General features: G+C 46.5%; 2 protein-coding genes and 1 pseudogene across 2 annotated transcripts; all 3 read right to left on the bottom strand.

Annotated features, from left to right (window-relative positions):
- Positions 1–39,992: 39,992 nt before the first annotated feature.
- On the bottom strand, positions 39,993–51,764 carry LOC130868603 (homeobox protein OTX1-like). The gene is made up of 9 exons (XM_057760760.1): positions 51,718–51,764; positions 49,798–49,843; positions 48,445–48,514; positions 45,564–45,849; positions 45,341–45,456; positions 45,161–45,220; positions 44,718–44,844; positions 42,783–42,828; positions 39,993–40,034 (listed from the first exon to the last, which is right to left on the bottom strand). The coding sequence occupies exons 1-9, from the start codon at positions 51,762–51,764 to the stop codon at positions 39,993–39,995; spliced, it is 840 nt and encodes a 279-aa protein (XP_057616743.1).
- Positions 51,765–55,445: 3,681 nt separating this feature from the next.
- Positions 55,446–64,203, bottom strand: LOC130868602 (homeobox protein Rhox5-like). The gene is made up of 5 exons (XM_057760759.1): positions 64,161–64,203; positions 58,065–58,262; positions 57,432–57,888; positions 56,793–56,838; positions 55,446–55,541 (listed from the first exon to the last, which is right to left on the bottom strand). Exons 1-5 carry the CDS (start codon positions 64,201–64,203, stop codon positions 55,446–55,448), a joined length of 840 nt encoding a protein of 279 aa, XP_057616742.1.
- Positions 64,204–66,003: 1,800 nt separating this feature from the next.
- LOC130868601 (60S ribosomal protein L31-like) lies at positions 66,004–66,383 on the bottom strand (annotated as a pseudogene).
- Positions 66,384–71,059: the final 4,676 nt, after the last annotated feature.

Genomic DNA, 71,059 nt, shown 5'->3' with positions numbered 1-71,059 from the left:
CTTGGGGGAGATAAGAATTTTAAAAACATGCACAAAGTGTACAACTTGGAGTTCATTCCCTGCCTAGTGTGGCATATTCAATGTTTTCTGTCCACAGAAAAGAACTAGCAGATGTCATGAATGGAGGAACTGAAAGTGAAGGTTGCTCAGCCTCCACAAGCCCCTTGGCAGGGTACGCCATCTCAGACCTGACTTAGGACGTGGATGGCTTTGTCCTTTGCACTGTGTGGTTAGAGTCCTTTCTTCTCACATGTTTTAGACTGGTAAGTAAGATTTATTCTGTGGGGCCTTGGCAAGTGGAAAATGAAAAATGGAAATTCTATTCAGTATTTCTTCCCTCATGACTGGAAGTCACATGTGGTCCTAAAGTAAAAGCAAAACAAATAACATCTCCAATTCTTTATGTGCATGGGCACACACATATTTATGCACATATATGCGATATATATATATATGTCCTATAATTAATATTTGACTCTGTGACACACAGAAGCCCTTCACGGAAGTGTTCTGTGTGGAGGAATGTTGAAACTCTGGTAACTTGGAAATGCTCATCTGATTGTAGGAAAGAGTGGGGTTGCGAGAGATTACAGCTGTGCTGTTACTAAACACTAGGTATATTGGTAAACAGTGAAAGAATGAAAAGGAATGAATATGGAGACAAGGGAATAACTGAATAATAAAGTCCACTCAGGCCTGTTCACTTGAGGTGAGACTGATGTAGGGAGAGAGGCCGAGGGGCTGTCTCTGACTTTTAAGAACGCCTTGCTAACCAGACATGGCTGCTCTAATTTTAAGTTTCTATCTTGCGTCCAGGAGAAACAAGTGCCCCAAATTCGCATTAGGTTGGCTGATCAGGAGGATCTATGGTTCCAGAGTGCATGATCAGCCAGGGAAATACAAGAACTTGTTTAAGGAAAGGGGAAAAACAAAGATGAAAGATTGAGCCTGAGCTTGTGCAGAGGGAGCTTGGCAAGAGCTCAAGTTCTGTCAGGCCGGTGGAAGAAAGGACAATGCACTGTGTGTTAAATTACTGTTGTGGTGGTAGGGTGAAAACCATGTATCATGTACGTATTAATCCAGATTAATATATGCAGTCACGGAAGGTATGTGAGCAGTTATGAGCTGATTGTGGGGTGCACGCCCAGGAGAAGATGTATTTCGCCATCATCACAGCAATGACTTAATATGTTAATCTGTTCCCCGTTACACTCTGATTTCAGGATTGGTTCAAAAACAGCAGAGTCAAATTTAGGAAAACCCAGAAGGTGTTAAAGAACAAGCATCTGTCTACTACCCAAGACAACCTATCCATGAAGAATCGTGTGGAGACGATAATGTGGTCCCAGAGCAAGATGCGGATGGACTCTTCTGGTGTCCCCAGCAACTTGGTTACCCATGCTGGCTACAACAACCTTATGTTTTTCCTTGTAATCACAATAAAATGCAGAATTTTCAATATACTCCTTTGTGTGTCCTTTTCCTTCAGAGAAAAGGAATCGTTTTGATTAAAATTATTGCAAAAGGCAAATCGAATCAGGAGCAGGGACTGGAACACATAATGGCCGGAATAACAAGGGAAGATGGAGTCCCTTCGTCTTTATGGTTAGTGTTACCTTCTCTCCTTATTCTGCTGCAGCCTCTGGGCTTTCTGTCACCGCCTTCCCTAGGACTTCTGTGGTCAGTGTCCTGGCCTGCTGACTCTCTACCTGGTTCCTGTGTAGGAAATGGTTCTGTGGGAGAGGGGAAATGTGAGCAGGACTAGGTCACGAAGATGAACTCTTGGCTCAGGCAGCAGCAATGGTGGTATGTGTCTAAGAAGCACACATTCCAGATAAAACAGCAGATCTGACCGGAAGAACATATGGAATTAGAACAGGGGGGGCTGCAGGGAGGGACTAGCTACTTGTTCTTAGTCCCCCAGGGAAGGGAAAGAGCCTAGAGAGGGAGCAGGGTGGCTGGGAGCCTAATGTACACACCTTGTTTATGGAACTCTAGGAGACATCCTGTAGTCTAAAAATCTCAAGGGTTCTTTCTTGCTCATCACTGACTCCATAATGAAGGTGAGTTCTTCAAAGAAGGCTCTTTGCTTATGCATATGACCCTAAAATTGGAGTATATTTTGTGACTCCAGTATTCTCCTTAATAGAAATGAACACTTATCAAGAGTAACAAGGAGCAGCTGCACACCTGGTGGTCAGTTATTAGTATGTAAACTGCATTTTTTGTTACAATAACTGTGTGCATCTTGGATAATCTCTTTTATTCCTCAGAAACATTCATATGTATGGTGGTGGGGATCGTTTGGACATACAGAGCAAAGCAAACAGCACATTGAAAAAAATGAAACCCTAGCCATGTCATAAACTTTGTATTGTCCTCGTCCAGGGCACTGGGACAGCAGCAAGGACTTCGAGCCCTTCATACCCTAGGCATGTCATTCAATCCTGGAAGGAACTGTCAGAACCATTACAATTGTAGGGGTTAGGCAATGGACGAAGCTGCCTGTCTATCCTGACACACAGCCAGTCTCACTTTGGGTGAATCAGAGGAACGTGGCGGTACACATTCTTTCTTTATTATTATTAAAAATTTCTGCCTCCTCCCCACCTCCCTTTTCCCTCCCCCTTACCCCACTCCCAACCCCCCATTCCCCTCTCCCTCCCTCTCCAGTCCAAAGAGCAGTCAGGGTTCCCTGCCCTATGGGAAGTCCAAGGTCCTCCCCACTCCATCCAGGTCTAGGAAGGTGAGCATCCAAACAGGCTAGGCTCCCACAAAGCAAGTCCATGCAGTCGGATCAAAACCCAGTGCCATTGTCCTTGGCTTCTCAGCAGCCCTCATTGTCTGCCATGTTCAGAGAGTCCGGTTTTATCCCATGCTTTTTCAGTCCCAGTCAGGCTGGCCTTGGTGAGCTCCCATTAGATCAGCCCCACCGACTCAGTGGGAAAAGTGAGAAGGGGAGGATGGGGAGAGCTTGGGGGAATGGGATGGTTGGGATAAAGGAAGGGTGGATATGGGAGCAGGGAAGTATATATCTTAAACAAGGGAGCCATTTTAGGGTTGGCAAGAGTCTTGACTCTAGAGGGGTTCCCAGGGGTCAAGAGAGATGTCCCCAGCTAGGTCCTTGGGGGCTGAGGAGAGGGTGCCTGAAATGGCCCGATCCTATAGCCATACTAACGAATATCTTGCATATCACCATAGTACCTTCATCTGGCGATGGATGGAGATAGAGACAGAGACCCACATTGGAGCACTGGACTGAGCTCCCAAGGTCCAAATGAGGAGCAGAAAGAGGGAGAACATGAGCAAGGAAGTCAGGACCGCAGTAGACATTCATAATGCCTCTTTTTCTGTGGCTCTGGGTGGAGCCCAGTGTCACACTGGTGAAGCCATCTACCAATGAACAATATGGATAACCCCATAAAGTATTTAATCCATGAGCTTCTACACCACAACTTCAAGTCCCAGTGGCACCTGAATGCTTGCTTGTTTTCTCCATGGTGATATTTGTTGCTCAAAGGGTTAAATTGACCCTTCTAGCTCTGTGATTTCAGACACTGTTTGGCAATAGGAGCAGGGAGGGTGGGTAAAATAGAGAAAACCAATGCTCATGGCTACAACAGCTGAGTCCCAGACCACATTTTCTTGATGGGCATGGAGGAGCCCTAAAGAGCTATCCTTGGATCCATCCTTCTAATGCTTTCTGTGATTGGTAAGAAGTATCAAGAGCAGGCCTTTATGCCTGGGGGCCATGGGCCAGAAACTCTAGGCCACTGTGCCCTTTAATGGTGCCCTGTGGGAGCACACTATGAAAGGAGGCCTGTTTTGTATAGTTTAATCTTCATTCAGAGTATAGTCGGGCCTGATTGGATTAGTTTCCAAGGCAATTCCATGCCTGTTATGAAAATCCCTTGAAGGCCTGGTGTCAGGGGAGGAAGTCTACCCCAAGGAGAATGATAAATGTCTCCCCGTAATCTCTGGCACTTGAATGCTCCATTTCCTGTTGGTAGCCCTACTTGGGCAGGCTTATTACTAGGGCTGGGTCTTGAGAGTGTAATGACTTGTACCACTTTGTTCCCTTTCTTTGCTTTTTGCTTGCAGGTTGAGATAGGTGTCTTCAGCTCTCAACTTCCAGATCTAGCCATCAAGCCTGCTGCCTGCTGTCCCTGTCATTGTGGACCCTAACCCTCTGGAACTGTAAGCTCCAAAGGGATTTTTTCTTCTAGAAGTTGCTTTGGTCATGATGTTTTATCACAGCAATAGAAACCCTAACTAAGACAAAAGATGGTACCATGAGTGGGGTATTGCTGTGAACAACCTGACTATGTGTTTTTTGTCTGTCTGTTTGTTTGTTTTGAATGTGAAATACTTTGGAACTTTCAGCTATAAAACTAATGCTGTAAGCAAAGTTTAATGGGCCCACCTAGTAGGAGCATAGAAGATGGTAGTGCTGAGAGCTATGTGGACTGTAGAGGCCCAATTGAAGAGAATTCAAAGAGAAACAATATTAGCAAGTGGGCTAGAGACAGTTTTTGTTGTTCTCATAATATTTTGTCAAAGAGTGTGGCTGCTTTCTCCCCTCATTCTAAGAACTTGCCTGGGACTAACAAAAATAATGGACTGATTTCTTTGTCACAGGAGAGTTCAAGACCGTGCTTATTATGAAGGTCTACAATTTAAAAAGATCAAGTGGGACAAAAAGAAATACAGAATGTCCAGTTTGAAGAGAAAAAGAACAGCAGCTTAATGTTGAACCACAGGCACGTACCGAAAGACGTAAGGGGATCGAGGTGAAGCCTTATCTGCAGTAGAATAAAGGGAAGGGTGACCTCAGGACAAGACCCACAATTAAAAGAAGATCAAGTGGGATAAAAAGGAAATACAAAATGTACAGTCTGAAGAGGAAAAAGAGCAGCAGAAAGCTTAATGTTGAACCACAGGCATGTACCGAAAGACGTAAGGGGATCAAGGTGAAGTCTTATCTGCTGTAGAATAAAGGGAAGGGTGACCACAGGACAAGACTCCACCCAGCTAGGCTTCCAGCTTGTGGAAGGCAAAGGCCTCTGGTGTTTTCTGCTACTAGGAAAGAGCAAGAAAGAAAAGGTACTGCAAATGTGATTCAAAGGGGCCAAGGTCCATCCCACGAGGGTAGCTGAGTTTTGTGGTCATCTACATGGTGCTCGTTTTTGGAGTCATGAAGGTTACATGAGTAAAAGGGATCATCCTTTTTGATTCTAGAGAGGCACCGAGGCCAGGCATGTAGCAGGAAAGTCCCTGTATGGAAGTTCCATGGGGCAATTTTATGAAGCTGTGGAAGTGAAATCTTTGAGTTACATTGAACAATCTCAAGATGTTGGAGAAAAATAAGATCATGGGATGTACTCACTCATAATTGGTTTCTAGCCATGAATAGGGGTCACTGAGTCTATAATTTGTGATCCTAAAGAAGCTAAATAAGAGGGTGAGCCCAAGGAAAAACATATAGTTATCCTCCTGGCTATGGGAAGTAGACAAGATTGCCAGACAAAATATTGGAATCTTGGGGGTGGGGTGGGATGGGGGTAAAGGGAGATGGGGAGAGAAAAGTGTGAAGGAGAGGATGGGGGGAACTTGGGGAAACGGGATTATTGGAGATAAAGGAACGTTGGATAGCTGAGCAGGGAAGCACATATCTTAGTTAAGGGAGCCACCTAAGGGTTGGCAAGAGACTTGAACCTGGAGTGGCTACCAGGTGCCAGGGCAATGTCCCCAGTTATTTCCTTGGGCAGCTGAGGATAGGGAACCTGGAATGACCCTATCCTATAGCCATACTGATGAATATCATGCATATCACCATAGAACCTTCATCTAGCGATGGATGGAGATAGAGACAGAGGCCCACACTGGAGCACCAGACTGAGCTCCCAAGGTCCTAACGAGGAGCAGAAGGAGGGAGAACATGAGCAAGGAAGGCGGGACCACGAGGGGTGCACCCACCCACTGAGACAGTGGGTCTGATCTATTGGGAGCTCACCAAGGCCAGCTGGACTGTGACTGAAAAAGCATGGGATAAAACCGGACTCTCTGAACATGGCAGACAATGAGAGCTGATGAGAGGCCAAGGACAATGGCATGGGGTTTGATCCTACTTCATGTTCTGGCTTTGTGGGAGCTTAGCCAGTTTGGATGTTCACCTTCCTAGACCTGGATGGAGTGGGGAGGACCTTGGACTTTCCACAGGGCAGGGAATCCTGACTGCTCTTGGGGCTGGAGAGGGAGCAGAAGAGGAGTGGGGGGAGGGGGAGAGGGGCGGGAGGAGGGGGAGGGAAATGGGAGGCGGGGAGGAGGCGGAAAATTTTTTTTTCAATAAAAAAAAAAAAGATGTTGGAGATGCCAGAGTCATAGGAGATCTGCAGGAAGACCTGCAGACAGGGAACGGAACCAGCCCAAGAGAGAGGCAAGCAGCAAAGCTGAAGGGATGGACCTATTTAAGCCCTTTGATATAAGACATGAAGGAATGGGATTTGAGGTTTGTCCCACTGTGTTTCAGCATTGCTTTGCTCCAGAATTTTTTTCAAAAAGAAACGGAGGCCACCTTTCTCCTTTTTGGAATGATAATATGTTCTGTACCATTGTATGTTGGAAGTATGTGGCTTGGTTTTTTTTTTTTCACGCACTTACAATGAAAAGGTTGCTTTGAGTCTCAGAAGAGATGTCAGACTACATTACAAATTTGTTATATCTCATACGTGTATATGCATATAAAACAATATATATACAAAACTTAATAAAATGTTTGATTGCTAGAACAATGTCCTTTAGGGAGCAGTTCTATGTATAGCTGTATTAGGATTATGTAGGACATAGAAATATTGATGGGAGCTCTATGATAGCAACTTGTTTTCAGTAGGAAAATCCAAGCTTCAATTCTATGCATAGAGAAGGAATTTATAAATCTTCAGGCACTGAAGCTGGGAAGACCTTCTCTAACACCCCCTCCTTTCCTTTTCTCACCCCCTTTCTCCATCTCCCTACTCCCCATCCCTGCTTAGACTCTTCTACCTTTGGCATGTCTCTTTCCATTTTCATAACACATGTATGCTATTAATTTCCATAACCCCCTCCCTTAAAGATTTTTTTCCTCATCTCTTGGACGCCTTTCTATTTTCCTGGCATCTACATACATTCACCCTCACACAAGTATACATGGATAAAAATGAGAAGTTAAGATCTGTATATGAGAAAGAACAAGTGACTAGTCTTTATGAGCATAAACTTCCTCACTCAATATGTGTTTCCAATTTCATCTGGTTTCCTGAAACTTTCATAATTTTGTTTTTTATTATAGATGAAAGAAATCATGATATATATATATATCCCTCATTAGTTTTAATGATCAACTTGACAGGGCTCACCGAGACTCAACTAGAGAATGTCTCAACTGAGATATTTCCAAGATTAGACCAGCAGGTGCCCAGGGCGACTGAATTCCACCAGGAGCAGGTGATACTTCCAATGCTGGCAACAGACAGTTCATTTCCTCTCACTAGGGCTACTGATGGCTTCTGTTCTTGTGGCTCATCAAATGGCACCTGGCATACTCAACAACCTTGATAGACAGAGGAAATCTATCCATGCCGCAGGCACATTGCTGCTCAGGATTAGTGTAACCAGACACCAGTAAATGACTTTCCTTTTGCCGTCTGTCTGTAAGAGTTGATGAGTAAGAACCAATCTCTCTCACATGTGATCATGTCTACTGGGGCTAAGGAGACGGTTCAGCTGGTAAAGTGTTTGTCTTACAAGCATGGGGACACACAGGAACACGAGTTCAGCCCTCTCCCTCCCAGAAGCCATGCTTAAAACTCAAAAATGATAGCTTGTTGTTGTAACCACAGCGCTGTGGGGGGTGAGAGTAGGCTGCTTCCCGGATGTTGTGAACCATTCAGTCTAGCTTACTTGTTGAGTTCAAGTTCAGCGAAAGACCTTGCCTCTAAAGACCAAGTGGACTGGTGGCGGTGGCGCATGCCTTTAATCCCAGCACTCGGGAGGCAAAGGCAAGCAGATTGCTGTGAGTTCGAGGCCAGCCTGGTCTACCAGAGCTAGTTCCAGGACAGAAACCCTGTCTCAAAAAACAAAAGCAAAAAAAAAAAAACCCAAAAAACTAAACAACAACAACAACAAAAGACCAAGTGGATAACACTTGAGCAACAGCACTTAAGGTTGTTCTTTGATACACATGCGCGCGCGCGCGCACACACACACACACACACACACGCATGCACTCCCACACACTCCAACATACACATGCACAGTTTACTAAAGAATTTATGTGAATGTTCCCATCCTTACCCGTTAACAAGGAAACTTTTATGTTGAAACCTCACATTCATAACAATTAGATGACATTCCGTAGGTGATGTTTTTCCTCTTCTTCAGTGCAACCTCAAAGAATGTTGTCTTAATTGTCGTGTGTGTGTGTGTGTTTATGTCATACCTAAAGTAAAATTCCTGCATACACACACTAAAACGGAATACTGGGAGCAAAGAAGCACTGTCTTTTCCAATGATTCTGTTATGCGGGTCGGTAGTAAAAAGTATGTGGTCTCTCCCACTTGGGATGCTCCTCTGAGAGTCTCAGCAGGGTCATCTCGTGGAGAAGGACTTTGCTCTTCTGTTTAAATGGCATTTTATTGATAATTTGCACACATACCATACTATTCCCAAGAGACTCAAGAAGCAAATCTATTGCGATTTCACCCCTTTATTGCAAATAAAAGCACGGAGGAGATAAGGATGAGAGAGAAAGGGGGAGGGCAAAAGAATGCATAGGTAGAGGCAGAAAGCTGTGTGCTTCTCTCCCCTGGGCAAGGGCGGCTCTCTAGGACTTCTTCACAGTCTTCAGGGAAAGGTGCAGTGAGCACCATGAGGAGCACGTCGGAGCTCTTACATCCTCAGGGCTTTCCTGAATTTGGCTCTCCTGCTCTTAAACCAGTTCTACAATGAGAGAGAGAAAGCAGTTGTCTTAGTGCACTAAATAGCCAGGCTCACAACTGAAGAACACATCGTGCCGGGATGTATGCCAGTGAGATTTTTGCATTCCACAAAAGAGCCTTCTTTCTTCTTGCTCTAACTCTAGTTCCATGAGAGACTGGGAACGTAGCACAGGGAATGGTGAGGCCCTGGACTCTACCCTTAGGAATGCAGAAAGTAATCCTGATGAATCTCCCAGAACAGAAAACCCCATGCCCCATCCTTCAGCAAATTCTCCCTACACCAGCCCCGTGACAAAGTTTTGGAGTCTGACTCTCTTCTCAAATTACACATATTTGTTTTTTGAGACAGCGTTTCTCCTCGTAGCCCTGGCTGTCCTGGGAACTCGCTTTAGACCAGGCCGACCTCATATTCATGGAGATCCACCTGCCCTTTCCTCTGAGTGCTGGAATTAAAGATGTTCGCCATCACCACCCGTCTCGAATTGTATTTCAACGCCTTCTTCAAGAAGAAAAAACGGATACAACTTTGGAGCTACTCTTGCTAATTTCTGTGATGAGGTGTCAAAGAAAAGTTAATCTCTAAATTCTAGTGAACTGTGAAAAGGCAAAAGTTGCCCGCTCCTCCTGCTCACTACCTTCCCATATGGGGGTTCCATTGCACCAACCTTTTGAATGTTCCCAAGCTTTGAACTGTGTGTCAAAAACTCTTTTCCCTGTTTGCCGCCTCTTTCCGGGCCACCCATCATATTATCTGGAGTCCTTCCCCTTAGTCTTTACAGTCTACAAAGTCCAGAGGAATGTGACGAGTTAGAGCCGTGCTTCTCCGCCTACAATGCTGGGACCCTTTAACACAGTTCTTCATGTTGTGGGGACCCCCAGCCATCACATGATTTCATGGCTGCTTTATAACTTTAATTAGCTACTGTTATGAATCATAATGTAAATATCTGATGTGTAGGCTATCTGATATGCGACCCCCAGAAGGGTCGCGACCCACAGGTTGAGAACCGCTTGTCTACACCTTAAGGAGGATCTTGAGCATGTTGACTCCATGTTCTTTTTCCTCATTTGTGCGTCTACATGAAGATGCCAGAGAAACGAAAATAGCTTAGCTCTGGCCTGTCAGCTTTCTCGGTGGGCAGCAACATGCCATAGAAATGCGTTTTTTTTTTCTTTTTTTAAAGCTGGGTGGTGGTAGTGGGGCATGTCTTTAATCCCAGCACTCGGGAGACAGAGGCTGGTGGATCTCTGTGAGTTCGAGGTCAACTTGGTCTACAGAGCTAGTTCCAGGACAGTTAGGGATGATACACAGAGAAACCCTGTCTCGAAAAAACAAAAAAACAGAAACAAAAAAGAAATACGTTCTTTTTTTCATGGTCTGAGAATTAGGAATTCTGTAAGGGTGGGACATTCAGCTCCATGGTAGAGTGCTTATGTAGCAAGCTTAAGTCCTGCGTTTGGTTCCCAATACACACACGGGGAGAGAGAGAGAGAGAGAGAGAGAGAGAGAGAGAGAGACAGAGACAGAGACAGAGACAGAGAGAGACAGAGAGAGACAGAGAGAGACAGAGAGAGACAGAGACAGAGAGACAGAGAAACAGAGACAGAAAGAGACAGAGACAGAGAGAAAGAGAGACAGAGAGAAAGAGAGAGAGAGAGAACAGGACAAAAAGCCCACCATTTGCCTCCCTTGTGGTGTTGGCTACGTTTATGCATTCTGTTCACTGCTACCCTCTGACTCCGTGATTCTCAACATGTGAGCCATGACCCCTTTGGGGTTGCGTACCGGATATCAAGCATATTAGCTATTTACATTACGTATTTCACAACCCAACTTTAAAGAGGATACACCAAAGCAGAGTGACTAGAGGTTCAGGGCAAGCTTATCGGAGATACATTGAAAAGCCTGATAGTCGATGGGAACACTGTCCTTCCCGTCACTCATGGTCATTTTGCCCTCAGAATGTCATTGAGAGCACACTAGGTAAACTGAGGGAAGGATGAAGCCGGGGAGTAAGCGTCTGTTCCTTAGCTGGCCACTTGGTACCTCACTCGAGAAAGTACAGTTCTGAAACTGTACCTGAGCCAGACCTGGTTATGATCACGGCCTATTGCCTTGGGATATAGCTTCAGGGGTCTTCTGCATTGCTTTGATATTCTAGAAACATTATAATTTGATCTGCGGACCATTTCCTACACTGCACCACAAAGGCGGGGGGAGGGTGCTTGGAGCAACAAAGCTGAGGACGTGGTCGCGTTTCCAGTTCCTGTCTTTCTCTTTGCCTTTTGCCGGTACACATTTTACAGCTTGCGCTTTCCTATGCAGTCACATGCTAAACTCATCACAATTAGTTCGTAATTACACTGCCTGAGCGAATAAGTCTTTAGGTTACCACATGTGACAGCCATTCTCTACCCTCAACAAACTCAACAGAATGCATTTTTGCACAGCGTGCGGCATGAGCAAGGCACGCGTTTGTACGTCGTTCCTCCCTAGTATGTCCGCTTTTCGCAGATCTGCTGAAAAGCATCCAGAATTTGCTTCTTTTCGGTTTGCTTAGCTTTTTGGACAGATTTTCAAAGATTGCTCACCCCATCAATCTTCTACTATAATGCACAGCCTACTTTGTTAGTGGTATTTTCAGACCACATCACTGTGGTTCCGAGCATTAAAGTCCACGAGTGCTTTTCTAGGAACTTAGACCTAACAGTAGGAAAGCTAAGCAAGCGCTGGGGCTTGAAGCTTTCTTCATTCCCACCAGTCTCTTAATGAAGTGATTCTGCATGCCAACGCCTGAATGTTTATGCATTCCCTCCATAAATACGGTGTGTTGATATAGCTTGTTATTGAAAATAATTCTTTGTCATGAGTCCCTAAACTGCACTAAGTTGAATGACTTGTATGTTAACCTTAAGGTTAATATGACTCTACACAGAAATGCTACCTAAAAGGACTCCAGAATTGGAGTTAGCATATCTTTATATGTATCTATATCCTATAAATCTCTACATAATTTGTACAATTCTTTGTACATATAATGAATGCGCATTTCTTTTAGAACACATAGTAATAATGTATTCATAAATACATGCAGTGCAATGCAGAGTCTTCTTATGCTTAAGGAATAAAACTGGTTCGGGCAAGGCTAAAGAAACTCGATTTTATGCTAGGTGTACATCTTGGGACCCATTGGCTGTTTGTCGCTGACTGCAGTCTCTGGAAGTAAAGCTCCCAGTAAGCCTGACATAGTGACCCCACACACAAAAGCATAGAGCAGCCATGGCCATCTACTTGTTAGGGTATGACAAGCTGCTCTTGACTTTTGTAGCCTGCGTATGCGGATAGTCAAGGACTAGCTGGAGGTGGATTTGACTACCTGATCTTAGCACCACAGAAGTGTGCACCCGCCTTACTTGTACTCAGGGTCTTCTTGTGGCTTCACCTTTAAAAATCCTTCCCTCACCCCCTTCACATGGCAAACTCAAGCTTGACTCAGACACTGCTGGCCACTAGCAGCTTTAAGGCGTTTAACTAATTACAGTCTTGATTGAGTCTATGTTTTTCCCCCGGGGGTGGGGTCACAAACTTCATAACAGCTCAATAATATTTTTTATTTTCATTTAGGAAGTCCTGGTACCCACTGAAAATGAACCATTTTGGTATTGTGGAACTTTCTGTTTTCATTTCTCATGTCTAAAACCGGCAAGGACCAAAGCTCATTTCCCAGGTGGGCGTTGTGGTGCACGCCTTTAACCCAGGACTCTGGAGGCAGAGGCAATCGGATCTCTGCGAAGGAAGCCAGGCACGACAGCCAGGGCTATGTAGAGACACCCTGCCTCAAAACCAAAACCCTCATTTCCCAAATAGACAGAAGTAGAAAAAACAAAACAAACCAAAAAAACAGCACAACACCTCGACCTCTAGGACAAAGATACACAGAACTTGAAGCAAGTTCTGGAATGGTTGTCTTTTGTCTAGTTACTGACCTGCACTCTGGATTCCGTCACACCTATACATTTTGCGAGCTCCCTTCTGTGGGCAAAAGTTGCAGATGTTTAGCATTTGGCACCATGGTTGAAATAAAAAATGTGAAAGGCATTTCATATCTGCGTTTAGCGCTTGACCTCACTTCCCTGTGACAGTCCACCTGGCGGACTTCGAGGCATTTAAAAAGTATTTCTACCAACAACTTTTTCTTTTATTTTCTATGCGTTATTGATACGAGTGTGGAAAGCTAAATAGGTCCTAACACACTCAGACACAATTTGAAAATCATTAAGCCGGGCGATGGTGGCGCACGCCTTTAATCCCAGCACTCGGGAGGCAGAGGTAGGTGGATCTCTGTGAGTTCGAGACCAGCCTGGTCTACAGAGCTAGTTCCAGGATAGGCTCCAAAGCCACAGAGAAACCCTGTCTCGAAAAACCAAAAAAGTAAAAAAAAAAAATCATTAAGATAGGAAACAAAACCCCATAAGAAATGTCCCTGACATCAGGATGTGCAGACCCCTGGCGGGGCTCCACCTGCAAAAGGAAGCCAACAACAAAAACTGCTAACAAAAATGCACAGAGGAGCAGGTATAGGATCTTTGTCAGACTGGGAAAATAAATTCAAATAAAGGAAAACGGATCCATAAACATGGAATTTCTAATGTTCAGTTACCACAACGTGTCCAAAACCCCGTTTAACAGTCTCTCAATGGGAGGAGCACAAGCTTGTACTAGCAGAATGCAGGCGCTGAGAGCCGCTCTCTGCAAGTCCCAGGCCAGCCTGGGCTGTTGAGGGAGCCCCTGTATCAGCAAAACAGGAGGACAGGGAGAAGAAGAGAGGGCCTGGAAGGAGAGGAGCTAGGTGGGTAGAATAGGGAAGAGAAGGGAGGGGGGCTGGGGGAGGAGAGAGGAAAAGCCAGGCGGGGGCGGGGGCGGGGTGGGGGGCTGCACTTTTGAAATCCCAGCTCTTGCGGTGGGTGGGGTGGGGGCTTTTGTTTGTCTCCTGGTACAGGCCTACTGGAGCCCTGCAGCTGAGGAGAAGCTTGCTCTGCCCCCTCCCAAGTGCCCAAGAGCAGGGCTTACACACAAGGGCTACCACCAAGGCTTTGCTTGAGCCATTGCTTGAGATCACATTTCAGGCTAGAGCCTGAGAAGTCCTGGAATTTGCAGGAGCCTCTTGCCTCAGCTGTGTTGCTGGGAATGGAAGTCACCCATACTCAGCACTTTATCTCGCTTCTAGGGGCAGTTTTTTTTCTTGAGTAGAAATTTAAAGGAGAAGAGTACTCCCTCCCCCACACTGCAAACTACCCAATAATAACACTGAAATCAGCGATTTAAGGAAATGGTCCAAAACACTTACAAAACTATAACTTAATGAAGAAACTACTGCATGATGCACAGTTTAGTGAACTTTGAAACAAAGACAAGCCAGACAATCTTCTTACCTTGCTTCAGCACTAGGGTAGTGATTGCGTTCAAAAATGCGCTCCAGCTCCTGCAACTGGAACTCGGTGAACTTATGGCGCCGCTGCGGCTTGCCTGGTAGCCCTGGTAGAGCCCAAAGGTCTTTTGTGCTCCCAGGGATGGGCTCCTCTTTTTGTCCCTCAACTTGGTTATTGCTGCTGGTCCCGCCATTGTGATTCCTGTCATCCATGAAGACTGTATTGTCAGCAGGAGCTTCGTCTCTGACTTCTTTCACGCCCTCTCCTGCTGCTGTGGCCCCCAATATGGGGCTGTCCTGTCCACCCTCTTTCTCCTGACTTCCATTCACATCCTGAACGATTATCCATAAACTTACTCCTGGAAGGAGGAGACAAAAAGAGAATGATTGGGGAATCAGAGTCCAGGGTGAATGGGTGTGGGGGGGGAGAGGGGCAGGGAATGGCTGCAATGTGTGCTCGCTTCCATCTGCAAAGAAACAGAAATGATTAGAGCAGCTGGCCCATCCAGATACTGACCATTTCTTGCTTCTCCAGCCTGACCATTTCCCAGATAAGGCAAGTAGATGATGGCTTGAGGTTCCATACCCGGAATGCTGTTGATGGTGCTCAGGCTCCTGCACAGTCTAAGCCCAAGCGTTCGGAAGGGAACAAAAGCACTGACCCATTACCCGAAAGCCTGCTCTTCTGGCCTGGTCTAGATTACAATGTATCTAGTCAGTCACAGGCATATTGTAATGCATGCCTTCTCAATGCCATTTGCTGTGGGTTGAGCCTCTTCGGATACAAACAGCGACAACAGTTTGGGGTTGCAGTGAGCAGAGTGTGCTTGCAAGAAGGACACAGTCCGTGGGAATGTGGGGGTGGGTGTACATTGGGGCTTCTAAGATGCTGGCCTGCTGATTACTTTGGCCTTGGTAAGGTATCTCCCCAGGGAAGGAGACATGCTCAACTGGGCAGGGAGTAACGCCAGTTCTCCTGGTAGCTCTGGAGTCTGGTGAGAAATGTCGGCGAACACCCCTTGTCCGAATTCTGCATCGGAGAGCTTCAGATCTGATCACGCAGAAGGCCTCTGCCTCTGAACCTTCACCAAGACAGAAGTTAGAGCCTGACCTGCTTCCAGGGTCTCTAGTTGCAGGATATTGAAAAGCATAGACAGAGGTTGCAGAAGGCTCGCAGACCTATCACAGGGCCCCACATCTCCCTGGGGGCACTGGGGCAATTTACACTGTTTAGCAATGCTAAATACTGTCAAGACTGGTTACAGCCTATTGGAATTATCTGTTGTGCACTCAGATTCCCTTAGGTCTTTTTTTGCTGTAAAATCTTTGTTAAGACTTTATAGCACTAAGTGAATGTGTTAAGAGTTGCCCTTTATCTATATGGTGCTTTTAAAGTGTGTCTGTGTATACATCCATGTGTGTGCACATGTGTAAATGCAGGCGCATCTTCAGGAACTCGGACCATCTCTTTGAGACAGAGTTTCTCTTTTGCCTGGAGGTCACAAATTAGGTTAGAATAGGCCTGGTCAGCAAGTCCTAGGAACTTACCCATCAGTGCTGAGGTTACAAATGAGAGTGAGCATGCGTGCATTTCTACGTGGGTATGGGAATTAGCTCAGGGCCTCATGCTTGAACACTTTGCCAAATGAGCTATCTCCTCAGCTTGCCTTGACCTTCCCACAGTTTGGGACATCACTCTTTGGGTGCAGCAGGGTCTCAGAAGACATAGGACTGCTGCACACTGGACACAGATACTTTTATGGAGAGCTCATGGTGTTAGCATTCTAAACCACAGAGCAGAAGCTGTTTTCTATATGTTCAGACACCTTGAGCAGATACAGGCAGGGGGTGTTGAGTATTGGAGTATATGGCTAGACCCTATGTAATCCTACTCAAGATAACTCGATGAACACATTGGTTTAAATGGAGTGGTGTATACAAAGGAGCACAGGCAGGAGATTACTTACAGTTGTCCGGGAAAGTTATGGGCAACTAAACCACCCAACAAAAGTCTCTTTCCCCTTAAGCATGCATTAACCGCATATACATGCTTCGGGATAAGTGGAGGGTTGATCACTCCCTCCTTTAAATTTCTACTCAAGAAAAAAAACTGCCCCTAGAAGCGAGATAAAGTGCTGAGTATGGGTGACTTCCATTCCCAGCAACACAGCTGAGGCAAGAGGCTCCTGCAAATTCCAGGACTTCTCAGGCTCTAGCCTGAAATGTGATCTCAAGCAATGGCTCAAGCAAAGCCTTGGTGGTAGCCCTTGTGTGTAAGCCCTGCTCTTGGGCACTTGGGAGGGGGCAGAGCAAGCTTCTCCTCAGCTGCAGGGCTCCAGTAGGCCTGTACCAGGAGACAAACAAAAGCCCCCACCCCACCCACCGCAAGAGCTGGGATTTCAAAAGTGCAGCCCCCACCCCGCCCCCGCCCCCGCCTGGCTTTTCCTCTCTCCTCCCCCAGCCCCCCTCCCTTCTCTTCCCTATTCTACCCACCTAGCTCCTCTCCTTCCAGGCCCTCTCTTCTTCTCCCTGTCCTCCTGTTTTGCTGATACAGGGGCTCCCTCAACAGCCCAGGCTGGCCTGGGACTTGCAGAGAGCGGCTCTCAGCGCCTGCATTCTGCTAGTACAAGCTTGTGCTCCTCCCATTGAGAGACTGTTAAACGGGGTTTTGGACACGTTGTGGTAACTGAACATTAGAAATTCCATGTTTATGGATCCGTTTTCCTTTATTTGAATTTATTTTCCCAGTCTGACAAAGATCCTATACCTGCTCCTCTGTGCATTTTTGTTAGCAGTTTTTGTTGTTGGCTTCCTTTTGCAGGTGGAGCTCCGCCAGGGGTCTGCACATCCTGATGTCAGGGACATTTCTTATGGGGTTTTGTTTCCTATCTTAATGATTTTTTTTTTTTACTTTTTTGGTTTTTCGAGACAGGGTTTCTCTGTGGCTTTGGAGCCTATCCTGGAACTAGCTCTGTAGACCAGGCTGGTCTCGAACTCACAGAGATCCACCTACCTCTGCCTCCCGAGTGCTGGGATTAAAGGCGTGCGCCACCATCGCCCGGCTTAATGATTTTCAAATTGTGTCTGAGTGTGTTAGGACCTATTTAGCTTTCCACACTCGTATCAATAACGCATAGAAAATAAAAGAAAAAGTTGTTGGTAGAAATACTTTTTAAATGCCTCGAAGTCCTCCAGGTGGGCTGTCACAGGGAAGTGAGGTCAAGCGCTAAACGCAGATATGAAATGCCTTTCACATTTTTTATTTCAACCATGGTGCCAAATGCTAAACATCTGCAACTTTTGCCCACAGAAGGGAGCTCGCAAAATGTATAGGTGTGACGGAATCCAGAGTGCAGGTCAGTAACTAGACAAAAGACAACCATTCCAGAACTTGCTTCAAGTTCTGTGTATCTTTGTCCTAGAGGTCGAGGTGTTGTGCTGTTTTTTTGGTTTGTTTTGTTTTTTCTACTTCTGTCTATTTGGGAAATGAGGGTTTTGGTTTTGAGGCAGGGTGTCTCTACATAGCCCTGGCTGTCGTGCCTGGCTTCCTTCGCAGAGATCCGATTGCCTCTGCCTCCAGAGTCCTGGGTTAAAGGCGTGCACCACAACGCCCACCTGGGAAATGAGCTTTGGTCCTTGCCGGTTTTAGACATGAGAAATGAAAACAGAAAGTTCCACAATACCAAAATGGTTCATTTTCAGTGGGTACCAGGACTTCCTAAATGAAAATAAAAAATACTATTGAGCTGTTATGAAGTTTGTGACCCCACCCCCGGGGGAAAAACATAGACTCAATCAAGACTGTAATTAGTTAAACGCCTTAAAGCTGCTAGTGGCCAGCAGTGTCTGAGTCAAGCTTGAGTTTGCCATGTGAAGGGGGTGAGGGAAGGATTTTTAAAGGTGAAGCCACAAGAAGACCCTGAGTGCAAGTAAGGCGGGCGCGCACTTCTGTGGTGCTAAGATCAGGTAGTCAAATCCACCTCCAGCTAGTCCTTGACTATCCGCATACGCAGGCTACAAAAGTCAAGAGCAGCTTGTCATACCCTAACAAGTAGATGGCCATGGCTGCTCTATGCTTTTGTGTGTGGGGTCACTATGTCAGGCTTACTGGGAGCTTTACTTCCAGAGACTGCAGTCAGCGACAAACAGCCAATGGGTCCCAAGATGTACACCTAGCATAAAATCGAGTTTCTTTAGCCTTGCCCGAACCAGTTTTATTCCTTAAGCATAAGAAGACTCTGCATTGCATTGCATGTATTTATGAATACATTATTACTATGTGTTCTAAAAGAAATGCGCATTCATTATATGTACAAAGAATTGTACAAATTATGTAGAGATTTATAGGATATAGATACATATAAAGATATGCTAACTCCAATTCTGGAGTCCTTTTAGGTAGCATTTCTGTGTAGAGTCATATTAACCTTAAGGTTAACATACAAGTCATTCAAATTAGTGCAGTTTAGGGACTCATGACAAAGAATTATTTTCAATAACAAGCTATATCAACACACCGTATTTATGGAGGGAATGCATAAACATTCAGGCGTTGGCATGCAGAATCACTTCATTAAGAGACTGGTGGGAATGAAGAAAGCTTCAAGCCCCAGCGCTTGCTTAGCTTTCCTACTGTTAGGTCTAAGTTCCTAGAAAAGCACTCGTGGACTTTAATGCTCGGAACCACAGTGATGTGGTCTGAAAATACCACTAACAAAGTAGGCTGTGCATTATAGTAGAAGATTGATGGGGTGAGCAATCTTTGAAAATCTGTCCAAAAAGCTAAGCAAACCGAAAAGAAGCAAATTCTGGATGCTTTTCAGCAGATCTGCGAAAAGCGGACATACTAGGGAGGAACGACGTACAAACGCGTGCCTTGCTCATGCCGCACGCTGTGCAAAAATGCATTCTGTTGAGTTTGTTGAGGGTAGAGAATGGCTGTCACATGTGGTAACCTAAAGACTTATTCGCTCAGGCAGTGTAATTACGAACTAATTGTGATGAGTTTAGCATGTGACTGCATAGGAAAGCGCAAGCTGTAAAATGTGTACCGGCAAAAGGCAAAGAGAAAGACAGGAACTGGAAACACGACCACGTCCTCAGCTTTGTTGCTCCAAGCACCCTCCCCCCGCCTTTGTGGTGCAGTGTAGGAAATGGTCCGCAGATCAAATTATAATGTTTCTAGAATATCAAAGCAATGCAGAAGACCCCTGAAGCTATATCCCAAGGCAATAGGCCGTGATCATAACCAGGTCTGGCTCAGGTACAGTTTCAGAACTGTACTTTCTCGAGTGAGGTACCAAGTGGCCAGCTAAGGAACAGACGCTTACTCCCCGGCTTCATCCTTCCCTCAGTTTACCTAGTGTGCTCTCAATGACATTCTGAGGGCAAAATGACCATGAGTGACGGGAAGGACAGTGTTCCCATCGACTATCAGGCTTTTCAATGTATCTCCGATAAGCTTGCCCTGAACCTCTAGTCACTCTGCTTTGGTGTATCCTCTTTAAAGTTGGGTTGTGAAATACGTAATGTAAATAGCTAATATGCGTGATATCCGGTACGCAACCCCAAAGGGGTCATGGCTCACATGTTGAGAATCACGGAGTCAGAGGGTAGCAGTGAACAGAATGCATAAACGTAGCCAACACCACAAGGGAGGCAAATGGCGGGCTTTTTGTCCTGTTCTCTCTCTCTCTCTTTCTCTCTGTCTCTCTTTCTCTCTGTCTCTGTCTCTTTCTGTCTCTGTTTCTCTGTCTCTCTGTCTCTGTCTCTCTCTGTCTCTCTCTGTCTCTGTCTCTCTCTGTCTCTCTCTCTCTCTCTCTCTCTCTCTCTCTCTCCGTGTGTGTATTGGGAACCAAACGCAGGACTTAAGCTTGCTACATAAGCACTCTACCATGGAGCTGAATGTCCCACCCTTACAGAATTCCTAATTCTCAGACCATGAAAAAAAGAACGTATTTCTTTTTTGTTTCTGTTTTTTTGTTTTTTCGAGACAGGGTTTCTCTGTGTATCATCCCTAACTGTCCTGGAACTAGCTCTGTAGACCAAGTTGACCTCGAACTCACAGAGATCCACCAGCCTCTGTCTCCCGAGTGCTGGGATTAAAGACATGCCCCACTACCACCACCCAGCTTTAAAAAAAGAAAAAAAAAAACGCATTTCTATGGCATGTTGCTGCCCACCGAGAAAGCTGACAGGCCAGAGCTAAGCTATTTTCGTTTCTCTGGCATCTTCATGTAGACGCACAAATGAGGAAAAAGAACATGGAGTCAACATGCTCAAGATCCTCCTTAAGGTGTAGACAAGCGGTTCTCAACCTGTGGGTCGCGACCCTTCTGGGGGTCGCATATCAGATAGCCTACACATCAGATATTTACATTATGATTCATAACAGTAGCTAATTAAAGTTATAAAGCAGCCATGAAATCATGTGATGGCTGGGGGTCCCCACAACATGAAGAACTGTGTTAAAGGGTCCCAGCATTGTAGGCGGAGAAGCACGGCTCTAACTCGTCACATTCCTCTGGACTTTGTAGACTGTAAAGACTAAGGGGAAGGACTCCAGATAATATGATGGGTGGCCCGGAAAGAGGCGGCAAACAGGGAAAAGAGTTTTTGACACACAGTTCAAAGCTTGGGAACATTCAAAAGGTTGGTGCAATGGAACCCCCATATGGGAAGGTAGTGAGCAGGAGGAGCGGGCAACTTTTGCCTTTTCACAGTTCACTAGAATTTAGAGACTAACTTTTCTTTGACACCTCATCACAGAAATTAGCAAGAGTAGCTCCAAAGTTGTATCCGTTTTTTCTTCTTGAAGAAGGCGTTGAAATACAATTCGAGCCGGGTGGTGATGGCGAACATCTTTAATTCCAGCACTCAGAGGAAAGGGCAGGTGGATCTCCATGAATATGAGGTCGGCCTGGTCTAAAGCGAGTTCCCAGGACAGCCAGGGCTACGAGGAGAAACGCTGTCTCAAAAAACAAATATGTGTAATTTGAGAAGAGAGTCAGACTCCAAAACTTTGTCACGGGGCTGGTGTAGGGAGAATTTGCTGAAGGATGGGGCATGGGGTTTTCTGTTCTGGGAGATTCATCAGGATTACTTTCTGCATTCCTAAGGGTAGAGTCCAGGGCCTCACCATTCCCTGTGCTACGTTCCCAGTCTCTCATGGAACTAGAGTTAGAGCAAGAAGAAAGAAGGCTCTTTTGTGGAATGCAAAAATCTCACTGGCATACATCCCGGCACGATGTGTTCTTCAGTTGTGAGCCTGGCTATTTAGTGCACTAAGACAACTGCTTTCTCTCTCTCATTGTAGAACTGGTTTAAGAGCAGGAGAGCCAAATTCAGGAAAGCCCTGAGGATGTAAGAGCTCCGACGTGCTCCTCATGGTGCTCACTGCACCTTTCCCTGAAGACTGTGAAGAAGTCCTAGAGAGCCGCCCTTGCCCAGGGGAGAGAAGCACACAGCTTTCTGCCTCTACCTATGCATTCTTTTGCCCTCCCCCTTTCTCTCTCATCCTTATCTCCTCCGTGCTTTTATTTGCAATAAAGGGGTGAAATCGCAATAGATTTGCTTCTTGAGTCTCTTGGGAATAGTATGGTATGTGTGCAAATTATCAATAAAATGCCATTTAAACAGAAGAGCAAAGTCCTTCTCCACGAGATGACCCTGCTGAGACTCTCAGAGGAGCATCCCAAGTGGGAGAGACCACATACTTTTTACTACCGACCCGCATAACAGAATCATTGGAAAAGACAGTGCTTCTTTGCTCCCAGTATTCCGTTTTAGTGTGTGTATGCAGGAATTTTACTTTAGGTATGACATAAACACACACACACGACAATTAAGACAACATTCTTTGAGGTTGCACTGAAGAAGAGGAAAAACATCACCTACGGAATGTCATCTAATTGTTATGAATGTGAGGTTTCAACATAAAAGTTTCCTTGTTAACGGGTAAGGATGGGAACATTCACATAAATTCTTTAGTAAACTGTGCATGTGTATGTTGGAGTGTGTGGGAGTGCATGCGTGTGTGTGTGTGTGTGTGTTCGTGCGCGCGCATGTGTATCAAAGAACAACCTTAAGTGCTGTTGCTCAAGTGTTATCCACTTGGTCTTTTGTTGTTGTTGTTGTTTAGTTTTTTGGGTTTTTTTTTTTTTTTGCTTTTGTTTTTTGAGACAGGGTTTCTGTCCTGGAACTAGCTCTGGTAGACCAGGCTGGCCTCGAACTCACAGCAATCTGCTTGCCTTTGCCTCCCGAGTGCTGGGATTAAAGGCATGCGCCACCGCCACCAGTCCACTTGGTCTTTAGAGGCAAGGTCTTTCGCTGAACTGGAACTCAACAAGTAAGCTAGACTGAATGGTTCACAACATCCGGGAAGCAGCCTACTCTCACCCCCCACAGCGCTGTGGTTACAACAACAAGCTATCATTTTTGAGTTTTAAGCATGGCTTCTGGGAGGGAGAGGGCTGAACTCGTGTTCCTGTGTGTCCCCATGCTTGTAAGACAAACACTTTACCAGCTGAACCGTCTCCTTAGCCCCAGTAGACATGATCACATGTGAGAGAGATTGGTTCTTACTCATCAACTCTTACAGACAGACGGCAAAAGGAAAGTCATTTACTGGTGTCTGGTTACACTAATCCTGAGCAGCAATGTGCCTGCGGCATGGATAGATTTCCTCTGTCTATCAAGGTTGTTGAGTATGCCAGGTGCCATTTGATGAGCCACAAGAACAGAAGCCATCAGTAGCCCTAGTGAGAGGAAATGAACTGTCTGTTGCCAGCATTGGAAGTATCACCTGCTCCTGGTGGAATTCAGTCGCCCTGGGCACCTGCTGGTCTAATCTTGGAAATATCTCAGTTGAGACATTCTCTAGTTGAGTCTCGGTGAGCCCTGTCAAGTTGATCATTAAAACTAATGAGGGATATATATATATATATCATGATTTCTTTCATCTATAATAAAAAACAAAATTATGAAAGTTTCAGGAAACCAGATGAAATTGGAAACACATATTGAGTGAGGAAGTTTATGCTCATAAAGACTAGTCACTTGTTCTTTCTCATATACAGATCTTAACTTCTCATTTTTATCCATGTATACTTGTGTGAGGGTGAATGTATGTAGATGCCAGGAAAATAGAAAGGCGTCCAAGAGATGAGGAAAAAAATCTTTAAGGGAGGGGTTTATGGAAATTAATAGCATACATGTGTTATGAAAATGGAAAGAGACATGCCAAAGGTAGAAGAGTCTAAGCAGGGATGGGGAGTCAGGGAGATGGAGAAAGGGGGTGAGAAAAGGAAAGGAGGGGGTGTTAGAGAAGGTCTTCCCAGCTTCAGTGCCTGAAGATTTATAAATTCCTTCTCTATGCATAGAATTGAAGCTTGGATTTTCCTACTGAAAACAAGTTGCTATCATAGAGCTCCCATCAATATTTCTATGTCCTACATAATCCTAATACAGCTATACATAGAACTGCTCCCTAAAGGACATTGTTCTAGCAATCAAACATTTTATTAAGTTTTGTATATATATTGTTTTATATGCATATACACGTATGAGATATAACAAATTTGTAATGTAGTCTGACATCTCTTCTGAGACTCAAAGCAACCTTTTCATTGTAAGTGCGTGAAAAAAAAAAACCAAGCCACATACTTCCAACATACAATGGTACAGAACATATTATCATTCCAAAAAGGAGAAAGGTGGCCTCCGTTTCTTTTTGAAAAAAATTCTGGAGCAAAGCAATGCTGAAACACAGTGGGACAAACCTCAAATCCCATTCCTTCATGTCTTATATCAAAGGGCTTAAATAGGTCCATCCCTTCAGCTTTGCTGCTTGCCTCTCTCTTGGGCTGGTTCCGTTCCCTGTCTGCAGGTCTTCCTGCAGATCTCCTATGACTCTGGCATCTCCAACATCTTTTTTTTTTTTTATTGAAAAAAAAATTTTCCCGCCTCCTCCCCGCCTCCCATTTCCCTCCCCCTCCTCCCGCCCCTCTCCCCCTCCCCCCACTCCTCTTCTGCTCCCTCTCCAGCCCCAAGAGCAGTCAGGATTCCCTGCCCTGTGGAAAGTCCAAGGTCCTCCCCACTCCATCCAGGTCTAGGAAGGTGAACATCCAAACTGGCTAAGCTCCCACAAAGCCAGAACATGAAGTAGGATCAAACCCCATGCCATTGTCCTTGGCCTCTCATCAGCTCTCATTGTCTGCCATGTTCAGAGAGTCCGGTTTTATCCCATGCTTTTTCAGTCACAGTCCAGCTGGCCTTGGTGAGCTCCCAATAGATCAGACCCACTGTCTCAGTGGGTGGGTGCACCCCTCGTGGTCCCGCCTTCCTTGCTCATGTTCTCCCTCCTTCTGCTCCTCGTTAGGACCTTGGGAGCTCAGTCTGGTGCTCCAGTGTGGGCCTCTGTCTCTATCTCCATCCATCGCTAGATGAAGGTTCTATGGTGATATGCAAGATATTCATCAGTATGGCTATAGGATAGGGTCATTCCAGGTTCCCTATCCTCAGCTGCCCAAGGAAATAACTGGGGACATTGCCCTGGCACCTGGTAGCCACTCCAGGTTCAAGTCTCTTGCCAACCCTTAGGTGGCTCCCTTAACTAAGATATGTGCTTCCCTGCTCAGCTATCCAACGTTCCTTTATCTCCAATAATCCCGTTTCCCCAAGTTCCCCCCATCCTCTCCTTCACACTTTTCTCTCCCCATCTCCCTTTACCCCCATCCCACCCCACCCCCAAGATTCCAATATTTTGTCTGGCAATCTTGTCTACTTCCCATAGCCAGGAGGATAACTATATGTTTTTCCTTGGGCTCACCCTCTTATTTAGCTTCTTTAGGATCACAAATTATAGACTCAGTGACCCCTATTCATGGCTAGAAACCAATTATGAGTGAGTACATCCCATGATCTTATTTTTCTCCAACATCTTGAGATTGTTCAATGTAACTCAAAGATTTCACTTCCACAGCTTCATAAAATTGCCCCATGGAACTTCCATACAGGGACTTTCCTGCTACATGCCTGGCCTCGGTGCCTCTCTAGAATCAAAAAGGATGATCCCTTTTACTCATGTAACCTTCATGACTCCAAAAACGAGCACCATGTAGATGACCACAAAACTCAGCTACCCTCGTGGGATGGACCTTGGCCCCTTTGAATCACATTTGCAGTACCTTTTCTTTCTTGCTCTTTCCTAGTAGCAGAAAACACCAGAGGCCTTTGCCTTCCACAAGCTGGAAGCCTAGCTGGGTGGAGTCTTGTCCTGTGGTCACCCTTCCCTTTATTCTACAGCAGATAAGACTTCACCTTGATCCCCTTACGTCTTTCGGTACATGCCTGTGGTTCAACATTAAGCTTTCTGCTGCTCTTTTTCCTCTTCAGACTGTACATTTTGTATTTCCTTTTTATCCCACTTGATCTTCTTTTAATTGTGGGTCTTGTCCTGAGGTTACCCTTCCCTTTATTCTACTGCAGATAAGGCTTCACCTCGATCCCCTTACGTCTTTCGGTACGTGCCTGTGGTTCAACATTAAGCTGCTGTTCTTTTTCTCTTCAAACTGGACATTCTGTATTTCTTTTTGTCCCACTTGATCTTTTTAAATTGTAGACCTTCATAATAAGCACGGTCTTGAACTCTCCTGTGACAAAGAAATCAGTCCATTATTTTTGTTAGTCCCAGGCAAGTTCTTAGAATGAGGGGAGAAAGCAGCCACACTCTTTGACAAAATATTATGAGAACAACAAAAACTGTCTCTAGCCCACTTGCTAATATTGTTTCTCTTTGAATTCTCTTCAATTGGGCCTCTACAGTCCACATAGCTCTCAGCACTACCATCTTCTATGCTCCTACTAGGTGGGCCCATTAAACTTTGCTTACAGCATTAGTTTTATAGCTGAAAGTTCCAAAGTATTTCACATTCAAAACAAACAAACAGACAGACAAAAAACACATAGTCAGGTTGTTCACAGCAATACCCCACTCATGGTACCATCTTTTGTCTTAGTTAGGGTTTCTATTGCTGTGATAAAACATCATGACCAAAGCAACTTGTAGAAGAAAAAATCCCTTTGGAGCTTACAGTTCCAGAGGGTTAGGGTCCACAATGACAGGGACAGCAGGCAGCAGGCTTGATGGCTAGATCTGGAAGTTGAGAGCTGAAGACACCTATCTCAACCTGCAAGCAAAAAGCAAAGAAAGGGAACAAAGTGGTACAAGTCATTACACTCTCAAGACCCAGCCCTAGTAATAAGCCTGCCCAAGTAGGGCTACCAACAGGAAATGGAGCATTCAAGTGCCAGAGATTACGGGGAGACATTTATCATTCTCCTTGGGGTAGACTTCCTCCTCTGACACCAGGCCTTCAAGGGATTTTCATAACAAGCATGGAATTGCCTTGGAAACTAATCCAATCAGGCCCGACTATACTCTGAATGAAGATTAAACTATACAAAACAGGCCTCCTTTCATAGTGTGCTCCCACAGGGCACCATTAAAGGGCACAGTGGCCTAGAGTTTCTGGCCCATGGCCCCCAGGCATAAAGGCCTGCTCTTGATACTTCTTACCAATCACAGAAAGCATTAGAAGGATGGATCCAAGGATAGCTCTTTAGGGCTCCTCCATGCCCATCAAGAAAATGTGGTCTGGGACTCAGCTGTTGTAGCCATGAGCATTGGTTTTCTCTATTTTACCCACCCTCCCTGCTCCTATTGCCAAACAGTGTCTGAAATCACAGAGCTAGAAGGGTCAATTTAACCCTTTGAGCAACAAATATCACCATGGAGAAAACAAGCAAGCATTCAGGTGCCACTGGGACTTGAAGTTGTGGTGTAGAAGCTCATGGATTAAATACTTTATGGGGTTATCCATATTGTTCATTGGTAGATGGCTTCACCAGTGTGACACTGGGCTCCACCCAGAGCCACAGAAAAAGAGGCATTATGAATGTCTACTGCGGTCCTGACTTCCTTGCTCATGTTCTCCCTCTTTCTGCTCCTCATTTGGACCTTGGGAGCTCAGTCCAGTGCTCCAATGTGGGTCTCTGTCTCTATCTCCATCCATCGCCAGATGAAGGTACTATGGTGATATGCAAGATATTCGTTAGTATGGCTATAGGATCGGGCCATTTCAGGCACCCTCTCCTCAGCCCCCAAGGACCTAGCTGGGGACATCTCTCTTGACCCCTGGGAACCCCTCTAGAGTCAAGACTCTTGCCAACCCTAAAATGGCTCCCTTGTTTAAGATATATACTTCCCTGCTCCCATATCCACCCTTCCTTTATCCCAACCATCCCATTCCCCCAAGCTCTCCCCATCCTCCCCTTCTCACTTTTCCCACTGAGTCGGTGGGGCTGATCTAATGGGAGCTCACCAAGGCCAGCCTGACTGGGACTGAAAAAGCATGGGATAAAACCGGACTCTCTGAACATGGCAGACAATGAGGGCTGCTGAGAAGCCAAGGACAATGGCACTGGGTTTTGATCCGACTGCATGGACTTGCTTTGTGGGAGCCTAGCCTGTTTGGATGCTCACCTTCCTAGACCTGGATGGAGTGGGGAGGACCTTGGACTTCCCATAGGGCAGGGAACCCTGACTGCTCTTTGGACTGGAGAGGGAGGGAGAGGGGAATGGGGGGTTGGGAGTGGGGTAAGGGGGAGGGAAAAGGGAGGTGGGGAGGAGGCAGAAATTTTTAATAATAATAAAGAAAGAATGTGTACCGCCACGTTCCTCTGATTCACCCAAAGTGAGACTGGCTGTGTGTCAGGATAGACAGGCAGCTTCGTCCATTGCCTAACCCCTACAATTGTAATGGTTCTGACAGTTCCTTCCAGGATTGAATGACATGCCTAGGGTATGAAGGGCTCGAAGTCCTTGCTGCTGTCCCAGTGCCCTGGACGAGGACAATACAAAGTTTATGACATGGCTAGGGTTTCATTTTTTTCAATGTGCTGTTTGCTTTGCTCTGTATGTCCAAACGATCCCCACCACCATACATATGAATGTTTCTGAGGAATAAAAGAGATTATCCAAGATGCACACAGTTATTGTAACAAAAAATGCAGTTTACATACTAATAACTGACCACCAGGTGTGCAGCTGCTCCTTGTTACTCTTGATAAGTGTTCATTTCTATTAAGGAGAATACTGGAGTCACAAAATATACTCCAATTTTAGGGTCATATGCATAAGCAAAGAGCCTTCTTTGAAGAACTCACCTTCATTATGGAGTCAGTGATGAGCAAGAAAGAACCCTTGAGATTTTTAGACTACAGGATGTCTCCTAGAGTTCCATAAACAAGGTGTGTACATTAGGCTCCCAGCCACCCTGCTCCCTCTCTAGGCTCTTTCCCTTCCCTGGGGGACTAAGAACAAGTAGCTAGTCCCTCCCTGCAGCCCCCCCTGTTCTAATTCCATATGTTCTTCCGGTCAGATCTGCTGTTTTATCTGGAATGTGTGCTTCTTAGACACATACCACCATTGCTGCTGCCTGAGCCAAGAGTTCATCTTCGTGACCTAGTCCTGCTCACATTTCCCCTCTCCCACAGAACCATTTCCTACACAGGAACCAGGTAGAGAGTCAGCAGGCCAGGACACTGACCACAGAAGTCCTAGGGAAGGCGGTGACAGAAAGCCCAGAGGCTGCAGCAGAATAAGGAGAGAAGGTAACACTAACCATAAAGACGAAGGGACTCCATCTTCCCTTGTTATTCCGGCCATTATGTGTTCCAGTCCCTGCTCCTGATTCGATTGGCCTTTTGCAATAATTTTAATCAAAACGCTTCCTTTTCTCTGAAGGAAAAGGACACACAAAGGAGTATATTGAAAATTCTGCATTTTATTGTGATTACAAGGAAAAACATAAGGTTGTTGTAGCCAGCATGGGTAACCAAGTTGCTGGGGACACCAGAAGAGTCCATCCGCATCTTGCTCTGGGACCACATTATCGTCTCCACACGATTCTTCATGGATAGGTTGTCTTGGGTAGTAGACAGATGCTTGTTCTTTAACACCTTCTGGGTTTTCCTAAATTTGACTCTGCTGTTTTTGAACCAATCCTGAAATCAGAGTGTAACGGGGAACAGATTAACATATTAAGTCATTGCTGTGATGATGGCGAAATACATCTTCTCCTGGGCGTGCACCCCACAATCAGCTCATAACTGCTCACATACCTTCCGTGACTGCATATATTAATCTGGATTAATACGTACATGATACATAGTTTTCACCCTACCACCACAACAGTAATTTAACACACAGTGCATTGTCCTTTCTTCCACCGGCCTGACAGAACTTGAGCTCTTGCCAAGCTCCCTCTGCACAAGCTCAGGCTCAATCTTTCATCTTTGTTTTTCCCCTTTCCTTAAACAAGTTCTTGTATTTCCCTGGCTGATCATGCACTCTGGAACCATAGATCCTCCTGATCAGCCAACCTAATGCGAATTTGGGGCACTTGTTTCTCCTGGACGCAAGATAGAAACTTAAAATTAGAGCAGCCATGTCTGGTTAGCAAGGCGTTCTTAAAAGTCAGAGACAGCCCCTTGGCCTCTCTCCCTACATCAGTCTCACCTCAAGTGAACAGGCCTGAGTGGACTTTATTATTCAGTTATTCCCTTGTCTCCATATTCATTCCTTTTCATTCTTTCACTGTTTACCAATATACCTAGTGTTTAGTAACAGCACAGCTGTAATCTCTCGCAACCCCACTCTTTCCTACAATCAGATGAGCATTTCCAAGTTACCAGAGTTTCAACATTCCTCCACACAGAACACTTCCGTGAAGGGCTTCTGTGTGTCACAGAGTCAAATATTAATTATAGGACATATATATATATATCGCATATATGTGCATAAATATGTGTGTGCCCATGCACATAAAGAATTGGAGATGTTATTTGTTTTGCTTTTACTTTAGGACCACATGTGACTTCCAGTCATGAGGGAAGAAATACTGAATAGAATTTCCATTTTTCATTTTCCACTTGCCAAGGCCCCACAGAATAAATCTTACTTACCAGTCTAAAACATGTGAGAAGAAAGGACTCTAACCACACAGTGCAAAGGACAAAGCCATCCACGTCCTAAGTCAGGTCTGAGATGGCGTACCCTGCCAAGGGGCTTGTGGAGGCTGAGCAACCTTCACTTTCAGTTCCTCCATTCATGACATCTGCTAGTTCTTTTCTGTGGACAGAAAACATTGAATATGCCACACTAGGCAGGGAATGAACTCCAAGTTGTACACTTTGTGCATGTTTTTAAAATTCTTATCTCCCCCAAGACCTCTGCAAGTACATACTTCTTCGTAACTCTTACGAAGAGCAAGCATTCTTAATAAGTGGTTTCGCCTTACCACAGAAAGAAAGAAAGACTGGTGTTGTGCTCTGGAGTCTAAATGCTATTGTTAATGGCCTCTAGGATGAAGAGCAAATGTCCAAATCTGTCACACACACACACACGCACAACACACACACAACTTACAAATTGTGTGTTGTGTGTGTGTGTTGTGAAGAAGGGAACCTATGGCCTAAGGCACACTAGGCAAAGGCTCTATCACTGGAATGTACCCCAATGCCCAATGGTTTGGGGGGCTTTGTTTTCTTTTGTTTAGCTAGTGGGTTCCATTACACTAAGTTGCTCAGGTTAACCTTGAGCTTCCTCTGAAACCCAGGTATCCTGGCACTTTCAGTCTTCCTGGCTCTGAACCCCGAGGAGCTGAGATTACAGACCTGGGCCCCCAGGTCCAGCTAACTGCAAATTTTCTACAGAAGTGCTGTTTTACTACAGGTACATGAGGGAACCTCATTCTTTTGAACCTGATTTCATCAAAATTTTATGAAAAAAAAACATGGCCCTAGAACAGGTAATACACATAAAATTGATACATTTGGAAAGTATCAAACTTGGAAATCTTCTGTGTATTAAAGGAAACAATCAAAGAAAATGGCAATGCATGCAATCGGACAACATGTCCAAACATTGATAACTCATCAAAACAGACCTAGACTTAAAATAAAAAAATACATAAAGAGATGTTTGATTCAGTAAGATAGGTTATGATGGTCATCAACCCAAAAAAGATGCTTATTCATACATAAAAAAAACATGAATCAAAAGCCCAACACTGTTACTTCACTCCCCAGAGAGGGGCTAGTAACAACATTCAGAAACTAGCACGCCTTAGTGAGGCCCCCAGGGCACTGTGAACACTATACCTACTCATGAGACCTGTCAAGTTGTTCAGTCCTAGAGGAAAAATCAGCCACTTCCTCCAAACAGAAACATGGAATTATCACATAATCCAGCATTTCCACCTCTGTGTATACTCCCTAAAGGAACTGAAAACCTGGAGTTCAAAAGTTTTGTTTTTTTTTTTCTGAAAGCTTGAGGTGGTGCCAGATGCCTTTAATCCCAGCACTCAGGAGACAGAGGCAGGCAGATCTCTGAGTTCGAGGCCAGCCTGGTCGACAGAGCAAGATCCAGGACAGACAGTGCTACACAGAGCAAAAAACAACAACAACAAATAAATTTTTTTTTAATTTTTGAACAATTGTTTATTATATAGTCACTTTTATCATTTATCAAACAGAAACACATGTATATACTAATAAGATAAATATGCTTTTTTATTTTCACACAAAGAATTAAATTTTGGCAATTATTCTCACTGAATGTTTGTTATTCTAGGATCATTAAGCATCTCCATTCTTTTCCCAGTTGATTCTCATTTTGATTCCATAGTTGTCTGCACTGGGGATGCAACTTTGAGTGAAGGCACAACACAAAATGGCAGAAGTACGTTCAGCGTGGTTTCAAAATTGGAAACTTTGTCCTAATCCCTAGCTGAAATTTATTGAATGATCTTTATGAAACTCAAGTCAGTAACTCAAATAGCAATTTTAAAGTCAAACACAGTAAAATCCAAAGACATATTGATGTGATTCTCACATGCTGAGGAATGACAAGGGAAAATATTAAAACACACCTTCCACAATTAAACCATTGTATGTCTGTAAGAGTATAAAACTGTGTGCAGAAAAAACAACGTCTATTCATAAAGCAACAGTTTTCACTCTGTGCTAAGGTGTTTCCGGCTAAGGTGTAGGTGGTGTCACATCATAAACAACACACGTGGAGTTCAGAGCAGCAGGTGCCTGACGTGAGCCTGTAGGTATTGCACGAATGAATACGTGGTTGGAAAAAAGCCTGGCAATGGTAAATGGTCTCTGAATCCCTGGTTGTCGCGTCCCACAACAAATAAAACTTAAAAAAGGAAATCAAACCAAACCAAAATATTTCCAGCACAACTTAGTGGCACATGCCTTTAATCCCAACACTGGGAAGGCAGGAACGGGAGGATCTCTGTGAGTTTGGGGTCACTTTGGTCTACAAAGTGACTAGGACAGCCAGGACGGTTGTTACACAGGAAAATCTTGTCTCAAAATAAATAAATGAAAAGTATTTTTCCATCCCTGCGCACAGTAGCAAAGCACAATTCACATTGCCCAGAGATAAAACCCAACCAGTTAGTCCTCCACCGGTGCTGATAACACAAAAGCCTTTCAAAATAACATTCTAGGAATCACTGAATTTGGCCTTGAGAAAACCAAAATTCTGCCACAGGCTACCATATTGATGAACGCTAAGGACATGTATTAAGGGAAACAAGGTAGTTGGAAAAGAGCAGATTCAGCATGATTCCCTCGGGTAAGGGGCCTAAAAGTCAGGTCCAGAGGAGAAAAAGACAGACTAGAGGTGGTTAGGGACTAGGGAGGAGAAAAGGTAGTTATTGAACAGGACTAGGGAGGAGAAAGGGTAGTTATTGAACAGGACTAGGGAGGAGAAAGGGTAGTTATTGAACAGACAAGGATTTTCATTTGTCAACACAAATTTCTGAACTATGTCCCAAAACAGCTTGAAAAGACCTGAGCCTGCTGGCTGGGTTCTGAACGCGAGTCTTAAGCAGTGACTTTTCTGTGTCTGTGTTTCAGGACCATCTCTTTAATGAAAGAAATAAAAATGTGTGGCTAGTGAGCATTTTGGAGACTTGGTTTGCATTAAAGCTTCATAGAAATTTGACCTTGGTTCCCAGATGGGACCTCCCTACCTCCATGAGAGAGTCAGGGGAAAACTGTGGATTCGGGGCTAAGAGCTGATAGGACATCAACCCTAATGACACAAATCAGTAATCTCAGCTACTGAATAGGCTGAGACAGGAGGACCTCCAGTTGATTCAAGGTCAGCCTGTACAACTCAGACCCCGATTCAACAAAACTCAAAGGCGCCTGGCAATGTACCTCAATGGCTAGGCTCTTGCTGAGGTGTGTCAACCAGTGTGCTCACTCTCAAAACAATTACATTTTTAACAAAGCCCTTCGTGGCAACGCACAACTTTAATCCCAGCACTCAGGAGGCAGAGGCAGGCAGATCTCTGTGAGTTCGAGACCAGCCTGGTCTACAAGAGCTAGTTCCAGGACAGCCAGGGTTAATACAGAGAAACCACGTCTCGAAACAAACAAACAAACAATACCAAAAATAAACTTTTAACAAGGGTTCAGCAGAGACCAGAGAGCCCAGAACCCTGAAAAAAATGGGTCTGGTACACACCGTCTGAGTATCTGGATAATCAGTTTCTTGAAATACCATCTGCAGTTCCCACAGTGGCCCAAGTGTGAGCTTGTATGGTTTTTGAGAACGGAAGAGCGATGGTTGCTCACTGGCCAGCCATGTTCCCAGTCTCCTCCTGCTCTTCCTCGTCAGGCTCCTGGTGACTATGGTCGATGTTGCTTACGTCATATTTCTCGTAGTTGTCGCTGCTTACAGGGTTCAAGTAATCCTCAGCAGCCTGCTCGGGCAGAACGCCTGCAGCTCTTTCGCCACAGTGGCCATCATCCACAGAAGTAGTTGTCATTTTCTTGGCCTCAACCATTGCTTCTTCTTCACAGAAGCCACCCCGTAATAGTTGAAGTCAAAATAAAAGTACTTTGGAACCATGACTGCTGCCCAGAAGATCTTCAAGCTGTGGAGAGCAAATTAGGGCTCTTCAGAAAAAATTGTTACCCCAAGGTTGTCATTGACTTTCCACTCACAGCCCTGGGCGGGGCTAATTTTGGCACTCAAGGGGTGTGGTGTAGTCAGGGGAGTGAGGGCAACTGGATCACAACAGTTGACAAAGTCCTGAGTGTGTGTGTATTATTGACATGAGAATGGTCTGTCAAGGCACCCAATGCCCCAAACCCATGGGAAATGGCAAGGCCTTCCTCCGGTGTGGATGTTGACAGTGTATAGAGAGGTATCAATCCACAGCTTCCTCCCGGCAGTAGACAGGAGCCTGAGACTGTTCCCTTGCAAAGATCCCATACTGAGATTTGTCCACCAGCCACCTCATCCACCTGCTGGGTTTCCCGGTTGGCTGCTGTTCCTGGTGTGTCTCCATCAGAGTGCACAACCCACCCAGCTCCAGGTTTTCCGAGACTGCCATTTTTCACTCCCTATCACCCAACGCCATGCAGGTCACAGCATAAAACAAAATAAATTCTTTTTTAAGTTGTTTTGGTCATGGTGTTTTGCCATGGCATTAAAAAAATAGCCAATTTATATACTTACAGGCATTCCCGGAGACCTCTCTCCTTAGGTAGTTGTAGATACTGTAAAGTTGACATCATTACCTGCTGCACTACCTTAACCAGCTTGGAGTCAACCCAGCCACACTGGTCGGCAGGATGCACTCTCAGCCTTGGGCAATCCGCATTCCTCGGCGGTTTACTTGCTCCCAGATACTCTGTAAGACTATGGCAAACTGCAAACCCAGGTCCAGCACTGGACAGGCTAATAAATCCCTAAAAGAGGTTCTGGTTAGGGGAATGAAGCAGAGCAGGCTCTCCTTCGGAGTAAGCAGGTGTTCAACGGTGTTACAGTTGCCGTTAGTTTGAATGAATTTTTAGGTTTCTCTTTGTGAATATTCTCCCTGGTAGTCAGTTTTCTGAACTAATCAGGGAGAGTGATACTAGCGCAATTTGACTCCTTAATTAACGTTACCAGGCACTCTCTTGCTTTCCAAGCTGCCTGGAGCACAGGGACGATGGGTTTAACATTCCCCCAGATTATCCTAATGCCTACGCCAGCACTCTCAAACATTCTACAAACATCTTGACACAATTACAAAAGACCGTATCTGATCGCCCCATCTCCTGAAGGCAAGACTGAGTCAGGGCTGTTTGAAACTCTTGGTGCCAGCTACTTTGTAATTACAAGTCTGAATTGAGCAGTTCCTTCTTGGATCCGTGGGGGGCTCTTTCTCTGGTTGATAAAGTCATAACATTGGTCAAAAATACAAGCTTTAATGATTGTAGTTGGTGCTATATGCTAAGCCATGACAAACCAAACAAATTGGGTTTTGTTTAAGCAGGTTACATTCTTAAGTCTTGTGGAGGCGATCCTGTGTTGCCTTCCTTGTTGATTTCTGTGTGGACAACAGGTCTAATCATGGTGTCTCAGAGTGGCCTTTTCTTGCCCACTTTCAGGGGAGCAGGCTATGCTAGTACCATAAAGGAATAAAAGTCAGAAATTTAGCAGAAGTAAGGATATGGTGGCATCAGAGCAGCCCAGCTTCATAGCTGAATAAGCTCCCCGTCCCCGAAATATGGTGGTACGGGTTATGTTTTGACACTATACTCATTTAGATTGTAAATTGACTCTAAGGTTGAGGTGGAAATTTTGGCTGTGAATTTTTTTTTCCGAACAAATAACATTCTGCTGTATATTTTTGGTTGCTTGTGATTTCATGAGCTTATTTCGAGGTCTTGGGAGATCCTAACAGGCGCCTCCCTCCCTGTTAGGCATGAAGCTGTCAGGAGCAGCTAGCCAGTTGCAAGTGGTGGCCCCAGCAGATTCTCACACACAGCACGAACAGTGTGGGGAGGCAAGGGAGATGGCTCGGGGTAGAAGGCTTGTCACACAGCCATGAAGACCTGAATTCAAATCCCCACAACCCATTCAAAGCCGGGTAGAAAGAATCTGTAATCCCAGCATTACCACGGCGAGATGGGAGAGGAAGACGGAAGAATGCTGGGAAGTTCACAGGACTGCTAGCTAGTTGTGTGTAGCAGAAAACAAACACGGGGTTCCTGTCTTAAACAAGGCAGAATGTGAGGACTGATATCTGGGGTCGGAGGTGTCTTCTGAGCTCCCTCCACAAACATACCCTGCTATATGTGTACCTGCACACACATATACACATACATTCACACACAGACATGTGCACATCTAATCGCACACACAAACACAAGAGCAATGTTGATGAGCGCCTCTCTGAGCATGAGCCCTGTGGAGCATGACCACCTGTCTCCCTGTCTTCATGGCCATGTGCTGGAGGGTTCTGCGCCCTAAGTGGAATTGTGAAGCTACTGCATGGAACTCTTTGTCTAGACATCCCATTATGCCAGTAAACATGCTTCGGCTTGAGGCATTAAACGGCATCTTCTAGTGGGCGTGGCCTCCACTGTGTCACTCTAACAAGCACACGAACAGAGTGAAGGCATCTTCCCATTAGCATGTAAGATAGATGTATATGTACACACATGTGATTTTCTCATTTTATTAATCATTTCATACAATATATTGTAATCACATTAGCAGCCCTCTCCAGCTTGTCCCAGACCTACCCCAACCAACATTGCATCTACTTTTATTTTAAAATGAAGTAAAACACACTTTGTGTTGCCTGTACACTCTTGTGTGCGCCCTCTGGTGAAGGGGTGAGATAGAAAGGGTAGGTGGGTAAAAAGTCCGTCTATAACTCAGATAATATTGTCAGTTGATGACTGCCCAGGAAAGACAGCAAGTTTTCCATTAACATTTGGTCACAGACAATCCTCTCCTTGTATTAAGGCTTTTTGACTTTCACTTTGGGCCCATATGGCTTTGCTATTTTCTTGTTATGGTTTCTGAATAAAAAATGGAATAAAAAGGAAAGGGCATGACTGGCCCCGGGTTTCAGCACCAGATGAATGAAAAGAACAGAAATATAAAAAAGGAAGGACATGCCTGCTCCCAGGTATGGTGGAGAAGAACACTTATTATCAACAAAAGGGAGAACATGGCCAGAAGCAGGGACATCTGGAGGGGTCCAGAGAGGACATGAGCAGACAGAGCTGTGCCATGCGAGGAAAGTGGGGGAGAGAGGGAAAGTAGGTGCGGCAGCCAGGAGGCCCAAATGGACAAAGAGGCCGGGTAACCTATGTGGTTGAATAATGTAAGGGAGAGAAGCCCAGCCCCCTGAACTAGAGTTTAAAGCAGGGGCAGGGTCTGTCAGGGAAGAGGACCCTGTAACAGGCAGGGATTGAGAACATGATGGCCTGTGCGTGTGTTGATGTGTTAAAGAAGTACCTCAGCCAGTTCTCCCAGGTTTGAAACCTAAAGGTTCTTCTTTGGGTCTCTCTCTCTGTCTCTCTCTGTGTGTGTGTCTCTCTCTGTGTCTCTCTGTCTCTCTCTCTCTCTCTGTGTCTCTCTCTCTGTCTCTCTGTCTCTGTCCCGCTTTCTCTCAAGCTTGTGGGTACCTCCTGAAGCTTGGGAAAGCTTTCATTTTCATGTCTACTCTTCGCATGAGTTTAAACAGACGTGGAGCCCTTCATGGAGCCCTTCAGTCCACTCACAAGCTGACCGGTCTGGGCTACAGCATCAGTTCCAGGACAGTTAAGGATGCACAGAGAAACCTTGTCTCAAAAAAAAAAATAAAAATAAAAAACTGTGAAAACAAGCTGGTTATAGTGGTGCACCTGTGAAATCACAGTCCTCGGGAAGTGGAGGCAGGTAGATCAGAAATACAAAGTCATACCCCGGCTTGCCTCCATGGGACTCTTTATACTGGGGTTTCAGGCCTAGGCTCTATTTTTCTTTTTTCTTTTAGCTGTGTGTGTATGTGTGTGTGAGTGGGTATAAACTGTTAGGCCTCAAACAAGGGAGGAAAGGATGAGGTGACAATTTAACACAAGAAAGTGGCAAATGGCTGCCAGCTTCTTCCTGTATCCCCCAGGCCCTCCCTGTCACAGGGCCCTTCTGACTGGTGTCCCTTTCCCTACCCTAAACTTCCCCAGCTCAGGTCCTGGGCTGCCTTTCCCCAGCTGGCCTTCCCTTCAACCCAGCATTTTGCTTAACTACTCTTTCTCTATTCTCTTGTCCATCTCCTGGCCCAGGGTCCCCCTCTTGTTCAGCAGCTCTGAGGGGCCAGTGATGATGGTGTGCCAAAGACCAGAGCTCGTGATCCATGCGGCTGATGAGTCGAAAAAAGTCTACTGTGTGACACAGTAAGGCTCCCACTGTCTCCAGGAAGAATGCAGAGGCAGGAGAGACGAAGGAACAGGAGGGGCCGTTTTGTTTGCTTTTGGTTTTTTGTTTGCTTCTTTGCTTGTTTTCTTTTGGACTGGTTTGATTTTTCAAAATTTTGTTTTGGGGGTACTGCATGGGTGAAGGAGGATGTGCAGAGACTGGAAAGGGAGAGGAATTGGGATACATGAAGTGAAATTGCCATCGATTAATTGAAGAAATTGTGTTAAATTTGAAAAAATAGTAAAAAAACCAAAACCAACAAACTATACACCTTCGAATGGATTTCAGTCCGTTTCTTTTGTTTGAGTCAGGATTAGTTTGCTTTCTTCTTCTATGTTAAACTACACGTAGAAAAGCAAACTAGGGAAGGTCGGTTTTATTTCATCTTAGAGCCTGCAGTCTATCATTGAGGAAGACAGGCAGGAACTGAGGCAGAAGTTGTGAAGAGATGTTGCTTACTGCCCTGCTCCTCTTGACTGGTTGAGCTGCTTTCTAATACAGGCTAGAATGGCCTGCCCTGGGGTGGTCATTCATTAATCAAAAAAAACACCCCTCAGAATAGCTTACAGGATAGAAACATTTTTCAATGGACATTCCCTATTTACAGATGTGTCTAGCTTGTTGTGTCTACCTGACCAAAACGCTCACCAACACAACTGACACCTTGTCATCTGGGAAAACAAGGAAAGAAAAACCAAAACAATTAACAAACAAACAAAGAACATTCTTTGTGAGTCTTTGGTTGGTATGAAATGCCAGAAATGACAGGAAGCAGCTCTGTCTGGATAAACACTGCCTCTCCCTAGGGACTGTTCCATGTCCCTCTTGCTCATCTCTGGTGCAATGTGGTCAGGGTAAGGATCATGATAGAGAACATAAAGGAATGTATGGATCAATGTAAACATGCTACACCACTTAACAAGGACATATGATATAAAAGGCCTACTGATGCTCACTCAGCGATGTCACCCTACAGAAGGAGACCTTGTCATTTGCTTTAAATGGCATTCCCTGGACAATCATGGATAGCCGGCACACATACCATACTTATGCAGAAGACACATGGAGCGAATGAACGACTAGGTATTTATTTCAAGTACAAGTTCTTAGAGAGGAAAGACGGAGTGACGTCAGTGGGAGACCAAATGCGACCACAAGTGTCTCCAGGTGAAGGATGGCACACTATGGCTTGGGCACTGTCTTCAGAGGGGTGGAGTGGGGCCCAGGAGGAGCACTGCTAAGCTCTGACAGATTCTACCCTCTCCAGAACTGCTCTCTCCTCCTCTTGAACCATCTCTACAATGAGAGGGAAGAGGGATTTGTTCAGTAGAGTAATCAGGATATAATAAGAAAACACACCATGGGGCGTTAGCTGTCCTTATATTTTATACTGCGCAGAAGAACCTGCTGTCTCACTGCCTTAATTCTGTGAGGGGCTGAGGGGCTGGCACAGGGTCCAGTGCTTGACTAGAATGTGGGAGACCTTTGTTTCCAACCCAGTACTGCAGAATAGTCCCTGGACAAGTGTCCAGATGGGGCATGTCTTTCCCCGTCTCTACAGTAATCCACTCTGGAGGATGTTAGCAGCATTTTCAGGCAGATGCACCACTGTGCTTCAGACAGTCAGAATGCTGGGTGCCCTAATCTGTGTGGCTTCACCAGGCAGGCTCTTCAACAGCAGCAGGAGGACAGGGCATATGGATTCTATGCTTCCCCATCCCCATCAGTCTCTGTTTAACCAATTTACATCAGCATTATGAAGAGTGCAGGGTTCACCCTGTGAACTATCCTCACACCCTGGTTATCCCTGTAAGCATAGAATCTATGCTTAGTTTTCAGTGTTTCAAATAGTGTGGGATCGTGGTGCCCCTAGCTACACGGATTTCAATCCTATGTGTAATAACCCCAGGAAGACTCCACAGAGAACCCTAACTAAAGGACACCAGCACTGAAGGACTTGAGTGTATGTTTACCTATTTATCAATGTATTGTTAATACGGAATGAAAGAAGACATAACAGAGTAGGACCATGACTTTCACCTAGGTACAGTGGAGGACAAAGTCTATGTTAGATACGTGGGAAAGCATATCCAGAGGCAGGGACATCTGGAAGAGTTCAGAGTGTGTGTGTCCAGACTGAGCTGTGGCATTGGAGAGAGGGGGAGGGGAGACAGGGGAAAGGGAGCCAGTAAGAGAGACCCAAGTGGGGGTGGCAGGCCAGAGCCCAGTAACTGACTTGGGTAAGATGCTTAGTGAGAAGAACGTCTATCCAGGGCATCCCAAGTGGAATGGGACACCTGTCAGAGACCAAAATGTCCAAGACACAGAGGAAAGGTGTCCCTTGCCCTTGGGATTGGAGCCCAGTGGACATAAGAGGAACTTCCTGGTGTAGAATGGTGGATTTGTAGTAGCAGTAAACAAAGCAGGCAGCTTGGAGTAACACTTACGCAGTAAAAAGAGGAGGGGAGAGAGCAGGAGAAAAGGGAGATGTCCCCGTGGGTGAAGCAGGCCAGAGCAGTAGCCAATTGAAGGAGCCATAGAGACGTGGATAGAGTATAGAGTGTGCACATGGAGGGCATAGCCGGCCAGACACCAGAGAGATGAGAGCAGCAGTTAGAAAGCAGGCAGAGTGGAGCAGCAGCTGAAGGATGAGACCTTAGGTTGTCGAATCTAATGTTGTGGGTGGCACAAGACAGCGGAACCAAATGATCCGCACATACTGAGGAGAGTCAGAGCAGATGCTTGGCTAAGAATGGCTGAGTTCCCAAGCAGGAAGCTCATTTATGCCTTTCCGGGGTGTCAGCAGCAGATAAATAAATAAATAAATAAATAAATAAATAAAATAAAAACGAAAGGAACATGACTGGTCCCAGGTTTCACTGCCAGATGAATGGAAAAGAAGAAATAAAATGGGAAGGAGAAAGACTGGTCCTAGGCATGACGAAGAAGGGTTATTACAGATATATGGAGAGCAAGGCAGAGGCAGGGACCTGTGTGGGAGTCCAGAGGGGGCATGACCAGACTGAGATGTCCCATGTGAAGATAGTGGTGAGGGATTGTAGAGCAAAGAGAGGGAAACAGGTGCAGCATCCAGGAGGCCCAAATAGAGTAGACAAACAAACAGGTAACCAAAAAGAATCTATTATATTGCGAAGGAAAGCTGGGGATGGGCAAGCTAGATTGAGCTGGCGAGATTTAGGAAGGGAAGGAGGGAGGGAGAGAGGGAGGGAGGGAGGGAAAGAGTGATGGATGGTGGGAAGAAGAGAGGGAAGGAGGGAGGAAGAGAGGGAAGGAGCAGGGAGGGCGGCAGGGAGGGAGGGAGAAGAGAAGGAGGGAGGGAGGGAGGGAGGGAGGGAGGGAGGGAGGGAGGGAGGGAGGGAGGGAGGGAGGGAGGGAGGATGTGCCAGCCAGGATCGCCTGTTGCAGGTAGAGACTTCGGGTGCAGGGAGAACCTGGTGGCCAGGTCTGCTTTGATATACTAAATAGACACTTTAGACACCTGTCCCTGGTTTGAAACCTGAAAGATACAGCTACTGACACATAGAACATTTAATAATTTGTAGTTACAGCACACATACAGGACACTTGTGTGTGTGATACATACATGTGTAAGAGAGAAAGTAGCTTTGTTCTAATCAGTGTCCCATTAGGAAGTTGGGTTTGGATTGGAATGTGCTGGTTCTGCATAGTGAGGCTTCTGCTTTAATATTCTCCCCACCAAGACCACAGAGCCTGAAAATTACTTCAATGTGGCTGAAGCACTGGCCCAAGGATAGAGACATTGCTGCTCTTGAGAGCCTGAATTCAGTTTGCAGCTCACGTGTCTTCTGGCTCACGATTATCTGATGGAGCGCGGATGTACGCACACACAGACACACAGACACACACAGACACACAGTTTAAAAGGACCCTTTCAAAGTCATTTTGAGACACAGTGAGCTCAGAACAACACTCCACCTTTGGTGACAGGACAAACATGTCCCAGCCCCAAGGGAAGTCTCGAATGGCTGTGCTGGGTCCAAAGGCTTTTAGATGACTACTCACATGCAATTTGCCTTCTGTCACGCTCATCCGTCTTGCCAACTGTTTCCTGAGAACAAAAATAGCAGGTCAGTATTTGGACACACAGACGAAACAACAGACTCTACATTTATTAAAACACTTGTCTCAGTTCCCGCCCTCTAGGACAGCAGTTTCTACAGGTGACTTTAGTTCAGCAGAGAGGGCTATCAATAGTCATAAACCTAGGCCCAGACCTAGTCAGCAATTGAAAACCAACAATGTAGACAGAGAACACCTCAGAGAGAGGCTCCGACCACTGGGTGTGTGGAGCATAAAACCGCCTCAAAAATGTCACCATACAAAGCAAGAGTTACAAAACCAAATGCTGACAGGAAAATCCTGTGTGAGGGCCTTTGCCGTGGTGGAAGGGTAACACAAAAGAAGATGGTTTCTTGGAAATTGCCTGAGGACTCCTAATGTTCTGTTGACAAATAAAGCTATTCAACGCGTACCTCATCAGGACAGGGCCTGTTATATTCGCTTCATATAGTGTGTGTGTGCGTGTGAGAGAGAAGGGGGGAGGGAGTGAGGGAGGGACACAGAGAGAGAACATGTTTCTGTATTTTAGGTCACAGTGTACATGGGGAAACAGAGCATGGCTACCTGGACTTGGTTCTCTCTGGGTCTCAGGTCAGAACCATTTCCTTGGCCCAGAGAACAAAATGTTAAAATCATGTCAGGCACAAAACGCATGTCCCAAAAGTGTTCATTGCTGGCCACACAGTCCTGGATTCCCAGCAAGAGAAAGACTTAAACAAGAGCCATCCTGAAAGTTAGAGTCCATTCTGGGATACAGAGTGAGACCCTGCAATAGAAAACGAGAAGATAAGAAAAGAAAAAGAAAAGGCCAGGCCTAAACCACCAACAAAATGTGTCTCTTGGGTACTGGCTGTACATAACTGAGAACGGCCTTGAATATGAGACCTAGCGTCCTTCTCAAATGCTGGGGCTACACAGACACGCCTGGTTTAGTAAACACAGTCAATTTTCTTGTTGCTGAGATAGTTTTCTCTGCAGCACGAGACTACATTGGTTTTCTCAGTGCTGAGATTACAAGCAGAAGTCACCATGATCAACACTGAAGCTTCTCTCTTTCTCCCTTTCTTCCTCCTTTTCCATACAGGGTAAATGCTCTGACTGTCCTGGAACCCACTCTGTAGCCCAGGCTGGCCTGGAGCTCCCTGAAATCTGCCTGCCTCTGCCTCCCAGTCGCTGGGACTAAAGGCATGTGTTGCCCCGAGTTGCACTGAAGCTTATCTTAAAGGAAAATTTTCTTTGGGGAGGGCACAGAAATTTTCAGAAAACGCCGAAAACAACAATTAAGGGAACTGTGTCGATGTGTTTACCGTGAGTCCGCACTAAGCCAAAACATATGCGATGTCCAAATGTGTCCCCATTTCCAACAAAGGCAGTGTTGCCTGTGTGGTTCCAGCCACATCTCACGCTTCCCAGGCAGTCCCGACCTGACCTCCTTAGATCAACAGGCACTGGCCAAACATTTCTACTCGGTCTCCTAAATACTACCCGAGAAGAGCCCATCACACAACCCCAGGACAGCGAGGCAGGGCTCCTGCAGGCCTCAAGGGGTGCATTGATTTCCGTTCCAGAGGACAAAAAGGAGGCAGACAAAATGGCTCAGCAGATAAACCTGCTTGCCAGACAGCATGAGGAGCCTTTTTGAGCCCCGGACCCACATCCTTGAAGGACGGAACCAAGTCGTTCAAGCTGTCTGTCCTTTGACCTCCAAACGTGAGACACAGCTCCCCCCACCCCGACACCAAGACAACGACTAAACCTTCAAAATGTAATGTAAGCTTTATAATGAATGAAAACAAGGACAGGGGCCAGCGAGCCAGAGGCCCCTTTGTACCAGCTTGTTTCCCTCTCAAAGGACTTGAGGCCCTGTGACCTGCTTACCCTTCATCAGCATTTAGATAAGGATTTCTCCGGAAAACACGCTCCAACTCCTGCAGCTGCAGCCTTGTGAACCTGTCATGGAGGCGGCGGTGGGGAACCAGCACTGGCACAGGGTGGATGTCAACATCTGGAACCGGTTCAGGCTGTACATCGGGCGTCACAACTGGCATGGTTTGGACACTGGGCACTCTACCTGGTATAGACTGGACACTGGGCACTGTAATGGGTACGGGCTGTGCGCAGGCCACCCCCACAGGCATAGGCTGCGCCTCAGGCACTGCCATATATGGTATGTTAGGTATCTGAACTGGTATATGCTGGACCTGGGGCACAGTACCTGGCATAGGAAGGACATGGGGCCCAGTAACAGGCATAGGTTGTGCATGTGGCATAGTGATTGGTATGGGCTGTACATGGAGCAGCGTCACAGACATAGGTAGTACCTGGGGCACAGGGATTGGCATAGGCTGTATATGAGGCACAGGAACAGGCATAGGCTGAACCTGAGGCACACTGACAGGATTAGGCTGCACCTGTTGCTCAGTAATGGGCATAAGCCATGTGTGCGACTCAACGATTGGCACAGGCTGTATTTGGGGCATGGTAACAGGCATAGGCTGTACCTGGGGCCCAGTGATTGGCATATGCTCTACGTGGGGTAGAGAAATGGGCACAGGCTGTACGTGGGGCACAGTGACAGGCATAGGTTGTACCTGGGGCACAGTGAACGACACAGGTTCTACATGGCATACAGAAATGGTCACAGACTGCACACCAGGTACATATACTGACGTAGACTGTACTAGGGGCAGCATGTGCAACATATGGTTCACATGGGGCACTAACGATGGCACAGGCTGTACAGCCTCGGGGTCCCGTATGCTCTCGGGGACTGGCTTCTGAGGTGAATGCTCCCTCTCCTGGCTAATGTGGCTGGTACCCTCTTGGTTCCTGTCATCTGTGAGTCCTGAAGCTACAGCAACAGAGGGACTTTCTCCACTCTGCCCCATCCTTCTTAGTTCTTCTACTCCTCCCAGTTCTGCGGTTGGGGCTCGCGACCCAGGCTGGCCGCTTCCACTCTCTTCCTCATTTCTTCCCTCTCCAGTCGGCAAGACCATGGGTGCTTCAGCACCTGAAAGTGGGGAAAGAGAAAGATGAGGCGGCAGGGCCCAGGGTGGTCCAAAGGAGCCATGGCGTCAAGACATTCCATGCCCATGTGCGCGCGTGCACGCGGCAGCGGGCAGCGCATGCCCAGACGCCTCCGAGGGTCAACGTTCCCTCACGGGCATGGCCGACCCACCACTGCTAGCACATACTGACCCTTCCACTTTTTCTCATCAGGTCCCTCTTGAGGCAGGTAGTTGATGTCCCCACGCTTCATGACACGAATGCTGTCGAAGTCGCCAAAACTTTGCCTTCCTTTTCGCCTCTTCAGGTTCTGGACGGTTGCCCCGTACACTTCCGGTGGGAGAGCATCTCACCCAGGAAGCATTCTTTTCCTTATGGTCCTAAGGCTGGACCACTTGGGTTGTCTTATCCAATCAGAGGCTTTCCTTTCTAGATTGCTGGGATGATCGACGGTTGCTATGTTTTGAGACCCCGAAGTGCATAACCAAGAGCAGTTTGACCCTTCAGTGAACAGGATGAGTTTACAGGGAAGGCATGACCCTTGGAAAAGTAGAGTGTAGAAGGGGCCTTCCAGTTCGCTACTCCATGAGTTCTTTTGCCCTGGTGAACTATCTTCCTAGGGCAAGAATGACGGTCCGCTTCGTGAAGGCATTCGCGGGCAGGAAGAAAAGATCCACCAGCGTCTCTGGAGGTCTTGTGGAAATATAAGGACAATCTCTCTTAGTCTAGTGCCCAACACCGGGTCCCTGGTACCTGGCCGAGAACAGATATTAAGTAATGTGTTTATCTGGAAGGCTCTTCAGGCCCTGGGGCTGCTAGATAGGGGCTCATCTTCCCTGTTAGGCTTCAAGAGTGCTGTTACAAGCTGTGAGAATTTATACCTGTGCTGAGGTTCCTAAAAAGTTTTTTAAGTTCTTTATCCGGGTCTCTCCTCCTCCTCCTCCTCTTCCTCGTCCTCGACCTCCTCCTCGTCTTCATCCTCGTCCTTCTCCTCCTCTTCTTCTTCTTCCTCTTCTTTTCTCTCTGTCTCTCTCTTTCTCTCTCTCTCCCTCTCTGTCTCTGTCTCTCTCTCTCTCTCTGTCTCTCTCTGTCTCTCTGTCTCTCTCTCTCTCTCTCCTCTCTCAGAATAGCCCAAGTGTCAAGAGCAGGGCCTGGTCCCTATCCCAGAACTTACAACGGAACAGGACCTTCACTGGTATGTGGCCAGTCTGACCCCATGGCAGCCAGCTTTTCCCAGCATGTCCTTGTCACTCTGAGACTAGAAATGCATTAAAGAACTATCATATGGAAAGGCGATTCCTTTTCATGGTGTGGGAATATCTGGGGGCCCTGGTGTCAAAGGAGGAGGTTTCCTTTATCAAAAGTCTTACCTCGCTTCTGGTTACTGCCTCACTTGTGAATCTGCACAAGTCTATTTCCAGCCCTTTGTCTTTCCAGTATAACTTGAAACTACCCTTGACCAGGTCTACCAGGAGCTGAGGATTTCTTTGTAATTCTGGCCAATTGTGTAAAGACGACCATGTTGGGGATGAGGATGTATCTCCAATAGCAGAGAGTTCCTCTTGCCCACTCTAAGCCCTGGGTTAGATCCCTAGAACTGCCTACATCTGAGTGGATATCCCTTTCTGTGACGCCTATTGTCTGACCACAAATGTGTTAGATTCAAGACCAGAACTTCCTTCATCCTTCCTGAGATGAGTTTAAGGCCAACCTTTCTCAAAACACAGACCCTCTAGTAAACAAAATAAAAACCAGATTCATTTCAATTAACCAGTTCCGATGTCTCAATTTTCTCGAAAATCAGTGAGGAATGGACCTAATTCAAATGACAAATTTCAGAGATATTTGTTTAAAAATTACACGCAAATATATTTTGTTGGCGCATGGTTAGGAGAAAAGAAAAGGAAGCCTCCCTCCAGCCCGGAATGGCTGGAGTCTCTGGTTTCTTTTGAAGCAACAGAAACTTTGTCCACAGGATGTATTAGTACCACGTGTGCCCCACAGATGTTGGGGTGGGGTGACCAGAACCCCAACAGTGAAGAAGAGCGCTCCCTTCCCTGCTCCCGTGAATCTAGCGATTTTCCTTCGGAAGAATCAGGTTGGAACTGAACTCGAGTGTGGGCAGCAGGCAGTGCTGTCTGAAAAAGCACTGGCCACCTACTGTGGACAATGAGGACCCTTGAACATGGTTCTGCTCCTAAGTGGTCGCAATGGGGGCGAAGGGAGCATCAGTGAGACGCAGGGACCCGTGTCCATTCTGTGCAAACCCAGTGAGGCCAGGGAAATGACGGTGACTGCAGGGGACACTGCAGGGGACACAGGCATGCCACCTCACAAAAGACGGCCGTGCCAATCTGTGTGAATTGTACATAGAGAGAACACTCTGCATCTACAGTGTACAAAGCAGAAAGAAGAAACAGGGACAATTTGTCTTTATTCTTATTGTCATACCAGTGTCTCAGATATAGGGAGACATGACTTTCTTCCATGTCTAAGCAAGGGGAGACACCAAACAGCCCATCTCCATGTGCCTCCTGGGCAAGGATGGCACTCTAGGGCTCCTCCACATCCATCATGCAGATGTGGTCCTGGATCCCACGTGGTGCACTCCTGAGCATTGCTTTCTTCTCCCGGGCCCTCTGTTTGGCTCGCCTGTTGTTAAACCAAGCCTGAAAGCAGAGGACAGGAAGCATGTCAGCGTGCTGAGTACTTGGATGCAAAGAGACACTTCATTGGGACACACGATATGTCACTGCCATTCTAAACCACACAGCACAAGGAGCTGCTTTCAAAACCTCAGCCATGCAGGGCAGAAGCAGGGAGGGTGTGTTTGGTGTTGGAGGACAAGGCAGGGTCTCTGGAACCGAACCTTCTTCACAGGAAACTGAAAAGAGCGACAGGAACCACGACTTTATGAAAGTAACAGCATGCCTGCTCCTTCGGATCACACAGGGAGAGGAGCCGCCCTGTGTCACGTTCTGGAACAGACTCGGCACAAGACAGGTTCACACTTAACGTGACCCCAAGGGGGACTTTTATTGGTACCTTCTTCCAATGCTGGCTCAACTCTAATAATTTCCATAGCTCTGCTTTTGAACGCTTCATTCCTTAGACAAGTTTTCAAGGGTGTTATCCCTCGCCCCCTTCCCCTGCTGTTGGGACAGTTTTGACAACGTGTTCAGGTGAAGGCCTCAAGTGAATTGAAAACAACCCCCCAAATCAAAACTGCGTTCTCCTATCTCATGCAGACTGACAGAGGAAGAGGACCAACCGCTCGGACTACTGTGCTCTATTTCCCCACCAATCTCACCACAACCTGCATCTGGCGATCCCAGTGTAGCTGCTGTGGGCAAAGTCCAGATAACCAGTAGCTGTTCCTTTACCCAAGTGTGTACGACTAACTTTCAGAAAGCTACCTAACACAACCGAACCATTTGATAGCCCTGTTTGATCCTGCATCGTCTTGAATATCACAACAGCATCCTCAGCCCTGGCATGACTCCACAGAATGTCCATGAAAAGGACAATCATGTTGAAGGAATAACACGAATAACAGGGCGAATAGCTATGGCCTCACACGTATGTATTCTACGTGTACGCGATCACAGAGTCCATACTGTTTAAAGATCTTGGCTGTGCACACAGAATATCAGCTGTATAAGGGTTTATCATACAGGCTATGAGCTGCATGTGGGCTTTGCACACAGAGTATGAGCAGCTTAAGTTTGCCTTGGTTTTCTTTTTCCACAAGGTATCACTTTTTTTCCAAGAACGGGCAAGAAACACGTAGGGGCGTGTACTTCCTCCAACTTCCAGTGATGAAGGCAGTGATGGCCATCAAAAGAATGACAGAAAACTCACACCTACTGAAAAAGACCCACGATGGCTGGTCCAGGACTGAAGCATGCTCCAGGTGGACGGCCCCGCCCCATGCTTTCTCGAATTTACTGACCTGCACTTTGGCTTCAGGCGCATCCATGTTTCTGGCAAGCACCGCTCTGTGTAGAGAAAGCCACAGAGATCAGTAGTCAAGGTATTGAGAAAAGTCACAGGCTGGAAACAGTGTGTCCTTGTGCTAGACTTTATTGCCCTGCTCAACTCAAGGACTCCTCGCACGCAATGCCAGACACACTTTTGAAAGGGTTCACTCATCAGGGCATTTAAAATATTGTGCTGTACACTGGTGGTCAAGACAACATTAATCAGCTGACACAAATCATTTTAATGCTGTATTTTCAATGAACACAAAAGGCAGAATTCTATTATGATGCTATGCAAATTTTAAAGAGAGTAATATGTAGGAATTATGGGAAAGCACGCATGACGACAGGATCCTTATTATTCTTGCTCAGTCTTTTGTAAGTTTTCTTTAGTTCCAAATGTAAACACCAGGCAGGAGTGGTTGAGGGGGAAGAACACGGACTAAATGAGAGAGCATCAAAGATATAATCTTCCAGGTATCATGGGGCACAATCAAGATTGTGTAGCCAGAACTAATGGTGGAGACCAGCTAATGGGGAAACTGAGGCAGAAGGGTCACAATAAAAGGCCAGGTTAGGCTCTGCTTAAATTCGAGGTCTCCTTCAGGACATTAGCGAGAACCTATCTCAATCAGTAAGAGGAGGCTGGTAGCCAGGGCAACTGCCCTCAGATTTGTACTCCTGGTACTTGAAGATCAGAGAGAGGATGACCTCAAGATCCAGGTTAGCTTTGTTTGTATTCTGGATTTTCTTTTAGCCAGGACTCCAAAGACAGTCCATTAACCCAAATGCCCACTTAAAATCAGCCACGAGATGGTGGCTGGGAACATAGATTTAATGGACTTCCTGTGGATCAGACAAGTGGCTTCAGCCCTCACCACCGACAAATGAGTAGAAAGTGAGAAAGACAACCAAGGTGTATGAAAACGTTTGAAAAATATGACCACATTCTGTTACCCACTGAGGTAACTAAAAAGAATCAAGAGGCAAATGACCAGTGCTGATAAGGAAAGAGAGAAAAGGGAAGCTTCTAGAGTGTGGGTGGGAATATCACTTCATGCCCTAGGTAATGAAAGAACTGCTTAGAAACAGACCCAGTCCAGTAAATCCATTTCAGAGTTTACCTAGCAGTCCAGTAAATCCATTTCAGAGTTTACCTAGCAGTCCAGTAATCCATTTCAGAGTTTACCTAGCAGTCCAGTAAATCCATTTCAGAGTTTACACAGCAAAAACAGAGCCAGGATGGGAAAGAGGTTTTTGTCACCCCAGGGAACAACAACCCCACCACCCCAATAGCCAGGGGGCAAAAAAACCCCTGAACTCCTAAGAGAGGGGTTCTAAAGCAATGGTGGGGTGTGTTGATTCAATGGGGTGATACTCAGCCCCGAAGCGGTCTGACCACCAGCAGAAACTACATCTGAAAAGCCGGAGAACTGTGACAAATGGGGCAGAAAAAGGACATTGAGCTCAATCCCAGGAGCCTTTAGAGTCCTCCTGTTGAACAAGGAAGAAGATGTCCAGGTCTGCCGGGGAAGAAAGGGGAGATTTTGATACAGTTTGTCACGAGGAACGGACTTCTAGAGCCCTGTGAGAGAAGGCATAAAAACACTTGGCTCTGCTGACTCTACAGCATCAGAACAGTTTCATTCCAACACGGTTTTCATCTATCCACGTCACTCCCGGGTTGAAAATGGAGAGAAAGTATCAGGAGCAGTAAGCGCACACCTGTTTCCGGTCACCACCACAAACAACTTCCCCACTCCGGTCATGGGGGAGAAGCTACGTGTGGTTTGGAAAGTAATGGGGACAACAGGGACAAGAAGGGGTAAAGGCCAGGTCAACATAAACATTAGTTCCTGGAGGTCAGGGTGCCTCCTGGAGCCAGCACCTACCTTGTGAGTCCATCCGGGTACTGGGTTTCTTGGAAAACAGTCTCCATTTCCCGCACCTGCCAGTGTGTGAAGTGGAACTGATTGCGGGGCCGGCTGGGCCGGCGCCTTCGAACCTCAGGCAGCTCGAGGGCTGGCTCCTCTGGGTCCACCTCCATGGGCTCCTGGCTGTCGAGGTCATCTTCGGGATCCAGGTTATCGTAAGAGCTCACGTGCCCCCCCTGGGCCTGGTTGCCCTCTTGGGTCTCACTGTGGTCCAGGCTCAGAGCTCCTTCACAGAAGCTGCCCCCCACTTCAGCTGCTGCCCCCTGTCCAGGGCGGCGGCTGCTGTCCTCTCCATAGTCCTCCATGTGAGAGTAGAAGTGGTCACTGTAATCGTGGAGGTGCGCCATGGCTGCTGCTCTACAGAAGCCTAGACACCTGCCCCTTGCTGGAGCCTTTGGCAGCAGCTGTGCCCTGGGGGCTTTCAGCAGGTTGGGGCTACAAAGGCTCAGGTGCTCCTCCTGCAAGACCACTATTGGCTTTCTAGCTGAATCCTACCCCAGTGGGTGTGCCTGTGTGGTGAGAATGGGCTAGGGCGTGGCCCCAAGGAAGGGGTAGGGGGAGAAAGGGTGTATGCAGAAGCTGAATTTTACCCCTAGGTGATCTGCTTTGATCTGGTCGCCATCCCTGGCCACTGCTCAGGGACCCCACAGAAGACGGGGCAACGGGGCTACTGGAGATTGCAGGCTGATTTTAACATGGATAGTGGGGAAGAGGGAAAAACTCACAATGAGCCCCTGAGAGTGGGGGCTCTGGCATTAGTGAGTCCAAATACCCAAGCGAAGTCACTAGAAACACAGCCTGGTGCCTTCAGGAGGGAGTGCTATGTGAATCTTGGATGGCGGAGTGAAGGGTTGTTTACAGAATTTGCTCAGTGCACAGCACAAAGGCTTTTCTTCTAAAATATCAATGAGAGCTCTTTCCCTTAGACACAGATCCCAGCCATTCACGTGTAGTCAGTGGGTGGAAGACTGGGAACCCTTGTGAACACGTGATTACCCAGGCGCCCCACAATCTCTGCCGTATTTGGTAAAGGCGCGCCCTCACAGAGCCACTTGACCTGGTCCCTTGCACAGCACCGCGAGCTACAGAAGAATGGCGCCTCATCTAGTTGATAGGCAGGCCAGTCAGAACCTGAGGCAGGCATGTCGTCACCTAGAGCATGTCTCAACAGGCTCTGGCCCTGCTGCTGGATACACGTGTGTGGCAATTTCCTCCAAGATAAGAATTCCATGTGGGAGGAAACCTCCTGGAGACACTAGACACTCCAGATGGAGGTGAAACAGTTCATAACCCAGGAGAGATGGTTAAGACACAAGGAGTAAAAGGTTAGGCAGCTTCAGCCGGGCTCAGCAGGGGGTGGTTCAGGTTTCCTCATGTCTCCCCGGGAAGCATGTCAAGAGAACATCTCAGTGGCACACTGAGGACTATAGGACGAGAATCCAAAGTCGGCTGAGGCAGAAGCCGCCATCTGTAGGTTCAGTTCAGGGAGCATGACTCCCTGCTGAAATGCCACTGGGTGTGGCAGTCAGGCACTGCAGCAGGTCAGCAGAAGATGCCCGGTACCTGCGACATTGGTGGCAAGTGCCCGAAGGAAACTCAAGAAAATAATCTTTTGCTGGAACATCCATTGTAGGGCCTCAGTGGATCCCCTCGTCTCTCTATCGCTGTCTCTTTCTGTCTTCCTCTGTCTGTCTCTATGTGTCTCTCTCAGTCTGTCTGTCTCTCTCTCTGTGTCTCTGTGTCTCTGTCTCTGACTCTCTCTCTGTGTGTGCTTTTCCAGGTGTGGCCCCCACCATGAGTTCTTGCTGATTATCCCAAGGTAAAAATGATTTCAAAATACCATCCAGAGGTCAGTTAAGGAGAAGAGGCCCTGGTGGTAGTGGCAGCTGCCACAGTGGGGTAACAGGGTGTGGGAGGGGTCAGGAAGGAGGAGAACTCCTCCCTGGTGTAGGAACTCTTCTTCCTATGGAGAAACAGTTGAAGTTGGAAGGAGCTGGGAGCTCAGGCTCCCCGGAGACAGTATGAAGCCCCTGGAAACCCCTGCTTCCAGTCCTCCCTTCAAAGGCTGGCAATGCTTTCAGTTCATTCCAATCCCCCAGGCGCTATAGGATAAGCATTGAGCAAAATGAGCCCTGCACAGCCCGGGGGCAGGGACTGTGCTCTGGCTTCATTCCTCCTTCTGGAGTCCCTGCCCCCTCTTCCTGACCAAAGACAAACAGGGAATCCAAGGCTGCGGTGCCTGCCCGCTTGGTACAGAACCGTGGCCATCATGTCCCCTGGTCAGCTCAGACCGGAGTCCATTTGCAGTAGGTGATGGTCAGTAGCTGCTCACTCAGTTGGTCAAGGTGCGGCAGCCCGAAAGACATTGGGGAGCAGGCAGGTCTAAATGTGACATCTCTATTCTACCCCTTTGTCACAGGCATAGGGACGTGAGGAAGACTGCTAGAATAGTCTTAGAGCCAGGACCAGTGTCTACCCGTGCCGAAATCGTATTTCCTAGATGTGAAATGGGGAGACCTCAGGTTTAGGGCGGTGGGCCCGTCCCTAGTGTAACTGATAACTGCGACTGCAGGAAGGGCTCTCAGATCATCACACCGGGAGGCATCTTAGAGACCCAAAAGCAACATGGCAGAAATCTGCATCAGAAGAGGCCCCTGGAGCACTCAAAAGGACAGAGAGAAAACAAACCAGGGTGTGCATTGGCAGGAGACCAGGCATTGGGACCCCGCCATGCAGCACGTTTGGATTAGTAGCCTAGGCCATACCTCTGCATGTCCCTAAGAGGAACTTGGTTTATCTGGACCTGCGGGTTCATATAGGGAAAGAAGCCTTGTTCTTTCCTCATGTGCTAGGGGTTTAACATTATTTACTAATATCATAGGGCTGCTAGGAAGGAAAGACCCCAAATCTTGAGGACTGAGGGTTCTCCAAAGCAGGTGACCAAATGCAGCAGAAGACACTAAGGTCAAGTCTCTGAGCAGGCCACGCTGGGAGCCTACTCTCCCTGAGCCGGAATGCAAGGAAGGAGACAGAAGGCCCCTCTGCCTGGGCGGATTGCTTCGCCTCTCTTTCAAGCAGCAGGACTCTGGGCAGTGTGCCTCCTATTGCCCTGAAGGCCCACAGAGGGGGAGCGAAAGCACACAGGGTGTTCCCATTCCCCCTGCCACCAACCTGGGAGACGGCTCTGAGAAGTTTCCAACAGAGCCCAAGGTGGGACTTACTGGAGTGTGGGTGGTAACAACCGTGTCTGGAAACACACTGTCCTGCTTTGCGGACTTGCCCTTTCTGCCCTTATAAAGAACTTGTCCCACAGAGATAGAGCGAGTTGACAAGTCCATGAAGGGGAGCAGAGAACCACGTGGGGTCAGCAGGAAGCCGCCTGGCACCTGGAAGTCCTCCTCCCTTTGCAAGGCAGAGTGATTGCAGCTTGCCCACGTCACCCCCCGATTTAAATTCCATTTCCGGAATTTAAACTACTATCGTTCAGATACTTATACCCACAGTTTGGTAACCTGGGAAAGCAATGGAGCCAACGTACTGAGAATACACCTCTTTATTGCTGAAATCAATGCAGGGAAGGAAAGGGTGTCATGGCCATCATGGGTGGCTGACACATTGGGGGCAGGGTAGGCTGCAGGACATCTTCCTCCAGGACAGGGATGGCACTCAGTGCTGCTCCCGCATCTTCAGGCATCGTTGTTCTCGGGAGCAGGGGGTGTGTTGCACAGCACCAGCAGTCTAGTGTTCCTCCGGTGGACGGCTCTCCTGTTCCTAAACCAATCCTGCAACCAGAAGAGAGGCTTGTTTCAGTACACTGAACTGTATCACGGCTGAAGAACACATGCTGTATCTTCGTATACTGGCTCAACTTGGCTAACACTTTAGGACATATATGGAACCCATCCCGGGCCTGGTGTATGCTAGGTGTATCTCTAGCACCGAGCCAGTCCCTTAACAAAGCACCAAATAGTGGGCTGCCTAGAAACTCCACGTTATCATGTATCCCCAAGAAGGGCTGAAGAGGTCCCTCAAGTGCAGACTGACTGTTCAGAATGCTGGAAGCAACACGTTTCATTCTCACTGAAACACTAAGAACACCCCCTGAGTAGCCCCTGGGGACATGTAAGCCACACCCAGTCCTTCAGCTAAGGACCAGACCTGGAATATTGCCTCTTCTCCCCATCAAATGGTATTTTTTGGTTGCGGGCCTACCCTGTAAAGACCTACCTCTCTCTCCAGCCCACATCAATTGGTATTTTTAATGCATTCTTTCAGGAAAGGATACATAATCTAGCTCACGGTTGATACCTGCTAGTCCCTGCGGTATCAAAAATTATTAAGAAGATTTCTCTTGGTCCCCTGAGGATACATAAAGGCCTGAGGCAGTAGTCTGTCAAAGTTTCCACCATGCTAGCATTTGTTAGTATCCAGAATGCAGATTTTATGAGACAAAGGGTACTTCTTCCGGCTCTGCTTCCGTCTTAGCCTCCCAGCTCAGTGACTACAGGCCTTTTCCCTCGTGGGCATGTGGTCTGGAAAAGCCAGGGGTGCCTGGAATGCTGATCAGAGTGCACACACATCACCAGCAAAGGGAGGCAAAGGTGCTAAGAGCGGTTTGAGGTCCCTGGGCCCAATACTGGTTCAGAACTAAGCTAGGCATCTGCCATTACAGACTAGAGCGAGGAGAAGTCTGAGAAAAGTTTTCCTGAGACACGCAGCGTGACAGAGCTGAAGGTGGACAAGAACGTGCTTCCTTCCCTTAGGTGAGGCATGCGGGCTGCAGTCTCTAGAGCACCATGGAGAACACAGTCTGTCCACCACGTGGCAGACAAAGCACCTTGGTGTCTCCAGCTCGGCATGTCCTACCTGAGAAAAAGGACGTCTGGTGTCTTCCTGAACCTAGCCTGCCTGTGTACTGCTCTGGCATCCTTGGGATGCCATTTCAGGGTCCCACTCTGCCCCTACGCCTGTCTTCTAGGCAGAAGCATCACAAGATATGAAGTCCTTCCAAAATTGTTCTTTAGGATACTGACCTGCACATCGGCTTCTGACACACCCAGCCATCTTGCAAGATCCTTCCTGAAGTGAAAAGATTCCAACATTTAGGCTTTGTGTTAGAAATGAAGGATAGATGGACTTGTGCCATGTGCTTTTGAAGCACTTAGGTCCACACTTGTGTGCGTGCCCATGTGTACACACACACACACACATCCACACTATTCCTCAACAACTTTCCTTCAGGGACCAAAATTAAGGGTAATCCCCCAAACACAGGTACCTAGTCAATGTATTTAGAATAGCAAACTTAAGGCAGAGCCTCCACGATGAAAAAGTCTTCTTTGCAAAATTTTAATCTGAGGTGGGATCCGCCCCACACATCTTCCCGGCCACACCTCCGGCTTCTTTCTCATATTTAAAGACTCATTTAGAACAAGCATTGTTTAAATTTCCCACTCACGTGTCCCTTAAACGGGTAAAAAACACATTCATTCCCAGCCGGAATAGGGCCCATCCCCCTACTCCAGAAACTAGTTTCTCCGGGTGGATGGGAGGATCGGGGACAGGGTGGTTCTATTTCTTGAGGAAAGCAAGGAGCCAGGGAGCTCCAAAGGAAAGCCTGGGCTCCGACACACTGCCTAAAACCCAGCCGCCTAGCAGGACAAAGTGCTTACCTCATCCTCAAGCTGGGGTGGCGATTCTCTTGGAAAAGCTGCTCCAGATCCTGCAGCTGAGACAGGGTGAATCTGGTGCGGCGCTTGACAGGCAGCCTTTCCCCAGTCTGGGGACTATTGGTGCCCTCAGGCATCGCCGCCTCTGGCTGAGGCTGCTGTTGATCCACGCTGCCGCCATGGCCACCTTCCTCGTGGGCCTCGTTGTCCACGGGGCCAGAACTACCAGCGGCAGCATGGCCTCCTCCCATTTCTTCTTCTTTGATTTCTCCCTCCTCTACCTCTTCTGTGGCTTCCTGAGCGAGACTGCACTGAGCAGCCTCTTCTTGAGCAAGCTTGCCTTCAGCAAGTTCGCCCGGAGCAGGTTTGCCCTCATCAAGCTCCCCCTCAGTGGGCTTGCTCTGCTCAAGCCCTTTCTTGCCTCCTTCCTCTCCAGCCTTCAAGACCATTGCATTCCCACCTGAAAGAGAGAAAATCACAAAGATAAACGTCTGAGCATCGTGGCCCAGGGATCATTGGAAGGTCTAAAGAGGGGCCACAGGCAGAGCTGAGTTACCGAAACCCATGGCCACTGGCTTTTCCACTAGATTTCTTTCTTGGCCCCTGCCAGAATCCCGTCAGAACCAGTTTACTGACCATGCTGTTGTTCCTGGTCCCCATCAGCTCCCAGATCCCGCATCGCGCTGAAAGTGTTGGAGCAGTCTTTGCGAGTCTCCATTCCGGGAATCTTCCGATCAGACACACCACAGTCCTGCAGATTCAAAAGCTGCCTCTCGCAGGTCTGGCGCCAGACGAAATGAACTGCTCTGGCGCTTGACCCGGAAGGGCTGTCTTCTGGGGGCTCAACCAAATTACAATGTGTCCAATCACACAACCTGTCCTGCCCAGGCTGTGGGCTTGTCCTCTGAGGTGCCTAAGCAGAAGCAGTTTAGGGTCGCAAAGAGCAGAAGTACATAAAAGGAAAAGCAGCGAGTCTCTGGGGCGGGGATGCAGAACCTGTGGCTCCAAGTTGCCTCTGGACTTTAAATTCCAACACAGGATGCAAGTCACACAAAGACCTTCTCAAGCTCAGCATGTCCTTGAGCCCGGCTAGATCATTTTATGAAGTTATACAAATGTCATTCAACCAAAACGACAAAGACGCATCCCTTAATTAGACTCCATCATTTATGCGCCAAATAGTGGATTGTCCAGGTGTACACACTCACTTTGGTCGCTACTTCTGTCTCTGTGATGGCAAACATGTGGGAAGGCCAGGGCAAGATCCTCATGAGTCTGTGTTCTCAAAGGGCTGAGTTCCAGCAGTGTTCCAAGCTCGTTCTGATGGAGACCTTTCTCTCTATACCCAGCTGGGCTTGTCCCAAGGACCTAGGGTGGCCCAAAGACATCTCTGGGCATCACAAATTGGCCTTAGTCGGTGATTCCAAACTCATCTCACTGCCATGAAGTTTACAGATGGGAGAAGTAAGCAATTCTGATGCAGTCTCTACAAAGAAGCATTGCAGGAGAGGGGGAAATTGGAGAAAAGTTAGAGAAAATCCCCAGATAGGTGACATTCCCCAAATTTACAAAGGCCACCAAGCTCTGTCATTTAGTGGGTTTTGTTTTTAAAGCATCACGGTGGCAGCGATAGGTGACATTCCCCAAATTTACAAAGGCCACCGAGCTCTGTCATTTAGGGGGGTTGTTTTTTAAGCATCACAGTGGCAGCATCTGGACAGTGCCTGAGGTAATTGTTAGGAGGCGGCTTAGTTCTCTGGGATAGCACAGGCTGAGAGCCTGGATGCCCAAGATCCGCATGGTCCAGCCCACACCAAGGAGATGATCGTGCCTTCTTCATCTGGCTCAGCCCCCCTCCCACCACACGCCCCTTGTTCATCCGTGACTAAGTGTTTGCCAGGTGTTGATCCTGGTCTGGTAGCCACCAGCCGCTGGGCGGCCTTGCGCCCCCTGACATTTCCTACGTCCCACTTGCTTTTAATTGTTCTTATCTCTCTTTCTGCTCACAGCTCCCTAGAAGCAACTGCAATTAAACTGCCTGTTCTGCTTTTCTTCCTGTTCTCCTTGTCTCCAGCTTCTTTGTGAAAAGCTTTCCCGAAACCTCCTGAAAGCGGGAGGCTTTCTTAGAGGCTGTCTACCCACTCCCTCAGTTAGCTGCTGCAGAAGCTAGGCTATTTTAGGGGACAATAGTCCCACATGTGCTTGCTTGCTTTTCTTTTTTTGACCCAAATTTGAAGTTATATTTATTAAATACTGGCCAGGATGATAGACATTGGTCAGGCCCACACCTGAGATTCCCAGAACATGGCACAAATTTCCATTAGTCAGAGGGTTGCAATGGCAAAACCCACAAGACTCTGGGTTTCCACCTTTGTCCAATCAGGGGCAAGCATACTGTCCATTGTTCTTTCCTGCATATGAACCTCCCACCCACATGCGATCAAGACTTCCTGTGCAGTTAGGGCAACCAAACTTCCTCCCAGAAGTGAAAAGGCAAGGCTCTTTATCTCGCAGGAGCCCCCAGCATTCCAACATGTACTTTCTTGAAGGAACTGGTGCCTGGCTGGCCAGCAGACTCTCTGGCTACGAGCCCTGTCCTTATCAGTGTGAGATAGTGTCGCTGTGGGATTGGGCTTCAGAGGCTCTGTTTCTCAATCTTAGTGCTCCTGGTTTGGCTGTTTCAACCTCACCCTCCATTTTAGCCCTACCTTCCCTGCACCATATGCAAGCAACTTGCAAATGTGAACCTGGGTGCTTTTTCCTCCGTATGGTCAGAGACCTACCTCCTGCATCGATCCCAGCCTTGGATTCTGAGATTAATTTCCCAAGATGCTGCCCCCAGGGTTTGGGAGAAGCAGATAAGCAATCGTTCATTCAGGGCGCCCCTGAGTCTGTTCATTTCATCCTCTTTCTACAGAGTTCACAGGACCCCGAGGGGAATTCTTTTACTTCTGGTAGTTTCTTCCCAGGGTTCAGCAAAAGAGTGAGGCGGAGGGATTTCACTCTCTGATCTGGGAGTCAGCACCCTAAAAGATGGGTTCTTGCTGTGTAACTCAGAGCAACTGTGGTGTGCACTGTGGGAGTTTGTCTGGTGGCCACCATGATGCCGGATTCATGATAGGGATGCCACACCAGAACAGCCAAAAGGACCCTGTGTCAGGCAGGTCTGGGATAGTGCCTGTTGAAGAATGCAGGTTAGGACAGAGGTGACTTGAGCCAGGTCTCCAAAAGCTCATCTGTATATCCGGGCCTTGGTAAAGGTTGGTCCCATTTAAGTGTTTGGAGGGAGGCTGTGTTTGGGAGATTCAGTTGGAGCCTTGGGGCAGTAGAAGGCAATAAGTGGACACCATTATCAAGGAAGCAGAATCCGTATGCGCTCCATCTGTCACAAGAGAGGGTGAGTGGTAGATGTTCCCTAGACCTTATAGCTGCTCAGGTGAGGAGGTATGGTCACTTTGAGGACTCAGAGGCCCACAACCATAGACACATCCCTGTACACAGTTCAACTCTTGGGGGACTACACTTTTTGGGTCCCTTGAGGACAGGCCTTCGCACCCCCACTTGATGTTTTGCACTCTTGTGGTTGGTTGAAAACAGGAACAAAAACAGGAACAATCTGTTGTTTTCTGCAATGTTTCTAAGGATGTTCACCCCTAAGTCATGTGAGTTACGGTGATGAGCTTCCTGTTTGGGGGAATAAAGGCTTGTCTGAAGAACCTGAAGCTGTGCTGTGTGTTAATCCCGACGTCCCTCACTCAGAGAACTACAGTTGCCATGTTGGTGCAGCACCACTGACCCGACACTGGCAGCTAATCTTGCATTTGCTGGTGTTCCGTTGGTCATGAAGTTTTACAAACCTCAATGAATGAAAAAATGAATGGATCTCTGTGTGTCTCTCTATATCTGTTGTTCTTTCTCTTTGTCTTTGTCTTTCCTCTCTCTCTCCCTGCTTGTGTGTGTATGTGTTTTCTTCTGGGAACAAAGTGCATCATGGTGGAGCAAATGAACCAGATCTTGGGTGCGGAGGAGCTTGGTGGTGGTGAGTCCTTTGAATCTCTTTATCTTCCCATTCATGACAACCCAGCCTTTGGTCTAGTTTCCCAGTCCCAGTCTACAGGGTATGGTGACTAGTTGTTGGGGAGCCTGGGGAAGGAGTGGTAAAGCTCATCCACACAAGAATTCATAGCGTGCTGGGAGATGTCACCTGCCATGAAGGGTGAGGTTGCTCAAGGTCTGTGAAGTGAAAGTCAGTTCATGGTATCACTCTGACATCTTTGACGTGGGTTTTGGGTGCAAAATGAAGAGTCACGTCTTGGCTTAGGAGGCTCCCCATTTCTCTTGCTCCTGTGCTGTGGCTCAGTGGGTACAGGCGGCACAGCTCTGCTCACCTGTTTAATCCATGGATTCCTGTACAGCAGGGATTCATGGTTGAGAGTCCCACAGTAGGGTCTCAGTCCCTCTGAGTGTTAGTGATCAGGACTCCTTTATGGGAAGACCCATGTGTCCTTTCCCTCTGTTGGGGGCTCTACCATGGCGCCTTTCCAGAATGTATCTATTTTAGTAGGTTTCTATACTACCCCTCAAATGCTTTTTGGCTTACTCCCCTCCCCTTCCTCACTTGATTCTCCCATTGCAGCCCTCATCCATAAATATTTGTTTTAGTTCCTTTTCTTAACAAGGTTTATCTGTTCCCTCTAGTCCTTTATTCTAGACCCACCTTCTTGGCAGAGAAAATGAGCCCATTACTGTACTCCTAGACAGCATGATTTGAAAGGTCTCATCTGGGACTCTGTTCTTCTTTGTAAGCTACATCTTGCAGTAAGAAAGCTGTGTGGCTTATGACTGGAAGGGAAACAGGAACCTTTATGCTAGGCTCTCATCAGTTTTAGAGACGAGTTGCTTACTGGAGCCAGCACAACAAAAAATATTCCCGTGCATGGGAGGTTGACCCTCTCATGAATGAGGATGCCAGAAATATCCTAGGCAGAAGCAGAAGCATCAGGGACTGTGGGTACAGACTGTAGGAAAGCATGGGTTAGTTACCTGGGAACTACTCTCTGAGGAGAGCTACCATATCACAGCAGTACCCCCTTCCCTAGAGACACCCCTCCAGATGGAAGGCTGGAAGTGAGGAGGTGGTTACTCAAGTTCTCCTGAAGCTCTCCCATGTTGATTTCATTATAAGTTGGTCCAGGATTTCTGCTGGCACTCTGCTGTCCTGCCTCTTGAAAAGGTGGAAAAAATTGATCCCACAGAACCCCAGGGGAGAGGGTTTCGTGTGTGTGTGTGTGTGTGTGTGTGTGTTGAGATAGGGGTTTCTCTGTGTAACAGCTTTGGCAGCTCTGACTGTCCTAGAACTCACCGTGTAGACCAGGCTGGCTTTGAACTCCCAGAGAGCCATCTGCCTCTGCCTCTCAAGTGCTGAAACTAAAGGCTTGTGCACCACCACCTGGCTAAGGATTTCATCTTCTCTTTAGGTCACCTGGGCTGGAATATCCCTTAGGTAACGGGGAATCCTGGTCACAAGAGGGCAGTTTTAACTATAATACCATTCTTAAATTAGACCTGTTCTGTAGGAGGGGAGGAAATGGGTTGAAATTTGGTGTGTTCAGCTTTTCTTTTAGTTAAGAACCACCCCTGGAAGACCTTTCCCTCCCCTAAGAATTCTATGCTTGCCACAGCCTTCAACTCTATCCACACGTCTGTCTCTCCTGCAGCCCCCTCAGTCCTCAGGAAATCTGGTCCCCACTCACAGGAATCATCTCTATGGTAGTGAATGAAAGGACATTTGGAGCAGAATTCTTTCATCTCTCCTTTTTCTTCTCAGAGCTGAGAGATAAGACAGGCCATGGGCAGCTAAATAGCAAATGCAGACTTTTAGACAATTTCCTAAGCTCTATGATTTGGCCTGGACAAACTTAGACCCCATTTGAGGGGGGAAACTCAGGGAGAACATTTGAGGAGAATATTGAAGGTTTAAACTACAAGGGAGCCAAGAATCGAGGACCCCCCGACTTATATTATCATTGAAAACTTATATTATCCCTTATACTTGAGACTCAGCATTTACTCCAGAGTGTCAACAAATGAAGGCTCCTGCACAGGCAAGCTAAGACCAACAAAGTAAAATTTGGGGGGAGGGGATCACCTAGGTTGGGGGGGATTCATGCACAGTCACGTCACTGAGAACAAACCGTTTATTAGGCTTTTCCTTTTATCCTTGCTAACAGAAGACAGAACACAGAGCACTTTTGTGTCGCCAATTCCTTGCTACTGGAAGACAGAACAGGACACTTCTGTGTCATCGATAAAGGAAGGAGTGACTAGTCTAACCGGTCATTCCTTTTTTTTGAAGTCAGCAAGAAGGGACAGATAAAGGGAAAACTCAAAGAGCCCTCTGGAGAACAAAGAAGACATGGGAGGCATTCTGATATATGTTCCTTTTGTCTCACAAAGGAGCAAGATCATTCCAGCCTGTAGTACTTACTCTGTATCGGTTAGACAGAATGCTTGATGGTTCTCTGCCCTCGAGCCTGGTCTAAAATTAAGACTAAAGGATTTTGAAAGTGACCTCTAATGGGAACTCTCAATCAAAGCATTATATTATCCTAAAACTTAATCCCTGTAAGAGGGAGGGCAACTAAGGTTTTCATCTTCTCTGCTTCTATTTACAGGCTTGCTTAAGGTTTTCAAACAATTGGTCAGTCCCAATCCAGCAAGGGAGAATCTCACCTTGGACACTGGTAAAGGCAGGCACGTCTTTTAGCTCGATCATGCTTAATCCTGGGTGCAAATGGCTGTGAATCTGTGACCTTATACAATTAGAAAACAGGGTGATGCTTCGAAATCAACGACCCTGTCTCAGATAACACTCCAAATAAGGATATGCTTTCTGTCTCTTGTCAATCCCCGTTCCCAACATATAAAGTCTCCTGTCCAGTGTATGGCACTGAGCAACTTTTTTTCTTCTCTGATGCTTCTAAAAAGAGCCATTTTCTACCTTTAATTTTATAGAGACTCATGTTGTTTTGTAAATAGGTTGTATTGGTAAATTGCCAGGTGCTGTTTGAGCTCACCCAGAAGCTGGCTTTGGAGATGGAATTTTGACCTTCTCCCACCTTAGACCGAGCATGGTGTCTCAAAGCGTTTTCCAAAGCCCCTTTCCCAAGTCAGGCTGCCTCCTCTTCTGCCCAAGTGTATGAAAGGAAAAAGAGAAACAACAAAACAGCTCAAGAGTGAAATTACTGTGCCCTTTAGAACATCTAAAGGGTAAACCTTTTCCAACAGAGGTCACTGTTATATCATGATGTAAAGAGGCTTGAGGTGCATACAGACTAAAAGTATCTTAATCAGTTGCTCCAGCAAGGTAGCTTTAACGGGGCTTTCCTCAATTAATTCCTGGAGGATGTTGTGAGCATCAATTTGATGATGCTCCACTATGTACCTCCTGTACCTCTGTATTCACTCAAAACCAAAAGTGTGGTATGGTAGATTGTTTTAACTGTGTAAGCTACCCAATAATGGAAAAGAAGGCTTGGAGCAGGAATCAGACCGCGAAACACCGCTGAGGCCAGAAGAGGGCACCAGATCTCTTGAGTTATGGATTGTTGTGAGTCATTTTAAGCTAGGGATAAAACCTGGGTCCTCTGGAAGAGCAGTCAGTGCTCTTAACCACTGAGTGATCTCTTTGACACCCCTACTTTTGTTTTGAGGAGGAACCAAAGCAATATAAAAATCTCATTCAAATAAAAAGAAAACAAAACCCCCCAAACCCAACAAGGCTATTACACAGATGGGAAAACAGGACTTTACCAAAGAATGTCCAAGCCAAGCAGGGGTAGTGCACACCTTTAAACCCAGCACTCAGAAGGGAGAGGCAGGTGGCTCTCTGAGAGTTCAAGGCCAGTCTGGTCTACAGAGCTGGTTCCAGGACAGCCAGGGCTACACAGAGAACCCTGTCTCGGAAAACCAAACAACAACAAAAGAATGCCCAAAATGGAAAAAAAAAGACAGAAACAACCCCTAACCTTTCATGGGGGATGGAGGAATCAAGGGTTCCTTTTCATAGTCTCAGAAGGAACTCTCCATAGATTTTAGTATGGTGCTGAAGGGAGGGAAAATCACTTTCCCGGTTAAGTGTTTAGATACACAGTCCTCTCTGTCGCGGCCATTACAGGGCTAACAGGTCAGTATATGGGGCTCTGCATAGTCTTTCCTTCCAGCCCTTCCTTGCTTTCAGCAGGGTGGGGCTACAAAGGCTCAGGTGCTCCTCCTTCAAGGACATTTAGAGAGAGTGCTAAGGATCTTACCAAAATATTTTCCTTTTTTTTTCAAATTCTTGGATTCTGTGAGAAAGCATATGCACACACAGACACACACACACACACATACACCTGCACAAAAGAAAGTAAAATTAAATGCATTTTAATAAAATAAGATTTCTGTTCAAAAGTTAATATGGTTGGAGGTTTATCCAGAATGAAGAAAAAAAACTAAAACCATAGAAGATTATAGAAAGATAAGACTTAAAGGTGATATATATATAATATATAATTTTTTTTGCAGTTCTCCAACTTTATTTGAGATTCAGTAGGTTAGTTCTCATCCACATTGACTGTAGATTTTTGAATGTGGTGACAAGCACGTAAGTTACCAGTGTGTAGAGTTTGTTTGGTGAGTCCTCATCCTCATGACGTTTTCTGAAAAAATGTACCGGGATATGGTATGGAACATTCCTTATTCCTTTGGCCCAGACGGTTTTATTGAGCCTGGTATCAATCCTCACATCTCCTTCATGGCAAATTTCCAGATTTCTTTGAGTGCCCTAGGAGTACGCTTCTTGAAGCCCACTCTATGGATGCACTTGTGAATGTTGATGGTGTATTCTCGGGTCACCATCTCGTTGATGGCAGAACAACCCTTCTTCTTCTTGCCACCCTTCTTTGCAGGAGCCATTCTGCCGGGCTCAAGCTGGAGAACGGGCGCGAGGGATTGTGAGAAGGAAAAAAGCCGGTGATAGATATTATTAACATTCCCAAATTAAAGTTCAATATATTAGTGTCAAATGTCTATTTACATCAATGGAGGTCTCTTAAGCTATTACATTTGGTAAAAGTTTTAAGTACTGACTTTAAAAACAAAGATATGGGGCTGAAGAGATGGCTCAGTGGTTAAGAGCACTGGCTGCTCTTCCAGAGGACCCATGTTCAATTCCCAGCATCCGTATAGTGGCTTACACATGTCTGTAACTCCTGTTCCAGAGGAATCAATAACCTCCTCTGGCCTCCATGGGCAGTAGGCATGCATATGGTGCCCAGCACACATACAAGCAAAGCACCCATGCACATAAAAATAAATAAATCTTAAAAGTCTAATCAAAGTTTATTTAAAATTATTTTCTGCTCAAGCTTCACGTAACATTTACACAGTATTTGAAACATTAGACTGTAGCAGCTGACATTCTTGGTACTCAGTAACCATACTTGAAGGCCTACACCAATGTGGCCAGAGGGGTTAAAAGGGACACTATTGTACTCCTTGCCCTCCAACGTCAACTAAGTTCCAGGACACCGTGGAACATCCCTCAGATGTTCTTTAGCACTGGCGAGTCACTTATTTTTCAGGGAAGCTATGGAAACCCTACTGAGTAGACTCCAGCCAATGACCACAGAGGAAGGTTGACGCAAGAAGTAATCCCCTCCGTACATCCAAGCAAAGACATGGCTCAGCAAGCTTTTGACCTAGAGGACCCCTAAGGACCAGTTTCTAAACTGCCTTGACAATTTAAACATGGTTCATGGCTCATTTATCCACCTGCGTGCCTGCTTGTTCTTAAATACACCTTAGGAAACATAACTAAAGGTTAAAATGATTGGTATGTTTCTTTAACAACCCACGGACTTGTAGTCTTCAGATGCTAGGTTTAACCATATGAAATGCTATTTAGGCAACTGTCTCTCACTAATGAATTCCATCTTGTTAAAGAAGTTGTTCTCCAGATATAGGGCAGTGTGACTGTGACTCAATTCAGTACTGCAGGAAAGACAGGCCTACTATTGCTTTAACCTAAAAATCAAATAATGGTTCGATTTCTCCTCTCTCTTGGTCTCTGGACGCCATCTGAGAGTGTCCTCACATGGTGATTCTGTAAAAGTGCTTGGAAGCAGATTCTGGGTTTATCATTAGAAAGTCCAGTGTGGAGGTCAAAGGAAAAAAGAAAGAAAAAAAAGGGAAGGACCCAATAAATGGATGCTCTTGTGACCCCATCAAGGGACCTTAATAGACTTTGATTTAAACGTTTTAGAAGCATCCCATTCTGGCTTCCTCGGGGTCCCTGCTTCAGGCTTATAATGCCAGTAGCTCTTGCTTTCCCCCCCTTGCTCACACGTCTAATCTGGTGCCAGTCAAGAACTTCCTTTTCTGGATGCTGTGCAAATGGAATTACTGATGCACTTTTGGGGTTCCCTAGATAGGCCCACCCAGAGAGGTACCTCAACAGTCACATTCTACTCCCACACCCTGCACTAGGAAGTTCTACTTGGTTGTTACTCAAACTGTCTTTTTTTTTTTTCTTTCCAATGCTGCTACAGAGCCAAAGGATGTTTCTAAACTCCTTAGCTGACGCAGGGCTTACTCTCTCTCTGTAGCTCCACTCCGACCACGTGTCTGCCTGCTACCTCAGCGCAGCCACGCCTCAAGCAGTGTAAGCTTTTGTTCTCATCTTCATCCTCCTCCTCCCTTGCAGGCAGTTATGAGCTTTTGCAGTTTGTCTGCCATGAGGTGAGGTGGTTTTTTTTTTTTAACTATAATAAATTGCTTGTCATCTTCTACTTGAGTCTGTTCTTTTCCTTTAGCTTGTATTTGTGTCTATTTTTAAATTGGTTTACCAATGAAACTAAGAAACCCAAAGAGAGGACTCCAGTTTCTTGAGTATCATATTGTGACTCTGCTGGGATGCCCAAGATTTCTGGAAGCATTTCTTTCTTGACTTTGAATATTTCAATTGGCAGAGAAAATGAGCTGAGTTCTGCACTTCCAGTGGTATTAGAACCCACTATTGCTGTTTTTGCTAAATGGTCATTCTGCCAAAGTACCTACCCAATAATTACATTAACATCCATAGAGCCGGGCTGTTCTCAACCTTGATCAGAGAAGCTTCCTTTTGCAGTGGGCAGCAGTCAATGGAGAGATACGTAAGGGGTCAACATGCTTAGAATAGATGACTCACTTCTCAGCTCTAATTGAGCATCTCCCACAATTCCTTCCCCACACACCAAGGCTTAAGGAACACTATACAAGAGGAAGTTGAAGGGACGCAAGAGCTGGAGGACGGAGATCAGTGCTGTGAAATTCTGTCTTCTAGACATAACACGGCTCTCAAACTCAAACACGCAGCAGGTGGGGTTACCTAAAGATGATCAAGGCAGGCAAAAGTCTAACATAGCTCAGGGAGGGAATCTCCCAGTCTCACCCCTTATAAAGGAGCTATAGGCAGTTGATGGTTGCTGGGGAGGGAACTTAATTCTTCTTTGAGGGTTGGCCACTATAGGGTCCCCACACTTCAGTGAATGGCTCAACAGTCACGCCTTTGGTCAGCACTAACTGGAATAGTGGGTTGTTTGGGATGGTGGGTTAAAAAAAAGTTAAGCCACTTGGTGGTGCTCCCTACATAAACCACAGATTATCACAAACCCCCAGTACCAGGTATGAGAAACACCTTTTCAAACGGTTGAACAGGGTAATGTGGGCGACTCCCAACATAATCTATAGTATTGATGTAGCCTTGGTTGCCTCTCAGAGGTTGTGGGTGCAACTTCGTTACTGAGGACACTGCATTCCTAGGGCACGGGATCAGCTGGCTCAAGTGAATCTGACCTGACAGTCTCTTTCCTGTACTCTAGTTTCCATGGTTCCCGAAAATACTGTGCAAACTGCAAAGGGGAGACAATGCAACTCAGCTGCAACCCCTATGGACCATTGCAATGAGCAGCATGGCAGCTTCTGTATAGGTGCACTTGCATGTTTAGGGCAACCAGCGGCTGTCTAATTTGACCTAAGGCATACTAAACAGGAGGGGAATTATGCCTGGCACTGGAAACCAAGCTGGCTTCCCTGGGCCAGTAACCCTGGCTCAGTGACCCCCACCCCAAACTGTACAGCCATGATTATCTACTTGTTATGATATGATTAAATGTTTTTTGCTCCTATAACTTGCTTATAAAGCACCCAAAGATTTTTTGAGTTGTCTTAATCACTTAACTTGGCAGAACAAACCAATTTTTGCTTGCTTGTGTAGATATTGAAGGTCCTCATGCAGGTTTCCCCTTTAAAAACCCATTCTCATACCTCTCCTTCAAGGAAGTCTCAAATTTGGCTCAGATTGTAGTGGCATTTCATTTTTATTTTCAACAAATAAAGCTTGCCTGAAGATCTGAAGAGCAAAACAGCCGGCCACTGGCTCTTACCTCTACCTCAGTCTGAAAAGGTGATTCTGTCTCCAGGAATCTCAGAATGAGACTGTTTCTGAGAGCTGTCTCCTCCTGTCTTATATTTCTCTCTAGAGCTGGGGTTAAAGGAGTGCACCAATGGGATTAAAGGCATTCACCTCCAAGTTTCTATGGCAACCAGCGTGGCCACTGGGATTAAAGATGTGTGTGGCCATTGCCTGGTCTGTAAGGCTGACCAGAGGGATGGTTTTGCTCTCTGATCTTCAAGCAAGCTTTATTTATTAAAATACAAGTGAAGGGATCTTCAGGCAAGCTTTATTTATTAAAATAAAAAAGAAATGCCACTATATCAGATATTGGTGGTTAATCAATAAATCTTTTAATTATAATTTAATTGAGTCTATGATCTTTTCCAAGAGTCACAAACTCCTTAACAAGTGGTTAATGACAACATCCTATGGCTCTCTTCTGTCTTTCTTTTTTTAATCCACTGCTGATAAAGGTGATAATTTTTTCCCTGCTGCGCTAGTGCGGCAACTGTAGTTCTTTTGAGCGAGGTACATCGGGATTAACACACAGCACAACTTGAGGTTCTGCAGACAAACCCCTTTATTCCACTTTCTCACACAGTATATATAGCCCTCAGCAGTGGAGGCCGAACCAGCAAAAGCAGGAAGCTCATCACTGTAGGGGTAAACATCTTTAGAAACAATGCTGAAAACAAGATTGTTTTGTTCTTGTTTTTGCTCTTGTTTTCGGAACAACCAAACACAAGAGTGCAAAACAGATCAAGTGGGGGTGCGAAGGCCTGTCCTCTAGGGACCCAACATCTCCCTTTAAATAATAATAATTATTATTATTATTATTATTATTGAGACAGTGTCTCTCTGTGTAGCCTTGGCTATCCTGGAACTTTCTGTGTAGATCATAGTGGCCTTGAACTCACAGAGATCTACTTGCCTCCAAAGTGTTGGGATTAAAGGTATGAGCTACCACGCCTGGGCACTTTAAATTATTATATTTTATGCGTATACATGTTTTGCCTGTTGCTGTAGGAATTCCTGCAGCCAGTAGCCTTTAAGTTACCCACCCACTGGGGCGGGACCTCATTTACTATATATGTTGATGTATGTGTCTGCTCTCTCTCTTCCCGGCTGCGGCATTTTGGTTGCTGTTTCCTGTTGG

The sequence above is a fragment of the Chionomys nivalis genome, chromosome X (assembly GCF_950005125.1).
Source record: "Chionomys nivalis chromosome X, mChiNiv1.1, whole genome shotgun sequence".
NCBI classification, from domain to species: Eukaryota; Metazoa; Chordata; class Mammalia; order Rodentia; family Cricetidae; genus Chionomys; species Chionomys nivalis.
This window is presented reverse-complemented; position numbering and strand designations above follow the sequence as displayed.

Excerpts from the sequence above, each read along its gene's own strand:
- LOC130868603 (XM_057760760.1), bottom strand. The coding sequence starts at position 51,764 with ATGGAGACTGTTTTCCAAGAAACCCAGTACCCGGATGGACTCACAAG. Across the intron at positions 45,850-48,444 it reads AATGCTCAGGAGTGCACCAC|GTGCTGAAGCACCCATGGTC; the intron begins GTGGGATCCAGG and ends CCCCACTTTCAG. Across the intron at positions 45,457-45,563 it reads GCTGTACAGCCTGTGCCATC|AACCTGTGTCGTTCACTGTG; the intron begins GTTAGTGCCCCA and ends TATGCCATGTAG.
- LOC130868602 (XM_057760759.1), bottom strand. The coding sequence starts at position 64,203 with ATGATCGAGCTAAAAGACGTGCCTGCCTTTACCAGTGTCCAAG. Across the intron at positions 56,839-57,431 it reads CACCCCAGCTTGAGGATGAG|GAAGGATCTTGCAAGATGGC; the intron begins GTAAGCACTTTG and ends TTTTCACTTCAG. Across the intron at positions 55,542-56,792 it reads TGTCAGAAGCCGATGTGCAG|GATTGGTTTAGGAACAGGAG; the intron begins GTCAGTATCCTA and ends TTCTGGTTGCAG.